The 72,089-nt window shown below is 37.1% G+C and overlaps 1 protein-coding gene across 1 annotated transcript; it reads right to left on the bottom strand.

Moving 5' to 3' along the window:
- Positions 1-34,193: 34,193 nt before the first annotated feature.
- On the bottom strand, positions 34,194-63,641 carry LOC124162639. The gene is made up of 5 exons (XM_046539230.1): positions 63,476-63,641; positions 46,593-46,816; positions 44,845-45,148; positions 39,137-39,298; positions 34,194-34,545 (listed from the first exon to the last, which is right to left on the bottom strand). The coding sequence occupies exons 1-5, from the start codon at positions 63,585-63,587 to the stop codon at positions 34,265-34,267; spliced, it is 1,083 nt and encodes a 360-aa protein (XP_046395186.1). The 5' UTR covers positions 63,588-63,641; the 3' UTR covers positions 34,194-34,264.
- Between the last annotated feature and the right edge of the window lie 8,448 nt (positions 63,642-72,089).

The following is a 72,089-nucleotide window of genomic DNA, read 5'->3' as shown; positions in this document are numbered from 1 at the left end:
GAATTAGAAAAGATGGTGTGAATGTAGGGCATTTTTAGCTATACCATCTTTCATGTACATACAATAAGTGGTCATATTTCTTGCTTTAAATATTGGAATGTACTAATGAATTTCTTAGCATTTGTAATACTTTTCTATGGAAAGTATATGAATGTGAATTAGGAATTCAACTGATGTTTATGATTTGCTTATACTCTTCCATTATGCGATACAACCTATTTTTAGAGAAATTACTCCAAATATTACCATTGTTTTTTCTGCTGATTTTGGACCATGTCTGGGTCGATTCTCATTCAGCATTCCAAAATTGGAAACATTGGTTTTATCATGGCCATAGCCCTCAACATGTAAGCAACTTGTTGGACAAATTAACTACCCCAGCAGCAGAAAGGTTGTCTCAACGTTGTAGCAACGTTACAATGAGGAAACATACAAGTTGTCACAACGTTTCTTAAAATTGTCACAACGTTGCACAACATTGTTTCAACGTTGTCTCAACGTTGAAGTTCCCAGGAAACAACGTTGTGACAACGGTAAGACAATATTGTCAGAACGTTGTGACAACGGTAAGACAATATTGTCAGAACGTTGTGACAACGGTAAGACAATATTGTCAGAACGTTGTGACAACGGTAAGACAATATTGTCAGAACGTTGTGACAACGGTAAGACAATATTGTCAGAACGTTGTGACAACGTTGAGACAATGTTGTCACAACGTTGTTTCCTGGGAACTTCAACGTTGAGACAACGTTGAAACAACGTTGTGCAACGTTGTGACAATTTTAAGAAACGTTGTGACAACTTGTATGTTTCCTCATTGTAACGTTGCTACAACGTTGAGACAACCTTCTCTGCTGCTGGGGTTGTTGTCTAGCGCTAAAATTATGGATTGAGTTAGATATTCATTTAAGCCACTAGAGAGTCCCTATATACTAAAACATTGTTCAGAGGGAAAAAATGCATTTTTTTAGTTTAAATGTTGCCTAACAAACATCACTACCTGGGTATAATATTATACCCTACCACAAAAATCCTATTTTGTTCCTCGGGTATTTAGCATTCCTAACACAGAGGTGCATTCACTAATGAATTAGGAATTCCTAATTATAATACAAAAATACAATTAACTCAGTAAAATATTCACCTGATCCTCCCAACTTTAGTGGTTTATTACTAGAAACAAAAAATTCTTCATAAATGGAGAAAATAACTCATATTACACAAAAAGAAAATATTTAAATTCCTATGCTGGCACAGTGACACCTCGTTACCCGGGGAAAAATATTGTAAACTTGTTCCAAAAGTCACTTTTTTGTTACTTGACTGTTAAATATTGTTAACGGGAAGATAAGAGATTATGATGCACATAAATATATATGTTCATTCTTTTAATAAAAAGTACAAAAAATTGAAATATCCATTTTGCAGATAGCTACATTTTAGAGGCGAGGAATTTGCGAGTAAGGGTAACTTTGTGGTAAATGGAATATAAAAACCGGGCGTAGATGTACAGTTTAAAGAGCAGTCACTAATTTCATGCAATTATAGGAAACTTATTTTTTGAACTGGATACTTTTCTGGATGCTTTTCTATTACAAATTTCCTAGTTATTGCATCCGCTTTTATAAAAAAAAATATTTTTAATAAAATACTATACCCAGTTGCCAAACATACAAAAATACACAGCAATGGTCAATGGGAGGAAATGTGTACAAATCTCTTCCACTTGTGGTACAAAATATTCATCTGTATTCACAAATTATTTTGAATTAATATTGTCTTAGCCACGTATGTTTACACGTTATATAGCATGGAATACCAGTATTGTTGACCAGTGACGATGATGAATGGGAATACCTAAGCTTTGTGAAATTTGATTTCATGCTAAAAATGATGATGATGTCATAACTTAGAAATGAATATTAGAACGAAAATATGTTTATCACCGTCAGATGAAATTCATTGTGCATGTTGCATTGTGCCTTAATTGTGGCCTGAATGAATTGATAATGAATTCATGCCCACGTTACAATTGTCGATAGAGCAGAAGGGAATGGTTATATGAATTTATATAATGTGCCCCTATGATCAAGATCTTTTAATGTTTCTATTTCTTGTAGCTCGTGTTCTCAACACTCCCCTTTCCATTTCTCATTTGAAATGAGTTCAGCATATCATCAGCAGTAAATCATTGAGAGTAAAAACTTTACCTCTAGTATGGAGTTACGCATTCTCCCTAATATTTGAAATTTTTAAGTTAAAAGAATTCAAGAAGTCAAATTTAAAATTTGAGTTATCCATTGTCCTTGTCACTGCATTCCCATTTACTTCAAGTGCTTTCCTTGTAAGTTTCTATTAATAGCTGATCCAAGGTTTTCAGATTTTACTTGCAGCTTGACTTTGTCCATTTCTCTCAATATTTACATCGTAGGCAAAGGTCAAGTTTGGATATCCAAGAACTCCCGTCGAGATTTAAGTGCGAAGGATTAATAAAAACGTGACACAGTTAAGGAGGAACCTGCGCTTCGAAATACTGCTTTCATTAGTTAGATAAACTCGATTACAACGAGTTAAAATTGATCAATTAGTCATTCATAAAAATTAAAAGTAATGCTAAATCAATCAAAATAGCTGTACAATGCATGAATTTTACTTAAAATGGAATAATCTAGTGATATGAAGAATGGCTGTTATATTGACTCTTAGGTATCGGAAGAATTTAAGCACTTTCTCTGGAAATACAGTAAAGCTTTATAACCACATCATTTGTGATGAATAAAATGAACTTAACTAATGAGACCTTTTGCTCTGTTAATTTCAACCTAATTTGGAAAAATGGTTTATTTATAATTGCTGACCACCAACTTGACAACGCTGCCAACATATCGTAGTTTCACAGCGGTTGAGCACCTTTGTTTGTTTACGTTACCTCGTAGAGTTACGTTGCATTGTGACAATATTACTCGTTTTATTATCCCTTTTACTTAGCCTTAAGTTATTAAATATACCTTTGGGCTGAAGTGATGGCGTCATTATGCCGATTTAAAGGCAAATTTGTGTCTGAAGGTAAAGGTAAGAGCTTGGATTATTTGAGGAAACGAAATGTGGCCGAAAGTGAATCCATCAATTCCATCGAAGCGATTTCAACGAGTGCATCTGTTGAAGGATACCGAATCGTTTACGTGCATTTTTAATTTCTTAAGAAATTTTTGCAATATTTCCCAACATAAAGTGTCCATCATTATTTAAATAATCAATGTTTATGTCTTGATTTATGAAGATTAAAGTCCCTGTCGAATGACTGACACAAAGCTCTTTAATGTTTATTTCTTTGTAGATTTTCCATTCAATATCCTCATCCATACTATTAATAAGGAGTTGATTAGTGAAAATTAGAAACTAATGTGTCAGTTATAACCCAAATGTAATTCGAATCATTAGTATCAGGATTATGAATATTATACTCATAATATATATATTATATGCATAATATATATATTATACGCATAATCATTAATTAAATAATACTTGTTCCTAGTGCCGAAGTTTCAGTAAATTTGGAAGGCTGGCATTGCAACTTCTACGGACTCACTTATGTCAGCTGCCATCGATTGTTCAGGAATGCATCCTAATTTTTATCCTCCTGCAATGACTTCATGAATAGGTAAATGTATTTACTGTTGTTTTTGCAAATTATGCTAATTGGACCTTTGGAAAACGTATCAAAGTAAATTGTTTGGTCAGTGAAAAAGGAAGTACTCTTGTCTATTTTATTTTATACTTTCGAAGAATTACATGGGTGAATATTCGATTAATTAGTACGTTCGCGAAGTTGTATTTCCAAATACTACATAGTCGGTACCCAACAACAATATGCTTGTCTCGTGGTACATTAATTTACCTGTACACCTTATTCTAGACATTTAATATCAATTAAACTGATGATTAAATACATAATGCGCTAGATTTTCTACTTTACGCTTAGAACTTCTATTTAAATAAGTATATTCTACAAGTTGAAAACGATGCATATTTTTCGAAATAAACGTAAAAAAATTTGAAGTAGTATTCAGAAGAACAGATAAACTATCGCAAGTCTCATTATATTCTATCATTTTCGCTTTTGAAGCGATACGCCGACAATTTCAAGGGATGTATCGAATTCCGGTCATGATTATTCGCATGTTTAATAAAATGTAGTCGCATATAGGAATTACTTTAACAACCATCACTGATAAATTTCATACTTCGATGTATAGCACGTTTCGAGATGAACTGAATATTCGTTTAATGAATACGTATAAAAATGACTCCGAAAAATCCAATTCACTGGAATTATGGATCGGTCGACAGGTGCAATATCGCTCTTCATATTTAACCTCCGTATATTTGCAACGTTGCCACTACCTCCGCCGCATAATGGCTGCTCGCTCTGCAGAAAACCGGAAGTATGTTCTTTAAACTTAAATACTGGCGCTAACATATCGGTAACCCCTTCTAAAAAAATAGATATATTAAGCATCGATGTCTATTCTACGCTGTGCTAATTTTTCAACGATATATTTCGGGCCAAATTTGAGATAAAAAATGTTTTACAAGGGAAGGTCATCATTCTCCCATAAAGACAATGTATTTCAAGGTGGAAATCCGTCATTTTCAAATCCATAAATTTTTCTTAAATGGCCGGTGACATAGTAATATTTTTTCACTATTCGATAGAAAAAGTAATGAGCAACAACATATGTCAAAATAAGGGGATGTTTTCGGGCATGTTTGAAATGATGGTTCCTCCTTAAGGGAAAATACGTTTTAGGGCCCCCGCGCACTGGCAACTTTTACAAAGCAACTATTTAGTTGCTTTGTGGATGTTCAAATGAAACACACGAAATTGACTGTGGCCCCGCGCACGGGCAACTTTTTAGTTGCCGCAACTGCCGTGTGTTCCATAGGGACTTCCTCAAAGCAACTAAATAGTTGCTTTGTAAAAGTTGCCAGTGCGCGGGGGCCCTTATTTGAGTAATTAATTTACATGGATTGATTTCAATTTTATTTTTGTTGAACAATTGTTGCGTTCCACCATTTCTTCAGCGCATTCCATGCCGAGCCCAGGAGGCTGCGCTGTTGGCTCGTAATCCTGTTTAATGTGGGGATTCCCCTTCCGGTCCCCTTCGGTTCCGGTCAGGCCTATACCATGCACCCCGATGTCAGAGTAGGGCCATGACCCTCTCCTGATCCCTTTCTTGCTGATGGAGGTACCACTCCTCCCTCCGAGATTTCGCTGGACGCATCCAACGAAATCTCATCATCTCCCTCCATCACTGCCTCAGGCAGGACCACCTCCTCCGTCTCCTCCTCCTCTCGTTGGCAGCATCAAAGAACACGGCCCATATTCACTCTTAGCAATGGCTTAACGAAAACAAGTCCACAACTAAGCAGCTACTGAGGCCTAATGAGGAACCCGAGCAATAGTCTCCATGGAAGTGCCATTGCTGGTGAGCTCCAGTTTGTAGAGCATGGAATCCATGGTAGCAAATGTATAGTGCTTGAAATCGATCGACTGTTGCATCTGACGTGGACAATGGAAGTCCCATTGTTGCTGAGTGCCAGAACCTTGGAAATCTCATTCTTAGTAACGAATGAAGGGTAGGTACTTCGATTGCTGCTCCAAACATCCTTAAGTTTTAGGGATTAGGAAAGTCACAAGATAAAAACGTTTGTAAAGAGATGTGACTAGAAAGTGTAAATAATTCTAAAAATAAGAAGCTTAATTTTCAATTGAAGTTCCACGGTTTTGTTGATATTTTTACATATGAGACCACCATGAAAAGTCATGAGTTGGTTCAACTTAATTTTGAATTAAGTGGTTTCATATCATTTAAATATATCAGATTGTAGTTAATCTTAAAAAACGTTCTTTTCACATATTTGTAAAAAATAACTTGCATTGTAGGCATAAATGCTAATTTTCTTTTAATATCGCAAATAACTTTGCAACATAAATGAAGGCGGCATTGTAAAAATTAAATTTATAGAAAGTTCACCAAATATAATAATTCATTTAACAAAGATAAAAAGAAATTTCGTAAGGCCATGAAAAAATAAATAATTAAATGGATAAATAAACTTTCACAAGGCCAAAACAGAGAAAGATTTTTTCGATCATTTCATTTCTCTGAACGCTAAATACACAAAAAAACATTTTTTAAATCCCGAAAAATTAATCCCTAACACTAATTTTTTTACATTGAAACGTAAAAAACTCGAGTCGAAACTCGAAAAAACGATTTTGGAAATGCTTTTCTAGAATGAACTTTTAGTCAAAATTTCTTGAAAAAGAAACTTATTTTGTGCATGTGATCAAAATGATTATATTTCAGAGATTAAAATGTAATTTAAAAATCCGATATTCCGATAAATATTATTCCGAAAAATATTCCGATAAATATTTTTAAACTGCGACTTTGAATTGATTTTCGTAATGTAAGTCAGCGAAATGTGTAAGAGTAACTTTTTAACTAATAAAATTCCTTGAAAATTGTTTTTACCAAAGACAAAACTATAAATTCATAAAACTGCTATTTCAAAAACTATATTCCGAACAGTATCTTTTTTTATCCGAATTTTTTTTTTAATGTCGACTTTGCATTGATTTTATTAGTGTGTCAAAGGAAACGCATTTGTAGACGCAAATTTTTAAGTTATAAATTTCCTTGAAATCGAAATAGACTTCGAAATTTAGATTTTGGGATTTCGTTCTGATCTATAAAATTTTAATTGATCAGAACGGAATCCCAAAATCTAAATTTCGTACACCATTTTTTTTATGAAGAAGGATTTGGTGCTTTCCCGGCGAATGCTGTTGATGAAATCTTCACGGGAAATCAGCCGGGTAATGATGGTCATTACTGCCAACGTTTCGATGGCCTTCTCTGCCATCGTCTTCATTCGCCCTGAAGACGATGGCAGCGTCTTCATTCACCCTGAAGACGATGGCAGAGAAGGCCATCGAAACGTTGGCAGTAATGACCATCATTACCCGGCTGATTTCCCGTGAAGATTTCATCAACACCATTTTAAATGTTACAAATTTGCGATTCTGCATTTAATTTTTATTTTCTCTTGCAAAAGAAACATTTTAAGTTTATAAATTCGTGAAAACGAAATTTTTACATTAAACTGAGGTTAATAATCATAAGAAATAACATTTCGTAATATCAAAACGTATTTACAACAACAAAATCCAAACAATATATATTTCTCAACTTTAATTTAACTTAAATGGCCAGTAAGAGCTGTATCCGGTGGTTTGAGAATATAATAAAAATAACAATTAAAATAATAAAATTCCATTTCTTATTGATCATCTCGGTACTGAAAAATGACAAGGCCTTTGCTAAAGAAATATTTTCTGCTATAAAATTAGAAAATACGAAATGTTTACCTTAGCAGTAGGGGCTTTCTCTAACTCGTTAACGTTTTGTTGTTAACGGGTTGTTAACGAAAGTCCTCTCTTGCAACGACACCCTCCGAAAGTGTGTTTCTGTATCTCACCTTAACGACAGCTCGTCGTTGCAAAACAAGACCACGGTTCGTCGATAGCAAACAATACACCGTCGGCGCCTGCGAGTGAGGCTAGAATTTTCAACCAATCACATGCCTAGATTTATTCGTTCGGTAGCATTAAGAAGCAGTGCCTAACTACGGTAACCACGGTAACTAATAAACGATAAATAGTCACCATAAATAAACAAGAATCTGCTAAAGAACGCACCGGTCGATTTGGAAAAGAATAATAAATGATGGAGAAAACTGATGAGTATCATTTTAGTAGTGGATTCATTTACTGTTTTTATAATGTGTCGTAATATATTTCCATGAAGAAAAAAATAAAATAAGGGGGAAACTAGTGTAAATAAGCGTGTATATTCAAGGATTCAACAGTCGTCTATAGAAGAATATCGGCTACTTTTGGTGCACTATGTATCGTAATCTTGAAGAGGACTTTCTCTGCTACTTACTCGTTCACCTACGCCTATAATAATTTCACTCTCGTGATTATAGTAGTAACAAAATTATTTTTATTAGTATTGTAACAATGTAAATTTCGGAGTGCATCTTCAGCCACGGCTTGTTTACATCGTTTGCCTTATTTCCGCTTTAAGTCCACAACTTTCACAGCGGTAGTTATTCAATCAGAAAAACTTATTGACGCTTTCATCATATTTTGAGATGCTTTAAATCAATTCTTTGATAACAAATACCGAGATTACGCGGATGTCATGGAAGGAATCATCGTGAGTGTTGTGATTGTGAGCTCGTGTCACATACTTAACGCTTTTTAGTGTCAATTTCTTGAGTAAAGATTACGGAAGTGTTAATGTTGTTGGTGTTGTTATTACTTATAATTATATTCTACGCAAAGCAAATATAAGCACAATAAAGTAAACATAGAAAAAAATGTGCATTTAAGGAAGTAATATGAATATTTTCATAGTCGCCCACCATGTTGAGGCATCGAATCACTGATTAAATTCACACAAAAGCAAAGCGTAGCAAATGTTTATCGTTGGTAGCCACAATAAGGCATAGGAAATCACTGCAATCAGCAGCTGAAAATGATACTAAAATAAGTGTATGCATGTACCCATCAAAACACAGGCATATTTTTCGTTGGGACTTAGTTTAACAGCATTGCAAAAGTTAAAAGTGACGACTAATGAGTTCTGAGTAAATGAGGGAAACCGTAATTATTTTAGTGAACGGTGGCTTTAGCCAGCCAAAAAAAGGCGTCAAAAAACCCGTCAGTGTTACGGCCACATCGGGGGTTATTCAAAAGGTTGTTTTGAATTAAAAATTCGGCGAAAATTAGGATTCTGAACATTCCTAAGTCGTCTTCTCTGCACTAGATGCTTAATTACATTTGCTCTCTCCTCAAGATGTGATTAGATCCCTACCTAAAAAGTTAAGACCGATCAATCGAGCCTAAATAAACTATCGACTGAAAATAATCGGAGCACTATAATTGGAATGTGTAAATGTTATTTTCACAAGGTAAATAACTTTCTTAAATCTACTTCAAACAACATGTTTACTCCCCAGCAAAAACTAATGTCTCTGTTGCCACTTTTTATAATCATTGATTGCTGCAAAACGTTTTAATGCTTTCCATCTCCTTTGCAAAAGTGTATCTATAATTTTTCAAGTAAAAATACCTTTATCCCTTTGTGGTAGCAGAATCATAACTTTACCACGCACTGAGCAACCGATACCTAAAAACATTATAGCGGGCGTCGATAAGCTTAAGACGGGCTCCCAAGTCCCCCGATAAGCTATCGGCATTTTTCGTTAGTGCTATCGAGAAAATATCGTTAAGCGAGCGTAGAGAAAACCAATTGTCGTTAGTGAATATTTTCGATAAGCTAACGACGTAGCAACGTCGATAAGACTTGCTATCAAGTTAGAGAAAGCCCCTACAGAAGCTTGTATGAAAGCATAAGATATCTAAGTTTATGAAAGTTTCGAAACTTAAGTTTGAAATGTTTTTTTTTTCATTTTCTCGAAACTGTAGTTCAAAACTCAATTTTGAAACTAAAGTTCGAAACTAAAGTTCGAAACTTAAGTTCGAAACTTAAGTTCGAAACTTAAGTTCGAAACTTTAGTTCGAAACTTTAGTTCGAAACTTTAGTTCGAAACTTTAGTTCGAAACTTTAGTTCGAAACTTTAGTTCGAAACTTAAGTTCGAAACTTAAATTCGAACTAAAGTTCGAGACTTTAGTTCGAAACTTTAGTTCGGAACTTAAGTTCGAAACTTAAATTCGAAACTTAAGTTCGAGACTTTAGTTCGAAACTTTAGTTCGAAACTTAAGTTCGAGACTTTAGTTCGAAACTTTAGTTCGAAACTTTAGTTTGCAACTTTAGTTCGAAACTTTGGTTCGATACTTTAGTTCGAAACTTAAATTCGACACTTTATTTCGAAACAAAAGTTCGAGACTTAAGTTCGAAACTTAAGTTCGAAACTTAAATTCGAAACTCAAGTTCGACACTTTATTTCGAAACAAAAGTTCGAGGCTTAAGTTCGAAACTAAAGTTCGAAACTAAAGTTCGAAACTAAAGTTCGAAACTTAAGTTCGAAACTAAAGTTCGAAACTTAAGTTCGAAACTTTAGATCGAAACTTTAGTTCGAAACTTTAGTTCGAAACTTTAGTTCGAAACTTAAGTTCGAAACTAGTTCGAAACTAAAGTTCGAAACTTTAGTTCGAAACTTAAGTTCGAAACTAAAGTTCGAAACTTAAGTTCGAAATTTAAGTTCGAAACTTTAGTTCGCAACCTTTAGTTCGAAACTTTAGTTCGAAACTTAAATTTGAAACTTTAGTTCGAGGCTTAAGTTCGAGACTTTAGTTCGAATCTTTAGTTCGAAACTTTAGTTCGAAACTTTAGTTCGTAACTCTTGTTGTAAACTCTTGTTCGAAACTTTAGTTTGAAACTTAAATACTTTACTTAGTTTTCGAAGTTATAGTTAAGAACTTCAGTTTCGAACTAATATTTCGAATTTTTGTTTAGAAGTTAACTTTCTCAACTAACTAGTTTCGAACTTTTTCGGGAAAAATTCTTATGCTATAATAATCCGTCAAAAATTATTAAAATCAGTACAACCGCTTTTGATTTATAAATGATTTTACTAAACCCGTCACTGATTATCAGTTGGTGAGAAGTTACATATCATATCCCACACTTTTTTCACTGCGGGCCATTGACAGTACCCGCATTCCTGCATTAAGCGCTAGTCATTTTTCATTACACTGTGTTCATGTTAATGAGCGGCTGTGCTACATTTTTGAATGCATCTATAGGAGAGGAAATGAATTGCCGATTAAAAATTATGGGGTGCCATCCAAAAAAGACATGCCGCTGTTCATGTCATTGTAAATAACAAAGCTACCAGATTTTTGTCCTCATGACGGCCAATGAACATTTGCTTAACGAATTTTTTGTATTGGTACCTCGACAAAAGGCTATTTTCGGTGGTCAAAATAAATGAAACATCCCGTATTAAGAAGTTTAAGTTTTTGAAAACAAAAAATATAAAATTTCTTTTTCTGTTTTGTTTAAAGTTAGAGAAAACAAGTTTTTATTCTTTAAAATGCAATGCAAAAGCCTTTTTATGTGACAGAAAAATTGAAAAAATATGTATTTCGCATTGATTTTCTTGATTTGAGCAAATGAAAATTAGATTTGTGTAAGGTAAGTTACAAAATTACCAAAGAAATGTTTTACGGTACACGATAATAAATTCCTTTAGGTGAAAAATGTTTTATCCACTTCCAAATTCTGAAAACATTTTTTACTTAAAAATTTTATAAGATTTTGATTTTGCTCCTTGAAAAAAACGTATGAAAATATAATTTTGGAAGGAACAAAAATGTTCAGCAGCATAATTATTTGAGAAACATTTTTTGACATGGACGATAAAAATTATAAAATTTTAGTGATGCATACACAATTGCTTAAATTTTAATTAGAACATCATTTAAGCTACGAATTAGCTCAAATTATCCGTTTACATCAATTTTGGGGCAGGCCTTGTTAATTAAGCTAAAGATTACATGATTTTTGCGAAAAATTTCTTATTTGTGATAACATGAAATGAAAATATCAATCACCAAAACGGAATAACGAAAGTGCAATTGAGAAATAATAAAAATTGTGATTTTCCATCGATTTAATTGTAAGAGTTACAAAAAACTTCCTGGCAGGACATTTATTTCGTTATGATTTATTTCAAAACGAAGTATTACCCTACGAAAGAGGCTTTATCTCGACTACTATTTTCTAACACAAAAGATTTATAAAATTCCGATTTTTCATTGATGTTCTATTTTTTTGCAATAAAATATAACGGGCACGATATTCTTTACAAATACATTTTTTTAAACAAGGATTTTGCAATGATTTTCTTGATTTGAGTCAACAAAAGTATTTTTGTGTAAGGATGTTTTATGATACTTAATTCAAAAAAGAGTTTGTACGCTAGACGAAAATCAAGAGCGATGGGTTAAAACATTTTTCCAACATCTAAATTACGAAAACATTTTTTTGCGTGATAAGAAAAATTACATGATTAATGATTTCGATTTAGCTCCGATGGTCTTTTTTAAATGTATGGAAACGTAATAGTTAGACGGAACAATGAAATTAAGAAGGAATTTACTAACAAGAAGAATTCAAGAGAATTTATGCAAAAACTCCTTGCTTTAAATAAAATCTTTCTTTTGCATAAATTAAAGCATGTTCATAAAGAGATTGAGATTCATTGATTGAGACGCAATTGTTAAAATTAAAATGATAACACCATTTTTGCTACGAAATAGTTCAAATCATCAGTTTTTTCATTATTTTTTAAAATATGAGTGAACGAAAATGCTTTTCTGCTTAAGATGTTCTTTAATAATAAATTTTAGGAATTCTTTATTAATTCTAAATTTAAGGAATTCTTTAATAATAAATTTTTTAAGGAACAACGATTTTGCTATTGTATGAAATGTAATATAATGAAAATTTACGCAAATACAAGAGACAATATTTTTAACGAGAAATAGTTAAAATTAAGATTAGTGTGATTGAACGTAAATATTACCGTAGAAGAAACTTTTCAAGTGATAAAATTCAACGAAATCCAAATTTTTGCTTTAGGAAGACATATCTTATTATAAATATACAACTCTATTAAAACGTAATTGGGTACAATAATGTCGGAATGGCTTCTTGACGTAGAAAAGTTGAAAAGTTATACTTTGCATTTATATATTTCATGATTTTTAACGACAACACTTTTGCATTGGGACATCACTGGTAAACACATTTCTTGAAAACATTTCTTGGAAACGACATTTCTAGAAAACGACTGATAGAAAACTAAATATTTCCCTCAGACTTTGATATATGTTAAAATGTGACTATAGTTGATACAATTTCGTAGTTCAAAAGGACTATTAAAGATATGTTATGACTACCATTTTTTTAACATTGAATACTAAAAAATGATATTAGTGTGAATAACCGGAAGCTTTGCTGCTTGCTTTACAAGAAGAAAATTTAAAGTACTAAATTTGCTCGAAAAAAAAGTACTAACTTTGCACGAAAATGAAATAAGTACTAACTTTGCACAAAAATAAAATTTTTACTCGAGGGAGATAACAGATCATAAAAATAAAATTCCTTTTATAAAACGGAATACGATGTAGATAATGAAACAGCAAATGACATAAAAAAGTAAAAAAATTGTACCTCGCGTTTATATTCTGCGTGTAAGTGAACGACAAGTGTTCTAAAGTAGAGACATTTTTGGTAAGAATATCCCTTAAAAACGAATTTTTACCTTAGTGTACGAACTTTTTCCTTCGGCCAAGACTGACGTGTCGGTATACGAGGGAAATTTTCATGCTTGAAAACGAAATTCTGACAAAATTGCAATTTCAATTTTTTTCTAGAAATGTTTAAAAACACGAATTTAATATGATTTTTTTGATTAAAGTCAAAGTAAAAGAGAAAAATTGTGTGGGTAATTTCAGTTGTGAGATTTCGAAACAAAATTTTTCGTTAGATAATTTAATTTCGAAGGATCATATGTGATATAAAAGAATAAACTATTCATCATGAGGAAATTATTTTTTTTAGTTTTGAAAATGGTAAAAAATGCTTCTATAAACCATTTTTAAATGTTAATCAACAAAGGATCGTCTCTAGAAGCTACTTAATCAGTAAAAACTACGTAAATGTTTGCAAAAAACTCAAACAATTGCTTTTAATGATCATAAGAGATAAAATATCAATCAGTAAAACGGATTCACCAAAAAATGCATGCCCCATGCCAAAAGTGAAAGATATTGATTTGGCAATGATTTATTGGTGTGAGACACGAAAAAGCTTCTTGATGAGACATTTCTTTAGTTTTGCACTACCTGAAAACGAATATTTTACCCTAAAAGAGAGGCAGACGCGTGAAATTAAAAAGGATAAATTCATGGATCAAAAGGAAATTTATAAAAATGCCAACACTATTCTTTAAAAACCTAACATTAGTTCTTCATGTCATCATAAAAATTACTAAAAAAGTTTTTGTTTGAGGATTTTTGGTTATAAATGTTTTTAGAAAGTTGTTTAAAATAAAAATTTAAATTCTTATTTTAAAATGCTTTACAAAAAACGCATTTGCTGGAAGAAAGTTTGAAATAAAGTTCGAAACTACAGTTAGTTTAAAACTTTACAAAAAACACATTTGCTGGAAGAAAGTTTGAAATAAAGTTCGAAACTACATTTAGTTTAAAACAAGTTCAAAACCGAAATTCGAAACATTGGTTTGAAACTTCAGTTCGAAACTGAAGTTCAAAACGTAGCAAAATTCGAAACTTTATTTCGAAACTTAAGTTCGAAACTTTGGTTCAAAACTTAAGTTCGAAACTTAAGTTTGAAACTCAAGTTCGAAACAAAAGTTTGAAACTAAATTTCAAAATTTAAGTTCGAAAATTTAGTTCAAAACTTAAGTTCTAAACTTTAGTTCAAAATTAAGGTTTGAAACTTAAGTTCGAAACTAATGTTCCAAACTTTAGCTCGAAACTAAAGTTTGAAAAGGGAGTTAGATACTTTACTCAGTTTTCGAAGTTACAGTTTAGAACTTCAGTTTCGAAATTATATTTCGAAATTTAGTTTCGAGCTTTAGTTTCAAACTAATATTATGAATTTTTGTTTCGAAGTAAAGTTTCAAACTACCTTAAGTTTCGAACCTTTTTGAAAAAATTCTTATTCTATAATAATTACTTAACATTATTAAAATCAGTACAACAGCCTTTAATTTATAAATGATTTTACGAAACCCTTCACTGATTATCAGGTGGTACAAAGTTTGCCTCGGTCAACTATAAATATCATATTCCTCACTATTTTTTCACATTAACATTACCCGCGTACCAGCACTTAGCGCTAGTCATTTTTTCATAACACTGTGTTTATGTTAACGGTCCACTGTGTTACATTTTTGAATAAATCTATAGGATAGGAAATGAATTTCCGATTGAAAATTATAGGGTGCTATTTAAAAAAGACATACCGCTGTTCATAACAAAGTTACAAGGAAAAGTGTAAATAACAAAGCTACAAGGAAGGCAATCATGTTGACTTATGTCATCCTGACAGCTAATGAACATTTGCTTCACCAATGTTTTGTATTTGCACCTGGACAAAAAGTTATTTTGGGTGGTCTAGATAAATGAAACAGCCTGTATTAAGAAATTTAAGTTTTTGAAAACTGAAATATATAAAATTTCGTTTTCTGTTTTGGTTTATCTATTTTTAAAGTTAAAGAAAACAAGTTTTTATGCTTTAAAATGTAACACAAAAGCCTTTTTTGTGACAAAAAATTGAAAAAACATGTATTTCGCGATGATTTTCTTGATTTGAGTGAATGAAAATGAGATTTGTGTAAGGTAAGTTACAAAATTACCAAAGAAATGTTTTATGGTACACGATAATAAAGACCTCTAGGGTCTTTATTATCGTGTACCATATTAAAATTATGTTTTATCAACATCCACGTTCTGTACACATTTTTTGCTTAATAAATTTTATAAGATTTTGATTTTGCTCTGATTTCCTTAAAAAATGTATGAAAACATAATTTTAGAAGGGACAAAAATGTTGAGAAGTATAATTCTTTGAAAAAGTAATTTATGAAATGGGGGGAAAAAATATACATTTTTAGTGGTGCATAAGCAATTGCTTAAATTGTAACAGAACATCATTTAAGCTACGAAAAAGCTCAAATTATCCGTTTTTACATCAATTTTTTGGGCATGACTTGTTAATTTAGCTAAAGATTATACGATTTGAAATTGAAAATTATTATTACAATTATATGGACAAAACAACTTTGCAAGATGTATATGGTGTGTCCACCACATTATTTACATGAAATCGAAAAAAGGAGATTAATCTGATGGAACGGAATTGCTATCTTAGAAGAAATTTTTAAATAATAATGATATATAAAATCAAAATTTTTGCCTTAGGTAGATTAATATAATATTAGGCAGATAAATATAATATTCCATTTAAAGACCTAAATGGGTACAAAAATATCTTGAAAACTATTTTACATAAAAATGTTAACAATTATAATGTGCATTTATATTCTGAAAATAATAATTGAACGACAGCGCTTATTCATTTTTGGTAAACATATTTATTTTAAACAATATTTTTTCCTTAGAAAACAAAATGTTTCCCTCAGCCGACACTGATGTTTCAGGATAAGAAGGTTATTATAAGGTCAAAACGGAATTCAGATAAAAGCGAACGCCATTTTTACATTAAATATTTAAAAAAAACACGAATTTTGCAACAATTTTCTTAATGTGAGTCAAATTGAAAGCGTTAAATTGCGTTGATTCGTCTAGTTATAAAAAATCGAAACAAAATTTTTACTTTAGAAAAATAAGTTCTGTAGAAGGTTATGAAGGAAAATAAAATTCATTCACCAAAACGTATTAGGAAGAAATTCAATATTTTTAAGTGTTGATATTGAATTTAAAAAAATTTATATTTTCTTACTGTGAGTCAACAAATAATTATTATTTAGAAGTAACTTTTATGGACGGACAATATGATAATAAAAAATGGATTCCACATGTATCAGGTGATAAAGTGAATTTTAGTTGTGATTTTTCATTTATTGAGTGTGGGCCACGGAAATGCTTCATGGTAAGGCATTTAGTTTTGAATCCCTGGAAACAAAATTTTATCATTAAAAGAAATAAGAATGTAAAAATGCAAAAAAATGCTGGACAAAAACGAAATTTCCTTAAAAATGCCAACCCATATGTTTTGACACCGAAGTTTAGATCTTTACAAGATAAGAAAAAGTTCCAAAAAACGTTTTATGCCTGGATTTCGCGAAATAAAATTCTTTAAAATGACTTACGTTAGAAACTTCAATTTCATCCATTCCAATTTCATTCCAACATTGCAATAAATTTTTGGCATCAAAAACTTCAAAATATCGAATTCACCTTTTGAGTTATAGAAAAAAAGTTTGTATTAAATAAAATATTATGCAAAAGCCATTTTTGAGACGGGTAAATTAAAAAAAACATATATTTAGCAAGGATGTCCTTGATATTGGTCAGCGAATTTGGGATTTTGTAAGGATGTTTTTAAGATACAAAATTTTAAAAAAATTGCGCTGCAGGAAAATGTAAGCATTAGAGTAAAAAGTTTTATCAAATCAAAATTTCGAAAACAATTTTTACGTAAGAAAATTATAACATTTCGATTTTGCCATGATTTTATTTTTTAGAATGAGTGAAAACCTAATTATAGGAGGAATAAATAAATTTGGAAGTTAGGGTTTTTAAATTCAAACATTTTATTAAATTTCTTTTTTTTTGAGATTTATTATTCTTAACGATTATATTATTAAAGATTTTATTTATTTTCATTTTTCCCCCCTATTTTCAATTAAAGAACATCAGTTTACTACTGTTGCCTAATAAGTTAAAGAAGACAGGTTTACATGCAATAAAATATAATGCGAAAACAGTTTTGTGACAGGAAAAAAAGGGGTTTCAATGATTTTATTGATTTGATTCAGCGGAAAATCATTTTTGTATTAGAATATCTTAAGATATTAAATTCTTAAACAAATTATTTACTCTATACGAAAAAAAGGTCATGTATCACTAGTTTGCATGCAATGGTCATAAATTCAAACGCTGTTTTGTGACAGGAAAATTTTAGAAAAACGTGGGTTTCGTAACGATTTTCTTGATTTGAGTCAATGAAAAAGCGGTTTTGTGTGACATTATTTTAAGACACTTAATGCCCAAACAAATTTTTACGCTAAACGAAAAAAAGAGCTTTAAGGAGAAATGTTTCAATAACATCCATATTTGCCTTAGTTTTTTGGATATGAACATAAAAAAGGCTGTAATAGAAGTAATATTTTAGGCCAATAAATCTTTAAAAATGAATTTTTCAAGTCAACTAAAGTTTTTGATTTGCTTTGAAATTAAAGGAAATATCCTATGGATCTCTTATGAATCAAAACAACATTTAATAGATATATCTAACCACCACATTTTTGACATGAAAAATAAAAATTGAGATTAATGGGAATGAACTGATATGTTATCGTATAAGATAATTTTTAAATTATAAAATGTAATAAAATCAAAATATTTGCCTAAGGCACATAAACGTGATCATAATTATAAAATTTCATTAAAAGAAAGAATTTGAGTAAAGTAATATCCGAATATTTTACATAAATTACACACTGCATTTATTTTTTGCATGTAAGTGGACGACTAAGCTTTTGCATGATAGACATATTCCTTGAAAAATAAATTTTTAACTTAGAAAACGAAATTTTTCCCTCGGCCGATAATGACTTGTCCGAATATTGAAGGAAATTTACATGTATTCGTAAAATCGATAAAAAATTCGATCGGAATTTTTTTACAAGTAATAGGTACATAAAACAAGAATATGCGGTGAATTTTTTGTTGTGAATCCAAGTGAAAGCGTTTTAGAGAGCAAAATGTTTTAGTTTAGATATTTCGTAACAGAACGTATAAGATAGAAAATTGAATTTCCAATGATCATATGTAGTGAAGGGTAATAAAATTCATAATATGCATCGAATCAATTTTGAATTACTTGAAATCGAATTTTACCCTTAGGTTGAAGATGTCGTGTGAACATAAAAAGGGCAAATGAATAATTCAAAAATAAATTAAATATAAATACTATCACTATTTTTATTAAACAAATCTATAGTTTTTTAAAATGGTTATTAAACACTCCATTTTAAGAACGTTTTTAGGTGAGGATATTTGGTTATTTTTTAGAATTAGTTTACTTTAACAAAATCAAAATATACATTTTAACGCGTTACCAAAACACATTTGCGAATACTTCATTTCTTCCTCAAAATATACATAGAATTTCGTTTTAGCATTTAATTTTTTATATTGAGTTAAAGAAGAGATATTTCCATATGGTAAAATATGCAGGAAACGCCGGTTTTGTTTCAGGAAATTTAAAAATTATGGATTTGACAATGTTTTTATTGATTTAAGATAACGGGGAAGCGTTTTTGTTATAATTTTTAAAATACTAAATTCTCAACAAGATTTTTACACTGACAAAATTTTTTAGAAAAAATGTTTCAAAACTTTCCAGATTCCGAAAACATTTTTTAAGAAATAAAATAGGTAAGATTTCGATTTTTTTCCAATAGCCTCATCTTAATTTAAGAATTTCTTTTACTTCTCCAACCCAAAGTAGGTCATTGGCCCCTCCATATCCAAAAAGGTCACTTACCGCTTTACCTCCAAGAAGGCCATTGGCTTCTCCACCTCCATGAAGGTCAATGACCTCACTAACTCCAAGAAGGTTATTGACCTCTCCAACCCAATGTAGGTCATTGAACTCTTTCCCCAAAATAGGTTATTGACCCCTCCAAATCAAAGTAGGTCATTGACCTCTCTAACTGCAAGAATGACATTCACCTTTCCAACTCCATGAAGGTCAATGACCTCTCCTAATTCATGAAGGTCAATGACCTCTCCAACCCAATGTAGCTCATTGACCTCGCGACAAAAACTCGGTCATTGACCTCTCTAACTGTAAGGAGGCCATTTGCCTCTCAAACTGCAAGAAGGGCATTGACCTCTCCAATTTCATGATGGTCGTTGACCTCTCGAAACCAAAATAGGTCATTGACCTCTCAAAATCCTAAAAACTCATTGACCTCCCCAACACAAAGTATCGTTGACCTCTCCAAATCAAAGAAAGTCATTTATCTCTAAAACTCCATAATGGCATTCAATTCTAATACCCCAAGAAGACCATAGACCTCTCAAAAACGAAAGAAGGTCCATCTCAAATAAGGTCATTGACCTCCTAAACCCAAAGGTGGTCATTAGCCTTACTAACCTAAGGATAGACATGTCCATATTCAAAAAGGACATTTACCTTTTTACCTCTAAGAAAGTCCTGTCCTACTGCAAGAAGGGCATTGACTTATACAACTGCATGAAGGTCAACGACCTCTGTAACTCCCAGAAGGCCATCAACCTTTCTGACTCCAAGAAAGACATCGATCTCTCCAACGAAAAGTAGGCCATTGGCCTATCCAAATCCGGAAAGGTCATTCCTCTCCAAATCCAAGATGATCGTTTACATATCAAATTCCAATAAAGATCATTCATCTCTACTACTACAAGAAGGTCATTGACCATTCCAACTCCTTGAAGTTCTTTGATGTCATGAAAATTGATGCGAATGCTGTTTTGTGACAGGAACGTTTAAAAAAACATGGGTTTCGCAATAATTTTCTTGATTTGAGTCAATGAAAAAGCGTTTCTATGTTGGAATATTTTAAGATACTTAATTCCCAAATAAATTTTTAAGCTAAACCAAAAAAATGGCTTTGAGGAAAAACGATTCAATAACAAGTATATTTGTCTTAGTTTTTTTGGGTATAAGCATACCAAAAGACTGTAATAGAAGTAATACATTGGGCCTATAAGTCTGTAAAATTAATTTTTCAATTCAGGTAAAGTTTTTGATGTGATTTGAAATTGAAGAAAATATCTTATGGATCTCTCATGGATCAAAACAACATTTAATTAATATGCCTGACCACCACATTTTGATTCACATTGAGATTAATGTGAATGAACTGATATGTTATCATAAAAGATAATTTTTAAATAATAAAATGTAATTGAAATCAAAATTTTTTCCTAAGGTCCAAAAATGTGATCCGTATTATAAATTTCCATTAAAGGAACGCACATGAGTTAAGTAATATCCGAACATTTTACCTAAAATAATTAAAAATTAAAAACTGCATTTATTTTCTGAACGTAAATGGACGGCTATGCATTTGCATGATAGACACTTAAGGAGAACACATTCCTTGAAAACGAAATTTTTCCCTCGGGCGATGCTAACGTGTCAGGATATGAAGGAAATTTTCATGGGTCAAATCCAAATTCCGATAAAATTGCGATCGACATTTTTATACAAAAATTACATAAAACAAAAAGTTGCTATAACTTTTTTGTTGAGAATTCAAGTTTTAGATCGTGAAGTTTTTTAGTTTATATATTTCGTAACAAAATATTTGAGATAGAAAATTAAATTTCGTATGATCATATGTGATGAAGGGTAATAAAATTTATTCACCAAAAGGGAATAGAAAGATATTCAAATTTTTTAAACGTTGAAACTGAAAAAATTATTTATCTTGATTTTTTAATATGAGTCAATGGAAATGCTCCTCTAGAGGCGACTTTCTAGGTGAACAGTTATTTGAAAATTCTTTCCTTCACCTTGTAAGGGTGTCACTCGCCGTCTCGTGCCGGCTCGGCTCCACTCTCGGTGTAATGGAAGAATCGCAGAGTCGCGTTCGAGTGATGGGTCCAGTATCTGAAACTCTCTGAAACGTGGCAACCTCTCGCGTGGGATCCATCCTCGTGCATGACTCTGACACCCTACTCCGATTAACAACTTGCTCTCGCGTGGGAATTGGTCTCCGCGTATTCCTCCAACACTTTATGCCGTAACACGTTGCAGTATCTTGGCGTGGGAAGGCGTATGATGTGCATGATCATGCGGCCTCTTTCCGGCCAATAGGAGGACGCTGAGAGGGTCACGAGACGGACGCGACACGGGAGGAAGCCTCTTGGAGGGAATAGACTGGGGAGTCTTACGCTGTAGCTCGGAGGGGGAGCTTGTACCTGTGCTAGTAACAATTAAACGTGTGGAACCAGACTTGTCATCTCATTCTGCCTTCTACGAACCTGGCCCTTCCTATCAGCTTAGTGCTTACATTTGGTGTTGAGAAGTGGGATATCACGAAGGGCAGTGATACCCGTCGTGAAAAGGTGATTGACAATGTCGAGTCGTGTTAGTTTATCGGGTCGTGAAATGGAGCTCCAACAGGCCATGGATGAGCTTTGTGCGCAGTTACGGGCCCTCAAAGAAGAAAACGCGAATTATAGAGCCCGTACAACTGATGTGACCGGGACAGGAGAAAATTCGAGGAAGTCCTACTTGATGCTATCGGCAATAGACAGTTTTTCGGGAGCCACGGGTGAAAACATTGAAGCGTTTCTCTCGCAAGTAGAACAGATGGGAAGGCTGGGTGGGTGGGATGATGAAGACAGGCTAAGCGCGGTCACACTTCACGCGCGCGGAGGGGCCGCGGATCTCCTGAGGGCGAAGGCAAGGGCGGGGGATGCCTTGACCTACCCCGAAGCAAAGAAGGTGCTGTTGGAGAGGTACCAGGGGGTGAAGAATAGGAGATTCTACAGAGAGATGTTGGCGAACATACAAATGGGCCCAGCGGAGCAGATAGAGGAGTTCGCGGATCGTATCCGCGAAATAAATAGTCATACATGGAAGGAAGAGGAAGATTCCGCCGCAGCGGCAGCTCGTCGTGCGGAGGCTGATGAGAGAGACTTAGACGCCTTCCTAAATGGCCTTCCTGGTAGGGTGGGGGAGCACACGCGCCTCTCTATGCCAGAGACTTTCGACGCTGCTATATCCGCAGCCGTGCGCGTGCGGGAAGCTTAGAGGAGGATCCGACGGGTGAAGGAGGGGCGAGAGGAGAGGAGCGTTTTCGCGGTCCGTGATGGAGCTTGTCACGCGTGTGGCCGCCTTGGGCATTTTGCAAGGGACTGTAAACAGCGGGGCAGAATGTAGTGTTTTAATTGCGGGAAGGAAGGACACTGGGCCAAAAACTGTTGGGCACGAGGGCGAAGTAGTTATAGCCAGCGTTCTGAGATGCCGTTAAACGGTTCCGGGGCCGATTAAGTCGCCCGCAACGGCCCCAATTAAGGATCGTACTCTCATGTGTGCACCGCGAGGGGAATGTAAAGGATTTGGCGGTGACTGTGACGTGTGGGGGCATGCGGCGACGAATGTTGGTTGATACAGGGGCACAAGTGAGCCTTTTAACTAAAAGGTGCTGTGGGGGCCGAACACCGAGGAGGTCTCAGTTCAGGATAAAAGGACTGAATGGAGGGCTTATTTGGAACTTCGGAGAAGTGGTAGTACCGCTAATTGTCGGTAATAGAGTGTATAATCTAAGGGCTCAGGTTGTAGACAATTTGGGGGGCCATGAGGGAATTTTAGGAATAGACTTCCTCCGCGAAATTGGAGCGATAATTGACGTGAGCAGAGGTGAACTGACAATTGACGGACGCGTAATTTGTCCAACCGAAAGTGGAAGTAAAGATCACGCGGAGATCCCACCGCGGCCGAGGGAGGTTGGCGAAGCGGCCACTTCCGCTATGACGGACGGCGAACCGCAGGGGGTCTGCCCGGCCGTTATGGAGATAAGGATGGAGGGCGTGGCTGAACGAGCGTGGACAAGCGGAGCCGCGGACATCACGGAGGAGAGGCCGAGAGACGGAACGACGAGGTACACGGCGAAGGAGCTGGGAGACGCGGGGAGGAAATGGCGCCGCCCACGGGTGAATATTCCGGTACGCCTTGTGTCGGCAGAGATGATCCCAGCCCGGAGCGTTCGTCTCGTCACTCTTCCCCTTGGTAGCGGCTGGGGAGAGGGCCACGAGTGCATGGTGGAGTCAGCGCTGGAATTGGACGACTGCTGGGTGGCCAAATGTGTTTGTAAGGTGGATGAGGAAGGGGGTGCTAAGATCCAAGTAAGTAACTTTGGAATGATAGATGTAACTTTGAGTAAGGGTACAGTGATCGCAATAGTGAGTGATTTGGAGGATGACGTGAATAATGGGCGGGACAAAAGTGGAGTGCGAGGGACCGGGATTGACAGGGACGCGCATATTTCCGTGTGCAAGGCGGTTGAGGATGATTTTAAGGACGAGATCGCAAGAAAGTTGTCTCATCTAGACGCGGAGGAACAATCGGTATTGCAGCCTTTAATCGGAAGGTATAGTCAATTGTTCTCGCCATCGGGCACACCCCCAGCCACACATTTGGTAGAACACCACATTCCCACTGGTGATGCTCGGCCCATTTACAGAAGACCCTACCGAACCCCTCATCATTTGAAGCCACTGATAGACAATTTTGTGAAGGAACAATTGGAGGGGGGAATAATAGTGCCGAGTCATAGCCCCTGGGCCTCGCCCGTTGTGATCGTTCCGAAAAAATCTGAGGACGGAGAGCCGAAGTACCGGTTTTGCATAGATTTTCGCGCGTTAAATGCAATAACAAAACCCGACGTATACTCTTTACCTAACATTACTGAAACACTAGACTATTTGTGGGGATGCAGATATTTCACTACACTTGATTTAACTGCGGGTTACCACCAAATCCCGATGGCTTCCGTCTCACGTGAGAAAACCGCCTTCATCGTGCATAATGGGCTCTATGAATACCTCCGAATGCCCTTCGGTCTTAGAAACGCCCCTAGCGTTTTCCAACGGTTTATGGACGGAGTTTTTAGGGGGATGGCTCCTACGGAATGCCTGGTGTATCTCGATGATGTCATCGTCTTTAGCGGCTCCATAAAGGAACACGCTTTGTGCTTAGGGAGAGTGTTCGAAAGGCTAGAAACGGCAGGATTGTCCCTAAAACTATCTAAATGTCACTTTGCCTCATCACAAGTAAACTATTTGGGACACATTATCAGTGCAGAAGGTATTTTTCCGGACCCTAGCAAGATTTCAGCGGTAAAGGAATTCCCTACTCCAAAAAATGTGAAGGAGATACAATCCTTTTTGGGCCTCACGAATTATTAACGTCGGTTCATCGAAAACTATGCAGTTATAGCCCGACCCCTTACGTCGCTATTGAAAAAGGGTAGCGCATTCGTTTGGACTCCCGAGTGCGATCAAGCAATGGAAGATTTAAAAACAGCTCTTACGAGCAGTCCCGTATTGGTATACCCAGATTTTTCTTTGCCATTTACTATATCAACAGACGCTAGTAATTTTGCAGTAGGTGCCGTCCTGTCCCAAGTGATCAACGGCGAGGAACACCCGGTAGCATTTGCCTCACGGCAGCTTAAGAAACCGGAGCTGAATTATACCACAACAGAGAAGGAATTGGTCGGAATAACTTGGGCTGTCAATCAGTTTAGACATTATGTGCTGGGACGAAAATTTACTATTGTGACGGACCACGCAGCACTAACGTGGCTATTCAATTTAAAGGACCCTAATAGTCGATTAATGAGGTGGACCTTAAAACTGGGTGAATATGATTACCAGGTGGTGCACAGATCGGGTAAAACCCATGCAAATGCTGACGCGTTGAGTAGAAAGGTTGGCCTCGTATCGGCCGAGGAAATAATTAATTTTGGAGAAGAACAGAAACGAGACCCAGAATGCATAAAGTGGGCTAATGAAAATGACTTCGTTGTCATTGACGGCATTATTTGTAAAAGACACGAAGGGGGAAATAAAGTAGTGGTGCCACGAAACTGCAGGGAGAGAGTGTTACGTCAGTGTCATGATCACATTCTTTCGGGCCATCCTGGAGTACACGCAACCGCGAGTAGAGTCAGAAGGGACTATTGGTGGCCCACGATTCTGGGGGATATCAAGGAGAATATGAAGCGTTGTATAGCTTGTAGTCAGCGAAGCCCCTACGGCAAGTGCAAACCCCCTCTGCAGCCGCTACCCGCGGCGAATAAGCCCTTTGAGTTTATTGCCATTGACATTGTGGGCCCCCTTCCAAGGACAAATGATGGGCATCGTTATATTTTGTCTATCCTAGACCATTTTACGAGATACTTGGTAATGGTGCCGTTGCCCGACCAATCGGCTGACACCGTGTCCGTTGCACTGGTAAAATAATGGATTTTAAAATTTGGGGTGCCGGAATTATTGCTTACGGATCAGGGGACTAACTTTATGTCTGATCTGTTCCGACAGATTTGTAGGCTATTGAATGTAAAACAGCTAAGGACATCCCCGTTCCACCCAGAGTGCAATGGCCGACTTGAGAGAGTGCATCGGACAATCGCAAAGATCCTTAGCCATTACGTGAACGTACGAAATGACGACTGCGCGAAGCATCTCGAGTTTGCCGTTTGCTCGTATAACACCTCAAACCACAGGAGCACGGGGTTCACCCCGCATGAGTTGGTGTTTGGACAACAGATGGCATCACCTTTCAATTGTTTCGGGGCAAGTAGCCCAGGGAAGGAACACCCTAGTGTGACAGGCCTACGAGAGAGGTTGAAGGGAATGTGGAAACAATGCGCCCGAAATGATCGCTTAGCGGTAAAGAGAAGGAGGGAAACTGTGAAGGGAAGGGTTAAGGTGAGGGAGTATAAGGAAGGCGACTACGTGTTCTTAAGTGACCCTTGTTTAAAAGTGGGGCAAGTAAAAAAGTTTCATAGACCGTGGAAGGGCCCGTATCGCGTGTTGAAAGTACCTTCGAAGTGCAATATACTGTTGGAACTTCCATTTCGAACCCTTATTGTGCACACAAGTCGTGTTAAGCCTTATCATGGCCCTATTCCCCCTCCTAATACAGGGAATATTGCTGATAGACCCCGTGGACGGCCACGAAAATTTCTTCCAGGTGACATTTCTTCGCGAGAACCGACATCAGCTGTAAACAACCCCCTTCACTGGGAGGACGAGTGGGTGGAGAACCGAGGGGATCAGCTGGTGACGCAAGGCGCAGGAGGAGGAGGAGGCGGCGCTGAGAGAGGGGAAGTCGTGGTCATAGAGGGAGAAGAGGTGCCCGCCCCCCCCTGTGGTCCTCATTCCCCTCCGCCCCCTGCCCCTCATCAAGACGACACCGCTCCCCCATTGGAGGCGGAAGGAGTCGTCCCCACTGACCCCCCTCCCCTTCCCCGTCGTTATCTTCACAGATTACGACCCAGAAGAGGACGTCGCGAATCACCGCCCTACGTGATCCCCCCACCCGCACCCTCTCACTGCTATTATCTACGTCCGCGGGAGGCGCTGACAAGATGGGAGGAGGAAGAAGAGGATATGGTGGACCCCTAAAATATTTGGTTTGGCTGATGTCTGTTGTGTTGTGGTTTGGACTCTACTAGGGGCCAAGAGTTGATGCCGTTAAGTAGTGGTTTATTGTTTGAAAGACAGCGGGGTGTAGTATTTACTGAACATTCATGGATGGTAGTTATAAATTTTGGTCTGGGTTCCATGAAAGAGGAATATAAAAGGATTAGAATCATTTTTCATTAAGTAAGGGGTAGGATGGGGGGAAAGTTAGGCAGAGCTATGGTCGGGGATGTATTTTAGGGTTAAAAAGGATGAATAGGGAATACCAACATGTCAAGGAGGAGATGGAGACATTGGTGGACTTGGTCGAGAAGCGAAGAAACAAGCGGGGTTGGATAAATTTTGGGGGCTGAATTTTGTGGGTGAAATACTGTCTCATTTTTATTCTATCTATTTCTATCATATATGGGCTCTGCAGGAAGAGTAATTATTACCAAAGTGTTTAATGCAAAAATTAATTCTAAGTGTTTTTTTTGTTGGAATTTTCAATCGAACATGAACTTTTTAATTCTCATATGATTAGTAGTCGATTTTAGATGGTGTTTGTTGCAGAAAACTTTATAATTTGTGAAACTATGTATTTTATGGACAGTACATTGTGTGGGTAGTATTGTAATAGTTAATAGGGTAATATCTAAATTTTTTGGGCTGAATTCATTTGGATGAATCGCTGAATATAAACAATAATTATTTATTATTCAGCGATTCACTTTTGGGGGGAAGTGATGTAAGGGTGTCACTCGCCGTCTCGTGCCGGCTCGGCTCCACTCTCGGTGTAATGGAAGAATCGCAGAGTCGCGTTCGAGTGATGGGTCCAGTATCTGAAACTCTCTGAAACGTGGCAACCTCTTGCGTGGGATCCATCCTCGTGCATGACTCTGACACCCTACTCCGATTAACAACTTGCTCTCGCGTGGGAATTGGTCTCCGCGTATTCCTCCAACACTTTATGCCGTAACACGTTGCAGTATCTTGGCGTGGGAAGGCGTATGATGTGCATGATCATGCGGCCTTTTTCCGGCCAATAGGAGGACGCTGAGAGGGTCACGAGACGGACGCGACACGGGAGGAAGCCTCTTGGAGGGAATAGACTGGGGAGTCTTACGCTGTAGCTCGGAGGGGGAGCTTGTACCTGTGCTAGTAACAATTAAACGTGTGGAACCAGACTTGTCATCTCATTCTGCCTTCTACGAACCTGGCCCTTCCTATAAGCTTAGTGCTTACAACCTGAACAATTCTTTATTTTGAGATCATAAGAAATGAAATTCTCAATCATCAATAGAAAATAACAAAAAATGCATGCCGTATTTTTCACATGAAAAAGAGAAATATTATGATTTCGCATCGATTTATTAATGTGAATCACGAAAAAGCTTCATAACATACACAGATTTAGTTTTGAAATACTTGAAACCAAAATTTTTCCCTTCGGTTGACGCTGAGGTGTGAAAAAAAGGAAAAAAAGCAGGAATCAAAAATAAATTTCTAATTAAAATCTTTCGCTTTTTTGACACAAATCAATAGTTTTTTGAGTGGTTATAAAACAAACTCCATTTTAAAAGCGTTTTCAGGTGAGGATATTTCGTAATAAATATCTTTTTAGATTTTTTTTTGCATCATAAAAAATCATCAGATATTGCTATGTTTTACCAAAACATGTTTGCGATTATTTTGTCTGAAAAAAATTCAGAATTTCGTTTTTGCATTGAATTTTCTAAATTGAGTTAAATAAGGGAAGTTTGTTTACAATGAAATATGATGTTAACGCTGTTTTTGTGACAGGAAAATTCAATGATTTTCTTCATTTGATTGAAAGGAAAAGTGTTTTTGTGTATCAATTTTTTAAGATACCACATTCATTCTCAAACATGTTTTACGCTTAACGAAAAAAAAGAGCTGTAAGGAAAAATGTTTCGACAACATCCAAATTAAGAAAGCATTTTTTAAGTAATAAAATTTATAAGATTTCAATTTTGTTCCAATTGTCTTTTATAAATGCTTGAAAATGTTATTGCACATGGAACAAATAAGTTTTAAAACTTAATTATTTGATAAAGCTATTATTGACATAAATTAAAGTATAATTAAAAATACAAAATTTCATTGATATAAGTGCTAAGCTGAAAAAATAATTTGAACATCATATTTGCTAGGAAATAATTCAAATGATCTTGTTTTGCATTAATTTTTTGGCATGGGTCTACGAAATTTATAAACTGGTATATATTAAAATGCTATGAAAAAATTTTTAAAATGCGATCAGTATTTTATGACAAGGAAAATATTTATCAAAGATGATTTTACATTGATTTTTCTATATTGAATGAAAAAAACAATTAGCATACAATTTAATGTAATGCAAAAGCTCTTTTTTTGACTGGAAAATTAAAAAACTGATTTCGCAATGATTTTCTTGACTTGAGTCAACAAAAATATTTTTGAGTGGAAATGTTTTCAAGGTACTAAATTCCCACAAGCAATATTTTTACGGTAGACGATAATCAAAAGCGATAGGTAAAAATGATTTTTTTCCAATGTCCAAATTCCGAAAACATTTTTTACGTTATAAAATTTAAAGGATTTTGATTTTGCTCTAATTTTCCTTACTTTAATGCATGAAAACATAAAAGGGTGGTTTCCTATTATTTTTTTATTGCCTATATCGAAAGATTATTACTCCTGGACTACGTATTTCACGCTTTTACATTTTTAAACGTCGATATCTATTTTTCGCGATAAAATGAAAAGTGAAAAATTTCAAGCGCGCGAAAACGCGACGCGTAAGTATGAATGCCGGGAAATCTCTCCGTGTGACGTATTTCTCGTTCCCGCTGCCACCCTGTGAGGTGACCTTGAGGCGAGTTGAGCGCTGATACGACGCAGGCTGCTAGCGGGTAGCTGAGTACCCTGCTGGCTGGTAGCGCTTGGCTTAAATAAGGATACCTTATCAAATGAAGAAAACTTTCCGACCTTAGCCAGTTTTAATAAGTTATTATTAAGACATGTTTCCCTGAGCTCTGCGCCTCATGCATGCATTGGTAATCTCAGACGATGTATAACTCCTATCTTCTCGTATAGAAACTAGGTCCCTGTGACGTCACGTGGAGTGGCATCGCATGGGCGCCAATCTGGCCCTTTTCAAATGAGGATAAAAATGGACCATTGCCATTCGTCTAAACCGGTATTTCTAAAACGAAATAATTTGTATATTATGAATACAGTAATGGTGGGCAACGAATCGCGATCAATGCCTTTCGTTTTCTTTGATGAAGGAAACTACCCTATTGTAGAAGGCTCAATTAAGTCTAGAAGTTCAATTTTTTAACAAAATACATTTTTGGCATTGATGAAAGTATGACGAAAAAGAAAAAAATTCAATGATTTAAACAATTTATAAAAATAAATTTAGGACACCATTTTTGCTTTGAAGTAGTTCAAATGATCTGTTTTTTGCATACATATTCAAGGTAAGAGTAAATGCCTTTCTAGAAGGAATTCAACATTGATTATATCGAAGTTGAAATTGAAGATAAATTCTGAATCTGGATATTGGCATTGTATCATATTACATCAATGTTCATTGATCTGCATGATATATCTCATATATATAATATATCTCTTTCATTAAACATAAATTTGAAAGACCTACATGCAATTTTTTTAGAATCGAAGCAGGAGAGGTATATGGTAGAGGAGTTGACATATTGACATGAAATATTGAGATGACAGTTTTTCAGAAAAAAAATGTTCTTCATTTTTTTAACTTTTTCAGTATTGGTCACTAAAAATTCAAAATGTAGAGAGTCCACTTGTCTACAAATATTAACTTTTCCATACTCACACTAAACAATTGCTGCTGTAAAATTATAGGCTTCCAAACATCTAACTTTCATTTCTTGGTAGATTTCAATTGCTAACAGAGAAATTTCCCATCAATATTCACAATGTTTTCTTTTATAGAAAAAGATGAATCTTAATTCTCAGATAAAATGTCTATGTCGTTTAAAAATGAGTTTTTTATGCCTGCCAGAGTAAAAATTTGTTATAAATCTACTCTTCTCAAGAAATTTCATCATTTTTATGAATGAATGCTGAAACACTTATAAATAGATCCAGGATAAAAATACCATCTGCTCAACAAAAATGATGTTTTCAATAAAATATTTTATGATGATGACATTTGTTTATTTTTTAGGTATTTGTCTGTTGAATGGAGGATTTATTGCTTTCTTTTACTTATAATTTATAACTTATTATTTTTAGTGTATAATGAAAACAAAATTTGTGCAATGGAGAGGTGATTATATCACAGAACAATCAATTGTTTTTGGCCAGAGAAAAAATATTAATTTTTGATGTAGAGAATGTGCATTTCTTCATTAGTAACTAATAATAGCCAAGGAATAAAAACGTAATGTTTTGATAGACAGATGAATATATTCCTTTGGCTTCAATTATTTTCTGTGTGCAAATATGATAATTTTAAATTTGAGGAGATTCTCTAATTTATTAATAATTCTATAATTCATTTATTCTAATATATTTTAGTGTGCTCATACATCACACTGAATTTTTGAAGACTAGGTGAATAGCTCTAAGAGTTAGCATTTTTTGATGTGGGGAAGAATAAATGCTAATTTGTTTTTCATTTTTCATACATATTTCTCAGTTAGCATTTGACAGCAGGGGAATAAAAACCTGACTCTTTGATGAGGGGGTTTTCTAACCAACGCATATTAACATAAAAATATCGATTACTTAAGAAGAGAAGCTTTTTTACACTCATAGTATTTTATAAGTGTGTGTGTGTGTGTGTGTATAAAACGCTGAATGGTGAAAGACCAGATGGACAAATCTGAGAAATTACATTTCTTAGCTGTGCGGATTGAAAACTGCGAATATTTGAAGAGTTCTTTGCTACAAAACATCTGAGAAATAGAAACATAATTTAATATGGAATAAACATAAAATAAACACAAGGTTTTTAGTGTGTGAGCATAAATTCTCCTATAGGGGGAGGTTATTTCACTCTGGTACCATTTCTTGATAGTTTGCAGAAATAAAAGCATAAACCAATTTAATATGTAATTTTTTTAGTGCGTTCGTGTAAAAAATCAATTGTTAAACAAGAGATGGGCCTTAATTATCATAAAGGACCTAAGAACTTTTAAAGAGAACAGTGAAAAAGCTAATTTGTGGAACATGATGTAATCATTTCTTAGAATTAGAATTTCTAATGAGTTGGAGAGGAAATGCTGATTTAGGTTTTTAGCAATTTCCCACTGCCAAAAATTAAAAACCTTATTATATTAGAAGGATAATTTTTTCCCATTTAGCTGAGAATTTCAATTTGATGAGCATAAAAGGAAGTATTTTATTAGAAATATTAGTTTTTTGTCATCAATTTGTTTTGGGTGCAGGTGGATTTTTTTAATTTCAGAGGTCTAATTCTAAGCAATATTTCTCAGAATTTGAATTATCTGGTTATGGGGGAGAAGAACTATTCATTTTTGACCCAAGGGTATTCATTCATATAGCTTTGTTAGAAGATTTAAAATTCGAGGAATATAAACTTTATGGTGAGCAGATGGATACTCTTCATACACATTAATTTATAGCGTATTGCGGTGAGCATATGAGGTGTTTTTTTAACTCTATTAGTATTTTTTTCAGTAAGTGGATAATGAGAAGGTAACACACAATTCCAAAAGATTTGGTAAAATTGCTCAGAAATAGCATTTTGTACGGGATATGATCTGTTAATTTTTGATGAAGTGGTTTTTATGGTGTTTATTTTTCTCAATTTGCAATTTTCAACACTGATAATTGAAATGAAGACATGTCCATGAAAAGATAGACATTTTTCTCATAGAATGATTTTTTAAAAATTTGACCATCAAACAGGTTAATTTTGAAGATGCAATGATTGGCACTTTTTTAGTGTACAACGCTGAAATACTGAATTAAAGGGATGAGGAGATTACTACTCAGTATGTATTAGCATTTTTGTGATACGGGATGGTATGAATAACTTTTTATATGTTTCCATAAAAAAATTTAAACAGCAAGGAATAAAAAAGTTTACAATATAATGAGAAAGTGGATTTTTGTGAAAGATCAATTTTATAGTCTGAAAGCCTAATAACGTTAACTGTTAAATAAGGCTCCTTGCTCACACACCGATTTTGGACGGCCAGCCAGGGAAAAAGGTTATTTTTAATCGGTGTACTCGCACACACGCCAGATTTTAACCGGTAAATCACTTGCTAGTTGCCGTGTTAAACTGTCTTTTCACTGGTGCTGGTGCGTGGTTGGTCATTTTGCAAACTCCTATGCCCTCCAATTGTTCACTATTAGAATATGGATGGACGATATTTTACAGACTGTCCAAAATCGGCATGTGCATGAGAAGCGTAAGGGATGACTTATTGGCCTGTTTGTTTTTTTGAGAGCAGGTGACCCTGTAAGAGATTATGCGATAAATTCTCAGGATTACCATTACTTTGTTGATCAAGAGATGAAATTTGGATTTTCAACGCAGAAATTTATGCATACAATTTACGCTAATAATTTTAAAGAGCCGAGCAATAAAGATATTTTATTTTCCGGGTAATTAAGTTGATGATGATTGTTATATTTCTTTGTTTTTTCGGGCCAGATGGCCTTTGGCCTTATTTCATATATTTACTGCTGCATCAGTATGAGTTTGATTCTCTGTATAACGTCGTCGTATTCCGTCAACAGAGCTACATTACCAGCATTACAGAAAATGTTCAAGTCTTGTATTTCTCTGCTATAATCTCTCTCAGTTTTTAACAAAAGTGTTCTATCGATTCAGATAGGTTTCCATGGAGAATTTAATAAGCATTCGGGCAGCCTCCCTTCGTTCCAAGGATCTTCCCGCTAAGTACTCGCTCCATCCATACCTTCTGTCTCCTCTGCATCTCATCTAGAGATGGCCTCTCCTCACCCACCATGTCCAGAACTTTGTCGTTCCTCCTCCTCTCCTTCCTAAGCTCTTTCCTGTTCGTGAACACCACCTGTGCTCAGGCATTTTTTTTAATTTTAATTACCTCATTATATAACCTGAGGAAAACTGAAAGAGAGTTAAAGGTGAAAGGATAAAGGAATTGAGACCGATTAACGGACTAATATTTTTTACAAGCCTTTTATTTTTTATGGCAGAAAAAAAGGTATCAAAATCACAATTGGTTGCTGCGATGCTATTTCGTTGCGGGCTGTTTCCCCGCCTCCCCTCCCTTTCCTCCCTCTGCTCGTCCCTCGAGAAGCGTCGCTATGCGACCCAGGATCACGTTGTGCTTCTTGAGCTCCTCGCCGATGTCTCGGAGACCACCACTATCGCCCCCTCCAGCCCCCACCGCACTGCTCTGGTACATTCGGCGCAGGGCTTGGCCGGCGGAAATCATCGGGTACGGCTGGGGATGGGCAGCCGCTCCTCCAGCGCCACCCGTGGAAGTCAATGCGTCGGTGGAGTTCACTTCGCCTGCGATACAGGGTTATCATGTCGATGGCTAAGTTCTAACAACACGTACCGCAAATTCAGCCCGTTTGAGAGAGGTATCTTAACACTAGAATGCCCGGATTGGTCGATTCGACCCAAAAGAGAATATTTGTGTTGATTATTTTGAATGGAAGAGAAATTTTTAGACTCATATTTCATGACTTCCAATTGTTTAGTTTGATTAACCACTGTGCAAATGTTAGGCCTGATATTATTATTATTATTTTTTACATTTTTTGCCATGCCCTGATGGGTCAGTTTGACCCAGTCTATCAAATACATTTGAAGCCTTTCTACTTTCCCATTGCATTCAAGTTAACGGTGTGATTTATACTGATTTATTGTCACAATGCTATTGTAACTTTTTTGAACGTGATGCCATTGGAAATCATTGCACCTCCCAAACCCATCAGATGGAAAGTAATAGGTATTCACATGTTTTTGGAAGCTAGTTTCCCATAACACCATAGAAATTGTAGAATAACTACAATTTTAAAATTTTATCCTAATTACCTTTTTTTTCTACTGCCCTCCAAAATGCTTTAAAAACAATATTAATAAATAAACTGGGAAGGAATTAAGTATTTTTCGTAAAAAATGCAAACATTGTCATATTGGGTCAGAATGAGCCACTCAGGCATAATTGGGTGTAAGGATTGGTCGGGCTTGCTAGTGTTAAATAAAGTGTAACAACATTTCCCAGACGGCACAGGAATTTTACGTATCTGAATACGAGGGTGGACCATCAAGATACAGGAAATCGCGCTTAAGAAGTTGCTAAAAAGTATTGTTTCTTTATTTCCTTTAATGACGAAAAAATATACAAGAGGACTGGCAAATTCATATGCATCGATAAAATTGTATCTCATCGATAAAACTGTATTCGGTTTGGGACTATTTTCTTTCGCGGGTGATGCCATTACTCCTAGGAAGAAGGCCCGATCAAAGCCTGCACAAGCTTAGGAGATCGCGATGTTTACGAGACGTCTAAACACATTGCAGGGATTTTTGTGGTTAAGTTGGTGAATAATAGAGTGTCTGGTAATGGTGAAGTTTCCCTTATTTTTTAATTTTATTCACTGGGCTTCAGAAACGTGTTTGTGAGGTATTTCTTTGTTAAAAATGCCTTTCGTGCATGACAGTTTCTCTAGGTGGCTGTGGTATTGTCGTGGTGTAAGGGAAACTCCGGGACATGGTTCAAGTTTTAGCTTTCCAAAAGATCGTGAGTTGAAGAAGAAGTGCATTCGGGTGATAAGAAGAAAACATTTCACCCCTACGAAAAACAGGAAGGTATGTTTTGTGTGTGTGTTTTGTTTTACAATGTAACTCTTTCTCGCTGTAATTATATTTGGATGTAATTTTAAGTTAGTGGCTTCGGGATGTTGATGCATCACTTCAAATGGTGATTCAAAATTTTGTAGCAGCAATTCATTTGAAAATTCTTGCATTTTAGTTGTCTTTTTTGTATTAATTCATTCGGTAAACGTGTGGTTAAGGGAGAAAATAGGAATAAGCAGGCAAGTTTATAGAATCGAATATTGTTTCATAGCTTGCCCAATGGTTTGTTATTCGTCGGCTTTCATCATTTCAAATTATCTTATACTATAGTTTAAAATAAAGAAATATACAGGTATACAATTATTTACGAGCCTAGTAATTTGATTTCTCATGCAGAAATACCAAAAATTGGAAATGATGTTGTTGGAATGTATAATAGGTTGGCAATAACCTCAGGGGGATAATTTTGTATAAGTAGGGTTGGTAGCACTATTTTAGTGTGTGTTTTGTTTTACAATGTTTATATGTATATCAGTGCGTGTTTTCTAACAAAGTAAGTACATTAGTGAGTTGTTCTCTATAAGTGTTCCCTACCTTTATACAATAACTGTGCCAATTAACAATAATACGACAGATGTGACCTAGTAAGTTACATGGTATTTTTATTAATTATTAGTTTCAGGTGTGAGGGCTTCACATCACACCTTGTGATATCAGAAAATAATCTGTGGTCTTGGACGAGAAGACGGGGAGAAAATTCTTGTTGAATTGAAGGCGCCCAGATCGGAGGAAGGTGCCATTGCTTCGCTGTAACCTGTCGTCAAGAAGAAAGACGTCGTGGCAGTAGTGACATACAGATCTAAAGTGGATGTGGAATTATTTTGTGCAAATGGGTGCTGTGATAGTGAACGTTCATCGGAGGAGGCATTGAAGATAGTTATTATGTATCGGCCGGTCCTCTTTTAAATGATTTTCATTTCGAAGAGAATAAGAGTAGGTAATTGTTTCGCCAAATTAGATGTGGGTTAGAAGAGAAAATTGGAAATATTATTGTGATTGACTAAAGAAAATAAATAGTATCTGTAATGTATTTCTGTGTTTTTTTCTTTCCTGCCTCGTAAAAGGGCCAAGGGTATATAAGGTATAGGGCCATGGTAGGTAGTTATCGATTGTGCTGCGTTGGATACATTTTTCGATCGTGCCAGTTACGATATATCTAAATTTCGACTTAAACGATTGAGATTAGCCTAAGCGCTGTGTTCCTGCGCGCTTCGTATCCTTTCGAAAGCACTTCGTAGCGGACATTCACATGCTGCGTACGCGCTTCGTCGACAGGCCGTGAACGGAAATTATCCATGACGAAAAGCGACGGAGCGGCCTAGTATCCCCGTAGTCAATGGGTACTACGCACATACGAATTAGATACGGAGGTTTCTGTGCCGTCTGGGTTGAAAAATAAAATACACGCAAAAGAAACAGCTCTTTGTATGCAAACGAATGTTTCTTTTTTGTTTTTACATGAACTTTTTGGTTTTTAATTTCAGTGTTCCAATAAAAAATATTAATCGTTATTTTTCTGTTCTGAAAAGTTGCTATATTTGAGATACGTGTAGTTAGAACTTAGTTATCGATAACCATTATTATTTCTGTGCACTGTGGAGTCACGCTAATCTGAACATAACAATATCTGTGGCGAAAATGTTTGCACTCTATAACAACAGAAGACATTTTTATTAGGAATTGAGGACTGCCTATGTGCCAGGAGCGTCTTCAGCGTGTAAGTGTGGATGCGTCGAAGAAGAAGGTCTTTAAAATGAGCGCACTCTCGTCCAGTTACATACGCGATCCTATCAACTACGTGACAATGAAGATTCATCCTTTCTTATCAAACAGTTTTTACTATCATTTAATCCGAACAATTAAGCAATCCGAACTTGTCTTTTTCCAAATTATTTCTTTTTAGCGGAACTAATGTATATTTAACTTAATACTAACTCTAATAAATGTACTCAGTTAGTAACGTCAAAATGGGAAGAAAAGGGGAAAAATCAATTCTCTAGCACTAGAAATGCGAGATTTTTTTTGGCATCGTTTAGAGCGGCAATAGTCATTTTGACTAAAATTATTTCATCACTTCTCTAAAAGTTGGTAACATCGATTTGTTTAACGCCGACGAGGCGCCAAAGAAGGGACAAGTCGACTCACTACGCATCGTTTTTTAGCGTCTACCATCTTCTGATTTATATTATGAAAGATAAACGACCTCCTAGCAGCATGCGCTGGATGAATTTTGCTGTGTTAGAGGCGTGGGAGGGGGAGAAGCGAGCGTGGAGGGGAAGGGATCGGCCTGCGGCTCTGGTATCCGCGACGCTGCGTGGGCGTTGGAATATTTTCTTCGCGGACGCGGACTCAAATTAGGCATTTTGTGGCTAAACGGTGGCAGATACGTCAAAATGCACGAAATTTTTGCCCCAATAGGTCAGTAACTTGGCAAAATCTATAGAGAATGACCATAAAATATTATATTTTTCGAATTTTTACCCTCCCCCCCTAAATTGCATTTGAGCGAGGGTCAGGGGTTCACGTACAGGTCTCAAATTTTTCAGGCCTTATTTTTGATCGGTCCCACAACTTTTTTTCATTGGGCCAGATGGATTTGATAAAAATCGATTTTTGCGATCCGCCCTACTGTACATACCCCCCCGCATACTTCGTCCCGCCAGAACACCTTCAAGCGATCGCATAGACCGAAAATGTCCCCGGCGCGATGCCAGGGGATCGCACACTTGTAGAGCGGTGAATTCGAAAAGGAGATAGCTGTAGCGTTCGGAGCTTCGTGTTTCTAGCATATGCAGGCAGGATTTTTATCCTTCTCGTTGCAGAAGAATAGTTTTCTTTTATAATCCATTCATCTTTGGGTGTGCACTTGCTAACATGCGTATACGCACGCGCCGCCACTGAATGTAAGTATGTAATTGCAAATAAAATTGTAATGAAGTCAACTTTTACCGGAGGAATACCGTGGAGACCATAAATTAATCGAATAATAAACAGATATTACACAAATATTTTATTCAACAGCTCACAACACATGTTTCGATAATCCTCATCTGGTACTATTTACATTTATCATTCAAAATAGGCAAGTGCATGTCATCACCGTCATGACGTGACGTATTCATCACCTGGCGATGATTGTAAAGCAATTGAAACACGTGCTGTGAACAGTTGACTAATATTAATGGTCAGTGGGATATCTTTGTTTGCCGTTGTTGAGTGGCTGAGAGAGACTCACCCGTTATCAGTGGCGAGGTTTTGATTGCGTTTTCGCATCCCCCCTCGTCCCTGCAGTCTCCGAATGGACAGTTCACCACTCCGTCGTTGACGTATATATTCAATATGCAGACGCCGTAGCCGCAGTTGAACATTGGCTGCGTTATGTTCGTGTCCTCGCAATCTGTTAAAAGAAAAAAAGTCCCGTAAATACAGCTGAAAATCATGAAATGACTTCAAAATTTTGAATCAATTTGAAACAACTACGAGAAAACTTTCCACATCACTTCCTGGGTTTATCTTAGCACTATGAAATGGAAGAGGTATTGTAATCACCGCTCAGTAATGAAAATAAAATAAAATTACTTCTGTGGAACCAGGTTGGTGAGGTGGCGAAAGTGGCATATGAGGGTTTGTGATTAACACTAGGAGGACGGGATTTCCGCGCTACCTAAGACGGCATCATTTGACCCTTAAAATTTATTTTGGAATAAAACGCCTCATTTTCATCCAATATTCAGTTTAATCGTATTAATTGTTGAATCAGTTCATTAAAAACATTTAACATTATTAAATATTATTTCTACTGTCAAAAGTTAATGACAATTATTTTAAAAAATCATGAACTATTCCATATCTAGTAGTCGATTGCAAATCTAATCGTGAAAATACATGCACTCAATACAAAATTTGTGTTTTATATCCAAACAATAGACACACTAGGTTGTAAAATATGCATGTAATTTTTAAAAAATTATTGCTTTGTTGTAAATCTCAGTCAGTATTTTTTCTGCGCTGTTTCCACAAAAAATTTTTTTGCACCGAATGCGTACATTGGACGATTTATTCAACTACATCTAAATTTACATACTACCCCGCAAGCCACCTAAAAGGCGTGCGGCAGGGGGTGTTAGGACACAAGCCATTTGCGCATGAAAAGGAGTTTGGAAAATGGAAAGGAAATTGGTGCAATTCGGTGATATTTGGCACCTTTTTCTATTTAGTGCTCGTGGAGATATGGCTGATGGATTTGGAGACGTGCAAATAAATTGATACATGCTATCCATAATATATACTCAAGCTTTGTTTTAATTATGAAATAGGATGGTCTCTGGTATTCTTTTATTCGTTTCGAAAATAGAGTCGTCTGAGATCATATTGCTTAGTAGAAATACATTATTGTTCTATTTTGCCTGATTCTACGCAAGAGTATGGCCTAAGGAATTTTTGAACACTCGCGTTGAATGGATTACATGGCTATTTTAGAAGTCATAGATATTCGTGTGTCACGTCTGTTTTTTCAGATCGTCCCTGTAAGATAAGTTTTCTATTTTTTTCTAATTTTCTACTAGCTGGATGGATGGAAAATGATTGTTACAAGTTACATTTATTCCTGAACTCTTGTATGATACGGTCAATTTAGTAACCATATATTTCCCCAACGCTTGATTTCATGGCCAATCTTCATCTTTGCCACAATATGGACATTCATTTAGGCTGTATTTTCATTTCACATCTGTCAAAACCAGTTGCTCGATTCCAAATTTGTCTGGTTTATTTGTAAACCTGATGAGGCGATGATGAAAAATAATGTCTCTAAGAGCTCTGAATCTTGGCCGATAGGAAAAAGTCATGGGGTATGTGATGATTTTCTGGTGTGTAATACAATAATCACTTAACAATAAAAGAAATACAAAATTAAAATATCATAATTGCATGAATTTCACGCAAATCAAGCATTGAGAACGTATTATTTCCCTTTGCTACCTATAAAATATTGAAAGATTGAGCACAACGAGTCACTATGCCTAGATTTTGGAATACAGGTAGGAGCCCTTGGGACGAAATTGGCATTGAACCGGGTACTTAGTGGTTCAAAATGAAGCAAATTATCTACCATACTAGTCTCTTGCTGATTATATGCTATACATAGCACAAAATTGCCCACTGGCAAAAAAAGTAGAAAATTGTGCGAAAAATATTTGTGGGTCAAATGACCCCAAGCCGTCCTTCTAGGTATAACATGTCATAAACAATGAAAACAAAACATTATGGTTGAATTTTCACTAATTTATCAAAATATTGCCCAAAATGAATGCAGTGATAAAGTTTCAAAATTTAAAAAAATATTTTAATTAGAGAAAAATAAATTTGAATAGGGTTGTTCACCATATTTTTTTTATTTAAGAAATCGAAAGATCGTGCTTCAGAAGGAGCAATGACAATAATATTATGCTATTTTCTTCATTGTACATGTTTAGAGAAGGCTTTAAACAGTGACAAATTTTACGTTACGCCAAAAAGCCCTACTTCCATCTTGAATTGGTGTGTGACGTCACAAGCCTGTAGATGCCCTACTGCAGTGTTTGAAGTGGCTCAGCAGGGTTATTCCACTTTTTTTTAAAGATCTCCAGCGTCTGCCGCCAGATCAGTGTTTAAATAAAATCCAAATTTATCCTTTAATAAGAGTAATAATAAGCAAAATTACCCTTACTTGTACATATTTATTGCTCATCATATCACAAATAGCACTACAACGCACACATTTCACGAGCTGTCTTTTTGATACGTATAATCAGTATATTCCAAATCAACTGATTCAATAAAAAGCTTGGCTCACAATAAATATAAAACACTATTATGTAACGCTAATAAAACATGACAATCGGTTTTCCAATCACTCTGCACACACAAAAGAATTTGCACTCCTTGAAGTTCGTAAGGATTCTCCACACCTCACTTACCACTCATCACTAACGACTTAGAATCAGTTTACGTTATTTTACATTGACATTACGAAGACAATGAAATGAATAGGCTGAAACAAATTATTAAACTAGCTAAACCAGTTATTGTAACATCAAAAAACTTCGAATTTCACTTTCACTATTACCGTAACCAAAATATGACCAAAACAAACAACAGCGCAACGAAATTCGTGAAATGTAAACACTGACGAATGCTCCAAATGATTTGGCAATAGGTAATAAAATCAAACAGAACTTAGAGGCGAACAAACGAATGAAAATTAATATACGTTCGATGTATCCTCTAAGTACAACTAGCTCAAATATGAAACATATCCTTCGCAATAGTTAGATACCTTAGATCGAAATGTATAGGGTTGATTGAACCAGCATGGAAGAAATAAATAATTTCGTCGAAGATGTTACATTCACAACTCACTTCACTTGTCGCTTCACTCTTTACTTCATCGTCTATATGCAATCAATTCACTCAGGGGTACATTAAGGGCACAAATTTTGTTCACTTGCACTAGCGGCAAAATGAAAGTTCACTGCACGTAGGTAGTTTCCTTGCAAATGCAGCTATACAAAACTTTCAATTCCTGTCAACAATTACACTACATACGTTGCCTGCCTAACTTGAAGAATGGATTTTATGTCGCCTTGATCCATCCGGAAGCTTCATGCACAACATAGGCCATTTCAAAATAAGGAATAACCTTGGCAAATGTCCAGTCGGCATGCAGAGTGCTCAGCTTGGCATCGAGCGATCGAGGGTACAGGCCAGCCGTACAGGCTTGTTTCGTCATCACCTCTATTTCAAGATGGCGGACCGTTTTTGGCGGCGTTTAAAATTGTTCGAATTTTTATTGCTAATAATTCCATCATTACTTTTTCAACGCATCTGTCATTCATTCCAATCAAAATGAAATTACATCAGAAGTGATATACATTCGTTTTTTTAGACCGTTTTGATAGGCTTGAACAACCCTATTGTGAAAATGGGCCAATGACCCCTGCCGTCCCTCTTAGTGTTAAATCCTGGAGGAGAATTTTCAGAGACTGTCCAATCCCAGCTTGAGTGCTTTGTGGAGGACAATGCAACACGAACGCATCCGTCAAATGGTGCATCCGTCCGTCAAATGGTGCATGAAGCTGTGCCTATATTCACAAGAAGTCTTATTCCGACGCAGGGTTTCTCTCCACTGTTCCCTCCTAACCCGTACCCTCACGGGGCAAATGACCTCGCCTGTCGGTCGCCATACATCCCATACTAGGTGACATATATATTTCCTTGGCTTTCGGTAACACAATTGCTATCATGAAAAAAATATATGTATGTACAAATAAATTCAGAGTTAAGGAAAGAAAGGGATAGGAACATATAATGGAAAAGGACGAGGACAACGGTGCTGTGGTGGATGGAAAAATCCAGAAATCAGAGGGTAAAAATGCGGCCTGACTGGGACTCGAACTCAGAACCTCCTGAATGCTGGCCAGGTGCTCTATCAATTATGCTACCAGGACGCTTTGATCCTGGATTTCAGCGGGGGCTTATGCACACAAAACTACCTTTTCTTTGGCCCCCAAGAGTAACCAATAGATGGCACTGGGGCAGCTCACCACTCACCAACAGAAGAAATGGACGAGGACACAAGGATGAAAGGAAAGATACACACTCACACGATAGCAGGAGAGAGACATGATCAGGACAAGGACAGGAACAGGAGTGCAAGAAAACATTATGCATAAGGGATACAACTTGAACTAAAGCTCTCTCTCAAGTCAATATAGCAATTAAAAGTGCACTCTCCTTGCGGCCCATTGACCCACTGCGCTCATTTTTGAACACTGATTGTAACTGGGAGCTCAATGTAAGTCAAGAAGAGACGGAATAGAACCGCCCCTGCATGTGGGCCCCCCTCTAAGGAAATGATCGCACCAAAGTAACGCAACGAGGAGGGGACGAGAGCACACCAATTCCACCAACATCTTCACCATTCTTCACGTCATTAATTCTTTACCCGGACCCTTTAAAATCACTACATTCATTTGAGAGAGGCCCCATTTCTCCAGGCCCTCAAGTACAACATGGGGGGTAAGTAATGCTGTGCGAGAGTCTCGTCGGTCGATTTCTCGGCATTGTCGGGACGAGAGTCTCGCCTGGGTCGAGAGTCGAGAAGTCTCGCCCCTTCGAGATTTCTCGACACCGGTCGAGACTCCCGGGCAAGGCGAGAATTTCCAAAGAGACATTTCCGTTTATTTACAAACCATTATCAGGGCTTAATATGAAATTGAGCATATAATTTTGATGCATAGGCATCTTAAAGGGTTACTGCAATGTTTATTATTATAGTAATATAATAAAAAAGAAACATTCACTTGTAAATTAACAAAAAAGAAGAGATCATAGTCTAATTCTATAGAATTTTATATATCTTTTTGCAATGTTTATTTATGGTAACTAAGGTTCATGGTTACCTATCAATTTTGGTTAATTAAATAATAGAAAAATATGCTTAAGTTGTAACTGTTGATCTTATATTACAGTTATTTTTAGTTTTAGAAAATAATATGTGTCTTAGGTGTCTTAAAATAATCTTTTTGTTAAATAATTTCCAATGTCTAAAATGGAAATACTTTTATTTTTTTCGAGGAGCCGGGAGTCTCGACGGGTATCAAGAAATATCGAAAGGGCGAGACTTCTCGACTCTCGATCCAGGCGAGACTCTCGCCTCGCCGAGTGTTTCGTCCCGACAATGCCGAGAAATGAAATTCTCGTCTCGACCGTCGAGACTCTCGGGTGGTCGAGAGTCTCACACAGTCCTAGAGGTAAGGCATTCATTTTGAATCGACGGCTTGTTTCAAATGATTTCTCATCACCTCTCACTTTTGGCATAATTTTTGAACATTTTGTATAGCACCTCTCTTCTGGCACTCCTTGTAGCACAGTGCTTGCACGACCAGTGGGACAAAATCTTACTTTGGAATCCTGTGTATGCAATGGCGAACTGCAAATCCTCCTCATATTCCAGGGAAGGTTGACTGTGTATGTGGATATCAGTCGTGAACACGTAATCAGGCGAAGCCCAGGACCCAAAGGACAGGAACCTTTTCCTGGAGTCAATGCTGGTTGAACCTTGATTTTCCATGTAGATACTAGGGTTTCTTGTGAAAAGTCCGGAGAAGGCGGATATGAACTCGGATGGCGGTGGTAGCCTTCCGCTCTTGGACCGCTTCAAGCCGAAAGAAATGTCCCCACACCTCTGCCTTGGATCCACGCTGAACTGTCCCGCGGCAGGCACATGAAAGGAAATGAGATCAAGGCAAAAAGTCAATCATTTACTCACTTCGTGAATCAACCCGAAGGCCCATTTTGCATAGGTTAGGATAGAGCTCACCCCTGAAAAAGCCGCAGACGAATGAATTTCGCACATTCAGGGTAGGGAGGCCATTGCCACGTCGATTTTCAAAGATTCTTTTGTTTGGTGGCGTCCGAAGACCCGGGATCCCTGGATCAACAGCTAGGCGCTCTAGCCACTACGCTACCACGGTGCAAGGCTAAGGTTGCATTGGTTAACATAAAATGAAATTGGGTGGAGCTGCTAAGTGGCTGAAATCAAATTAGAATGTGTGTGTATATATATGACATTCAAGTGTAGGTTCGAAGCTTTTCGGGGTGTTGATCAGATGATCTCTGCATTCTCTTCGGGGTTTCACCACGTCCGTTGTTGTGTTTCCGTGACAACAGTGTCGCTGACATTGCAGTCAGCGTCTTCAGGTCGAAGGTGAGGAAACTCAGAAAAATTTCCGTCTTATATAGGCGGCGGCGGCCTCTTCATTCCGCTGCTGCTCTCTCATTGGTCGGTGGTCTCATTGTTGGTCTCTCATAGTTACACGGCCGGTCGCGCGGCGTAATTTACAAGCCATGGGTGTCGGGTTCCTCTTGCTGATCTAAAAAAAATTGCTACAATACTTTGTGCTTTAAAACCTCACGCTGCAGACAGTCAACATGACATTGTAATAATACACAAGGCCATTCAAGAAAAGCGAAGCACGAGGTACACGGTTAGTCGCGCGACGTACTTTGTATGCCACACGTGTCGATTCCTCTTGTCGATCTAAAAATAAACTAGCTACAATACTTTGAGCTTCGAAAACTCGCAATATAGGCAGTAAAAGTACATTGTAAGAATACATGGGGCCATTCTAGACCTGAAAGAACGTACAATGTTGAAATCCTTTTTTACTTTATATGCCAGCGTGCTCGCTTGAGCGAGTTTAATAAGCTATGACAACACATTCCATCCAGAGCTCTTTTTTAGTGACGCAATTCTCGTTCCTAACTTTTGCTATCACGATATTGACAGTGTTTTCAGGTTTTACCTGGAGGAAGTCTAACATATTGATTAAATAAAAGTTGCTATAAGGTATAAACAAAATATTTTTAATAACACAATTAGTTTAATTATATATTTCAGTTTCATTTAATATCAGTTTCATATTCTTTTGTATTCATCCCAAAACGTTTCATTAATATACCCTATTTGGTGGAGAAACGAGTACTCATTTATTTACTCCTTGTCCGTGGCTTACCCTCACCCTCCTTATCTGTTTCTCACCATATCCCATCCTCCCCTCGACACGAAGTAAGCGCAAATTGCACAGTATAAGGAAAATTGCAAAAATAAATATCGCCCGACAAAGGCTTAGAGAGAGCGATAAACTTACGGTCATGAAATCCTTACAAGCCTCGGACTTTGCCCGGAACTTTAAGTTCTGGATAACCGCTATGATTCCTGTATTGCTTGTTTTGGATTGCACATAGGTTTTACAGTCGAAATTGGTATTTCCAGGCCAGGAAGCGAGGAAATCTTTTGAGTAGCGGTGCAGAACGCTGCGATCCAGGAAAACGTCGAGTCTCCTAACACAGCTGGGTTTCTCTTGGAAATCGTCTGAAATGGAAATGAGCACATTTAGCGAGTATTTTAAGAAAAATGTACAGTGGGTTTGGCAGGAAACAATTCTCCATTTTGACCTTGGTTTCGAAGACTGAAGTTATCGAGTGATAGGGGATCAAAAACTTACCTTTTAAGCATTTTATCATCGCCATGAGTACAGGAAAAAAGAGGAGAAAGTCGACGCAAAATAATACAAAACTTTTATTGGTAGAATAAAATATAATTTGCATTTATCCTTCGCCTGATTGTTTGCATACTGGTAACATATTTCAAGGTCGCTGGAAAAAGTCTTGAAAAATATTTTTTTTTGGAAACAATTTTCTTCCAAAAATTATATTAGTGAAGCTATTAAAAATTATTATTAGAAAATTGAGGAAATATCAGGATTATGCAACGTCACCATCATAACGTGCAAAAATAAAGTACATATATAGGGAAGATTTATTCAAGGAAAGTCAAATAAATGTCTAGTAAAAATGGCCCACCAAGCCTATTTATAATATATTGCTCCGAAGATATGGATTGCCCAAATTTATACCCATGCATAGAATTAAACATCACAGAGAATAATGTATTGCTTTTAAAGAAGTTATTTCTGTACGTATCTGTATAAATAGCATAGCAGCATAAAAACACAATACCGATACCATACACATTTTATCACTATCATTATTGAATTATAATTGCACTATTAAAATGTTGGTAAGAGTTTAAAAAACACAATTAATCCATACTAGAGGTGAATATGCCTTAAAAACTACTTGAATCCACCATCCAGCCCACCATCAATCAGAATTTTTCCAGATATTTTGATGTGCTAGATGATGGTAATAAATATTATCAACTCTTTACCGGTAGTAAACGGCCAATTCCTTCAAGAATAAAGCATCCCCATACGTAGCGCAAGAGTGGGAAATGATGATACTCTAGCCTACTCAAGAAATTACCTTCTCATCTTATACATATCCTTAACAGCGAGAAAACCAAGTGAGTTATAGCTAGCAGACAAATTCCAGTAAATAATGAATAAAAAAGCGACAATACCTGTAATATTTATATGAACTGATGCAATATTGGTGTCCAGGATACAAGGCCTGACTTTATGCGAACCAAAAATTAACGCCTCAGATGGATGGTCCAAAGGGTAAAAGTTATTTTTAAGTTGCCAATTATGGTCAACACAGTACAGAATTGATTGGAGTGAGCAGAGTCATCACTGGTCAACTAAGAAAAGTAAATAGGTCGATTTGACGAAGTTGTGAATCCAAATATGATAATATTGACACATAAACATATTTTTTTCTCTTTCAAATATTTCTTTTGCTAGCTCCGTATAATTTATTCAAGGTCAACCTTTCCAATGCTTGCCATCCACTTGTCCCTTAAGGGCCCAGCCCAGCCTTAAGGGCCTTAACCTTAATTAATGAGTGTCTTCATCAGGCCATCACGTCTCAAGATATAGCCGATTAGACTGTGTTGTCACCTACAATGGCAGGAGGGGATTCAGGTTTAGATTTATTTTCCATACAGATCTACACAAGGCTTTTCTTTTCCTCTACTCCTCTTAATAATCTGCTCATTTTTCCGTTGCTGCCGTTGTCCATGCCTCAAATCCGTAGGGAGGCATACAATACATAACTGTTAGTTCTGATTATTTTTTTCCTTGAATCTATACGCTTAAATTTCCCGCTGTAAGTAGGTCTTTCTTTTGGTGGAATTCCCTCCACGCCACGGATATTCTACTAATAATTTCTTTCTTGCTTGCCCCATCTAGTTGCTCTGCTTCTCAAGGAACAGATTTCATTCACCTCTAAATGTTTTTATTTCCCTATTTTATGTAGGTCTTGACTACTTCTTCTCTTCTGCTTCATACTAACATCACATTTTAATATTTCACAAGACTGACGCATACATCGTTGCTCAGACAGGGGTCCTTTTATGACTGTGTAAGTTTTATGATTTTTTTTCAGTGCACCAGTTCCTCTACATTTCACTATTTAAGTATACTCTGTCAACAAGTTGAATCGTCGCAAATGTCTCCACAATTGGGAAAGGTGGTGCCTGCCACTGTTAGGCTAAACGCCCCCTAGCGTAAGTATTATGGGAAAATGTTATATTATTTTTAGGGATGGTCGGATCGGATACTTCGGATCCAAATATCTGCGGATATTGCCCTTCATCGGATACTTCGGATCCAAATTCGCTGAAGACTTTGGATCAAGATCCGAAATTTTAAATTTATGCCTCAGTGAATGCAGCGTCCCATACGAGGGAGGGGAAAGAGTTTCAATTCTACCTTCGCATGCATCGTTGCACTGTGTTGCTTGGCATACTCATGAACCATTTTGTTTAAAAGCTCTCGTAGGAGTTATGCAACAGAATTTCAGCCGCGAAATTTTTTTACGGCAAAAGACGACTGGCATATGGTGTGATTCTTACTAAGATATTGAGCAACTATCTGGAGAATCTCAACTCCGTAGGATAACAACCTCGTCAAAAGTGACTACGTCGCAAAAAAACACCCTCGGCCATCCATTACACCATGCCTCTGATATTTTTTCCCTTTTCGAGACCGCACAGTCCATAATCATTATCTTATAAGGAAAATATCAAGTTAGAAGAGAACATGTTCTGCAATAGAGGCGTGTTTCATCCGTACCCCATCTCACCAACTGACTTTTTTCATCTTGCCTGCTTCAATTCTCTGTTTCTGGAGAACTAACGCTAGGTGAGTCACTTACTGGACCAGAATATGTCTCGATAGTTTTCGGCAATAGAGTGTTTGTATGGGTGAGGAATAAGCATGAAACCCTTTCCATTTATTGCATACATGTTTGAAGTTCACATATGTTTAATGAAAATTCCATGTGTTTTGTTATTAATTTATTATTTAAGTTTTAATAAACTTTGTTTTAGCATCGAAATTCTGGAGGGTAAAACGGCCTGTAATTGGCTATTCGTTACGTGACGTCATCTCCCATAGTACAGCTGCAAGCGGACGGGAGCATTTCTATTTCACGTATTTTACGTGATATTTCTTCATTTTTCTGCAAGTAAATTTGCAAAATGGAACCTGGTTTCGTTAAGGCTTGTTCAAATAACCTCCCAGACGTAGACCCCTTCGTGATCGGTGTATACCTAGGGCCTATCTTCGTTTTTGTAAGGTCTGTAACTTCGTTTTCTCCCGAGTTGGGAGAAAGTAGACTCGTGAAGCGTTTCATCGAACACTTAGTCTATAACTCGATCGCATATAGACGATGAAGTAAAGAGTGAAGTGAGTTGTGAATGTAACATCTTCGAGGAAATTATTTCTTCCATGCTGGTTCAACCAACCGTATACATTTCGATCAAAGGTATCTGACTATTGCGAAGGGGATATGTTTCATATTTGAACTAGCTGTGCTTTAGGGATACATCGAGCGCGTATTAATTTTCATTCGTTTGTTCGCTTCTAAGTTCTGTTTGACTTTATTACGTATTGAACCTATTGCCAATTCATTGTGAACTTTCGCCAATGTTTACATTTCACGCATTTCGTTGCGCTGTTGTTCGTTTTTGTTTTGGTCTTATTTTCGTTATGGTAGGAGTGATAGTGAAATTCGAAGTTTTTTGATGTTACAATAACTGGTTTAGCAATTTGTTTTAGCCTATTCATTTAATTGTCTTCGCAATGTTAACGCGAAATAACGTAAACTGATTCTAAGTCGTTAGTGATGTGTGGGAAGTGACATGTGAAGAATCCTTACGAATTTCAAGGAGTGCAAATTCTTATAGTGTGGAGTGCAGAGTGATTGGAAAACCGATAATTATTATTTATTAGTGTTACATAATAGTGTTTTATATTTATTGTAAGCCAAGTTCTTCATTGAAACAGTTGATTCGGGATATACTGATTATAAGTATCAAAAAGACAGCTCGTGAAATGTGTGCGTGGAAGTGCTATTTGTGATATGATGAGCAATAAATATGTACAAGTAAGGGTAATTTTGCATTGTTTTTTATACATTAACACCACTAGTAAACTATTTTTCCCTATGTTTCCGCACTTTTATGCTGTCAATATTTGAAAATTTAAATGTAGCGAGGCAGGTTGTTGTGTTTCTTCAACTATAACATTTTAGGAGTTGCAAACATATGTCACTAATTGCTCGCATGTAGCTATTTGCAATGCATCAAATTTGTACCATTCATACATTTACCGTAACGTTATTTTCTTTACGATTCTTTACTGCATTGTAAAATTTTTAAAGTTTCCTTTTCCTCTCCAACATTGTATATATCTGCTTTTCGAGTATAAATGCTTACAATACTGACGTTGCTAATAATGTTTTTCCATAGTCATCAAGCATACATAATGAAAGTAAGCATCCGAAGTGAAAAAATATGTAATGTATATCATCAATGAATACACGGCCGTTTGTATACAAGAATAACTGCATCTCAAACATACGTATGCTTCAGTATTACGCATTAGTCTCTCCTTTCTGAATGGAATAATATACTCTTTTGTGTGTAATAATGGCATCGAATTAAGATCCCTCCGGGCTGCCAATAACCATTTCCGTCGTAGTTCAGGCTTATCGGGAACATCTACAAAAATCTTGTTCGGTGTAGAAACACGGGTGCTCCCACATATCGGAACAAAACAATATTCATTCCGGAATTTTGTCCTACAAGCCATTAATCTATCTTCGCTCATGGCTACGAACCTAAAGAATTATTGTACGAAATATACCACTAATTTATAGTAGGACATATGGTTTATTCCGTCAGATTCACCTCAGTGTTCGTAAACAACAATATCCATCAATCGCAGGTGATCGGAGGAACTGCAGTCAGTTGAGTATGGGGATTGACGTCACAAGCCGTCTGACATGGCGGCGGAGTGTTTTAAGCGCAACATTGATTTTGGAATGTTTATTTGTTAATAACAAATTAACCCATGGTCGTACGACTGTAGGAATTGGAATTTTGCTTAATTAAACCAAACTGATATTTTTAATAGGCCTCACCAAAAATGTGCAAATACTCTATTGGATGATGTGCGCGAGATTCAAGAAAGAAGGAGACCAAACGCGTCGCATTTTTGGCATATTTAATTTTTTTTTATGCTCAAATCAATTGTAACAAAGTTTTCTTTGTTACAACGAGGCCATGCAAATATTCAACATTGTTCAAGCAACACAATTTTCAAAGAAACAGGCGTGACAGGCGTGGCATCAGCACCGTCAAACAAGAAGATCCGGCCCGGAAACGACAACTGTACAGATCGCATAGGTCGCCCGGCTTCGCTTTGAAGGCAACGACGTCACAAAATAGCAAGATCTAACATGTTCGTCCTTGACTCCCTCATTCATTGTGACGTTGCGTGAAAGACGAAGGCACGAAGGGATTGCTCTCCTTCCCCTCCACCTCCCCCTGCTTCCCACCCCTTCCTCTCGCTGAGCGGTCGTCTCGTTCTGTTCCCGCAACTCGTCGCACGTGACGCTAATGTTTTTCTAAACATTTCTTAATTGTGTTGCAAGATTGCGCAGTTGAAATTTAATTGAATGATTTACCGATAAACAGGGATGCCTGCTAACAAAAAATACTTGGGGGTGGCGGGGATCCTGGAAACCAGGGATCTTGCCCCGTGAATTTTTATAAGTAGTGAGTTTTAAGTTTTTTAAGCATTTTAGAAGAGTCATAGGATCAATATTAGAACCCTGATTACTCGAATCTCGGTATCTGGACAATCCGGGGAAAATCGACAAGCATCACTCATTTTTTCCTCACACCCATAACGAATTTCTGATGGAGCTCGGGCCCCCTCAGGCCCCATGGAGTCGGCGCCACTGTCGATAAAAATGTCTTTCATTGTGTAGAAACATTTTTATTGACATGAAGTGGCATTGACATCATGTGCGCGGACTGTGACGTGAAACTATCGCGAGTGTAACGGCAATGAAATAGTTGGTCTTTCGGGCGAAAGATGGCATACAGATGCCCGGAGGGACATGAGTGACTGAGTGGTACCCCAGAAGGGGATGGACCGCGTTTAAGGCGCTCGGGCAGGGGGTTGTATTGTTGGGGGTGCCTCGGAAGGGGAAGGGAGAAGAGACAATAGTGTATGAAAGAACTGGAAGTGACGACGTGACGGCACAAGCAACAGTCACAACAGAGCGACGGTCGGTGTAAGGTGCCTACCAGGGGCGGCTCATAGATCTTTTATCTATATGAAAGATCTATGGGGCTGCTCCAGCCAGGGGGCGCGGGGGGCGCACCCCCCCCCCCCCCTGGGCGGTGACTGACGGAATTATTTTTCTGCTTGCAATCTCCTCTTACCCATACCAGGAAATACGAGAATGAAATAAACGCTCGTAACCCATTGTGCTACAAAGTATTATCCCACGTTATTTTCTACTGCTTGCGCTGTTTATCTTTTGATAACTAGTATCTACATATACAAATGCTTTACAATAAACTATACAACCACTTGTGTAACTCACTCAGGTATACAAATTCTAGGCCACTTCCAGTTCAGCTGGAGTCTTGAAATTTGGCACACTGGTAGCTCATATCGTGTAACCTACGGGAAAAGTCGGAAAACCACTTTTTTAATTTTAAACCCTCCAAAACGGAAAACATCTTGCGTCGCTGGGCTTTTTGCACGGCGCAATATTTACGTATTTCATCCATAAAACTATTCAATTTCAACCGCTTTAATTTTTTCTTAATTATGATGTAGAAAAAGTGTACTATCTTATGATTTCAATAGTTTTACATAGAAGTATCCGATTAATGATTATTTCCGCCATTTTAACGATCTTCCGAATGTTGAATTCAACATCCATTGTTTGCGTGTACTGGCTGAATAAATCAGTACCTAATAACAAGTAATAAATAATAAGAACGAGGACGCCCAAGTTCCATCAGATTCTTACTTTTCCTCAATCTGATTTTCTTGTATTCCTCATTCGATCGAGGTATTTTGATGCAGTGAGCGAAAAACTTCCATTACTTGTTGTAATTCATCCCGCACGAAAACTTTTATTTTCGTTTAAGAGAAGAAGCATTGAAAAAATATGATTGTGAAATTTTTACTAGTAGTTAATAAGATATTCTTCCATAGGGCAATAGAAATTCATTTGATGGTTCCATAAGTATACCGAAGTATGACGTTGGCCTTTACATCAAAATCATGGAAAAACTAGACGATTTTACCAGATATAACCTATTGAATAATCCATAGACTCATTTTCATTTCCACCTGGATACAATTTTCCGGTTTCCATGCATGCAAAACGACATGGAGAACAAGAGCCTAGTGAACTCAGATCTGTCCAAGTTAGTCATTTCACAAACTATCCTTGGTTAGTCTTCTCTGAAGAAAAGCAGGGTCTATTTTTCAAGTTCTGTGCGATCTTTTGCTATTCTAAGTTGAGTGGAGGACAAAAAACCGTACCCTTAAAAAAATTAGTCCCCGAGCCATTACAAAAATATGCTAAACTTTCTGGAAAAGATGGAGATTTGGAAAAACATCTTGCAAACAAATATCACCGGATGCGGAAATAGATGGCAATGCATTTTTGAAGGCTTACAAAAATCCAGGACACAGAATAATTAATCTAATAAGCGAAGAGAGGAAGAAACAGATCATGAGTAATCGTGCTCGGCTAGTCCCAATAATTTAAACAATAATGTTCCATGGAAGGCAGAATATTCCGCTGAGAGGTCACCGTGATGATGCGAGTTTGCTCGAAGATTCTGAAGATCTTCTTCACAACGATGGATATTTCAGAGCTTCATTAAGATTTAGGATTGACAGCGGAGATATGTTTTAGAAATAATCACCTAATAATGTGCAAGGGGAACGCGACCTATATTGGCAAAAATACTGCCAATGATTGCTTGTTATTACGGGCAAGAAATTTTGAGAGTTGTTCAAGAACGTGTTCATGCAGCCAGATATTTCTCTGTCATTTTTCATGAAACAACAGATATGTCGCACACATCTCAGTTGTCTGTTTGTTTACGATATGTGTACGATGGACAAATACATGACGATTTCGTAGGTTTTCTGGATTTCCACTACCATAATTATTCTGGGGTTGAAGAAGAACCAAAGACTACCGGCAAAATTTTAGGACAATCTGTTTTATTTCTACTTAAACAGATGAATTTAGATACAAAATATTGCATAGGTGTTGGTTTTGATGGTTGTTCTGTTAATATATCAGAGTGTAGAGGCGCGGTGTCCGAAATACAGACTGAAGCGACTTACAGTCTCTAATGTAGTTGCAAGAGCCATGCTCTCAATTTAGCCATATCAAGGAGCTCTAAAGTTCAGAGTGTGAGGAATGCTTTTGGCGTAATTAATGAAGTCGTCTCCTTTCTTAAAGCATCAAGTAAACGTAATAAAACCATTGTTGATATCTTAGGTCATTAAATGACAGGTAACTGTGAGACTAGATGGGTAGAAAGTCATAAAGCTATTGTAACTTTTAGAGACGACTTACCTGATATTGCCAAAGCTCTCGAAAAAGTGTCAAAGTGGGATGATTATAAAACGGCAACTAAAGGAAAATGTTTAATGTTATCAATTTGTAACTGTGAATTCATTTTAACTATATATAGTCTGAGTGATGCTTTGAGTGCAACTTATATTTTAAGCAGATATTTGCAAAATGAGACTATAGATGTTTTTCAAGCTAAAAAAGTTGACCAAACTTTACAAGTACTAAAGGATAAGCGGATGAACTCATAAAATTTTCTCTGGAATTTTTGCAAAGGGTAAGAAAACTATGGAGGAAATGGACATTCCAATCCTCATTCCACGTGCAGTCAATTGACAAAAGAATCGAGCAAATTACCCGGCTACCAATGATGAAGATGATATAATCGCGTATTGCGAAAAAAACATCTATATTCCCATCTTAGATTACGTAAATACGGATATCAAGGGCAGATTTGCTGGAGAGTCAATAGAGTTCTTCAAGTTGAATACACTAATCCCAGCTATTTTCATGGAAATAAAATATTAGGACTCGCTAGAAAGCATGCTTGAAAAAATATGTGGTAAATATGCACCGTTATTGAAAAAAATAAAAGTACAATGTTAACGGAATTAGATAATGAGATAAACTTTTTGAAAAAAGTCCGGAATTTAATGACATGAAATCAATAAAAACTGCCATGGAACTTAACATGAAATGTGATGAAAATGTTTATCCTCTGTAGAAAATTTTGTATAAAATGTTGGTGACCCTACCCATTTCTGCTGCTATGGCTGAACGGAGCTTTTCAGATTTGAGAAGACTGAAAAATTGGCTCAGAACAAGGATGAATGAAGATCGATTGACTGGGTTGGCGTTGTTATATATTCACAGAAACATAAATATTAATACTGACAATGTAATCAATCGGTTTGCTAGTCAAAAGACTAGAAGATGTGAATTCTTATTATGATGCATAAAATTTTATCGGCATTTTATTTCTAAAATATTTAATGGTCATTTTACTTCTAAATTTTAATGTAAGTTCATGTTAAAAAACCATGTTACTCTATGGTTCCCGTAGAAATCTAGCTTTCTTATTCTTTAAGTATAGCTTGCTATATACATCAGAAAATTTGTGTGTGCACATCTAAATAGCATTCCTTTGATTGTATTCACCCAGAAGAAACTTGAATAATTACTTCGTTTTATAGCAGACAATTGAAAATGCGTTAGGATCCGAAAATATCCGAAGATCCGGCTCCGAAAATCAAGGATCCGATCCGCCCATCCCTACTGTCTGTAAAAAAAAGCAAGATACTCGAGTTTGAGGAGCTCTAGCGTCTAAATGAAGCAATCGATTTCAATGCAATAAAAAGCATCTGAAAGAGAATTTAGTTCTACGTTATATCATGTACTTTAAAAATTCTTCGGCTCAATAGTATTTCCTGTACTTAATTTTTTCTCAAAAAAGTACCCGTTTTTTGCCCGTAAAATCAAGGTGCCCAACTTTGAGCGCTTGGCATTCCCGTAGTTTTTGTTCCTCAAACTTGCAATTTTGATATAAAGAAGCCACATCTATTACTAGCCGTTTGCCGAAAACAAATTGTTTATACCACAAAAATTAACGGAGTTGTTGTAAACAACGCAAACCTCTGCTAACTTCGAAACCAGTGAGTCAATTGAAAATTGATTGGTACTGTTGTCTTCCGTAGAATGTTAGTAATGCAAGCACATATGAAATGTATATTAAATATCAATAAGAACGTCAATATCACTTATTATTTATCTAGATGTTTCTATGCGCGTACCGGCAGCTCCGTCGTGGGAGGGGGAGGCGAAAAGAGGTGCGTGGTTGCCACCGACTCAGCAGAGGGCGCGCTTCCTATAAATGACCGACTCGCACAATGAAAGTATCGTTGTTGCACCCTTCAGGTAAACTTAAGGTCAGGTTGGGCATCAAAATGCTTTTCTTTGACGTAAATTCTAAGCCATAATAGCGTAAATTTTATCGGATGGTAAAAACTTTTTGTAACTAAATCCCATGTCTAACAGAATGGATCTTAACTTTGGGAGAGAGAAACGTGGGCAATCGGGAACATTCTCTAGCAGGTGATCCATCATTCTGCCTAACGTAGGAAACATATTCCTCATATAGAAACCGTGCACTGTCCTCCTTATTACTCCAATCGTGAAGTCGTCGATGAAGATCTTCGGCCTTCCCAAAAGACGAACCCTCTTCTGTGCCGTAGGAAGGCCACCACTTGTGTTCTCCTTTTCACAATCCTTCTGTTTAGCCGCGACTCTTTTCACAGATATCAAGCTGATGCCAAGACAATCAGACACAGTTTGATACACAGGATATCTTTTGTCCATACTTTTTTCTGCTTCGCGGCGAAAAAAGCAAATTGCACTCAATACCATTTGGACTTCCGTCTCCGAAAAACCCGTTCTTGGACGATTGATTCACCGAGGGAATCTGCACTAACAATAGTCGAATCATCCCTAAAGGTAAACGTTTTAAAGCAACCAGCGAAAGATTCATTAACTGCTAGGGTACTGTGAGTCACGATGCGCTCTGTGGCAACTGCGCACGACTTCGAGAGACTTTCTCTTTTCTGTTGCTTTGTTTAGCCCATCCCCGTCAGGCAGGGAGAAGGCGACAACAAGAGATAAAAACAAAAATAAATATAAAAAGATATTGAATATACTGCTGACATTTAACGTGTATGATCTACGTATATACATAACTAACATTCTACGGAAGACAACAGTACCAATCAATTTTCAATTGACTCACTGGTTTCGAAGTTAGCAGAGGTTTGCGTTGTTTACAACAACTCCGTTAATTTTTGTGGTATAAACAATTTGTTTTCGGCAAACGGCTAATAATAGATGTGGCTTCTTTATATCAAAATTTCAAGTTTGAGGAACAAAAACTACGGGAATGCCAAGCGCTCAAAGTTGGGCACCTTGATTTTACGGGCAAGAAACGGGTACTTTTTTGAGAAAAAATTAAGTACAGGAAATACTATTGAGCCGAAGAATTTTTAAAGTACATGATATAACGTAGAACTAAATTCTCTTTCAGATGCTTTTTATTGCATTGAAATCGATTGCTTCATTTAGACGCTAGAGCTCCTCAAACTCGAGTATCTTGCTTTTTTTTACAGACAGTAATTATTTTTAAGGTTTATCTCCTACTTGCAGGCCACCCGGCGTTGCTCGGGAAGGATAGTAACATAGAGTAAGTATATATATGTACTTACTCTATGATAGTACACAGAGAAGTGGGGAATTCGAAAATTGGAATTCATGGTCACATCGCAGGATTTTTACATTTTCTCTGTGATCGTATCTCGGCGAGTGTCTACGCGGAAGGACTTCTCATAACGAAGAAGTTGTATGACGTGACGTAAAAAACTTTAATGAGAAAAAAATTCATAGGACGCGATAGACGCAATCAAAAGTAGCGCTACGGGGCTTAGTACCATGAAATGCACCTAAGTACTAACTATGGTTGCAATCCGTTAGCAATATATGACATATAACGAGCATATAAACGGACATAGAGGACAGAAAAATTGACATCCTCTTTTATATGTATTGATATGAATATTTTCAGGCATTCAACAAGAGTTGAGAACTTTTCCAGAGCCTGAAAAAACCAAAATACAAATATTTGAAGCGCGAAAATTGAGGAAACGTTGGAATTAAAGTGACTGTCATTCATGGAGTCATTAGAAACATTTATAGCTGACGAATGTCCATTTGTTCAATTTCAATTGATGTGGCAAACAACGGTGGGCTGCAAGGACCATAATTCGTAGTTATTATGAGGAAATTTAGAGGACTCTGTGCGAGTAGAATATGCTCGACGAGCATTTGCTTGATATCGCCCAGAGGGAGACACTTGACCCCTTAAGGTTAAAGATACGAGTGATTTATTTTACGTTCACACTATCATATGCTCCAGAAATATGTATTAAAATTAAGGAGGAGAAAGTAAAAAAACGTATTCTGATACGAAAAAAGTTTAATTCCGTCGCGAGTACAGAGCCAACTCATGGCCCAACAAAGCGGCATGCTGTCCCAATAAAGCGGAGACAGGATATGCTTGCATCGGATGCTGTTCTCTAAGATCTGCCTCAATTGAGCGGCTGCCCCAACTAACCGGTGGACCCATTAGCCGGAATCTACTGTACATCATATTTACTGAATTCATCACTTTGAAGTCCCCGCCTGTATTAAATAATAAAAGTATTTAATTTGTATATTTCTCGTTTTCAGAGAGCTCACAATATTTGGGATCGAGGCGTAATGAGAATATGCCCGGAGAAAGGATATCCAAATGTCAATTTAATTTGGATCGACCAAATATATCTCCGAAACGGATAAAACCGACTGTATTGGGGAATCATCAGCATCAAATCATCACCACTCTAAGCGCAGTACTCGACGGACCCTCTCCTCCCCAATGATGATTGCCAAAGGCATTGAAAAGCCGCTCTCCAAAATAACATTTCCTTTCCAGCTTCCATTGCCACTTGGACTTTCTATCTTCGGGGGATTTTCCTATACCCAATTAGTGGCTTGAATTAATAATTCGGAGGTGTATCATGGTAATGTGAAAGCTACAGATCGTAATTTCCACACGTTCATACAAAACTCAACAACCGACCATGGTTTCAACCCATTATGTCAATTGCAGGGTAATACAACGAGCACTCTCTCAGTATTTATTTATACCTAGAGCCAAGCTAGGGGGTGGGGGCGTATGGAATTGGCGTGAGGGGAGTGGGAGGAGAAACAGTTTGGGTGAACAAATGAATGAAGAAATGAAGCGGAGCTTGAATAAAGGTCAAGGTTTTGTCGTCATGGGGATGCTTAACTTAAATAAAGGTGAGTCAGTACAAAATAAAACATCATTACTAAATCCATCCATCAAGGATCTAGTGGTTCTAGAATTAGAGGCCGATTTTGTTTTAATCGTGGATAAAAGATATGCTGAGGAGGTATTTAGCCTTAAAGAGGATGAAAAGAAATGACCCATGGTAATACTTCCTCCGAGAAGAGGCTCTACGTTCATAGTGTAGGTGATGGCAGATGTGATCATCTTTGTGAAGGTCAAGGGCAAATCTGGCGCAGGAATTTAAGAGCCGCTGAAGTTTAAAATGCAATGGTAATGGGATGTACTACAGGCCACTACCGCAGGGGAAAACGAGCGTTGAAATGAGTATTTTACGAGTATTAAGAGGTTAAGAAGTGATCTGTGCGTACGGGTAAAAGCGAAAATTGACGACCACATTTCACAAGGTGATGACGTCATTTTCATGACCGCAACTTTTTACATTCAACCACAACTTCAAGTTAAGGCTCACTTACTCGAGTAGGGAGAATCTTCGATTGAGAGAGGGATTTGCTCAGCTTCTGAGTTTTGTTACTGCTCATTTGAAAGCCTCTTTTAGACGCTATTCTAATCCAATAAATATATAATATACAATAATAAATAATCTATTCGTCGACATACCGGTGGCATCAATCTTATTTCCGTTGCTGGACGCACTTTACATCGAATCGAGTTTTTGAGAAAATAAAGTCCCCTCCGACCAACCACGTCTCGCTTCGCATTCCACTTATATCATTCCTCAAGATACGATTAGCTTTGTCTTTGCTCGAGCTGAATTACAAAGTTTTTGAAACCACGTGTATTCTTTGAAAAATTCATGAAAATCGTTAGGAATCGTATTTTTTTCGACCGTTTCCTCCGTCAATTTCTCCAACTTGAATAAATGGAGAAGCATTCATCTAATAAATAGCTAACAATTATGCTTAAAATTTCTTCCTCCATCAATTTCCAGCGTTATTTTGAGAAGACAAATAATAGCCCACTCCTGGACGGTTTAACAGCAACACTCAGGGTCACGCTGACTGAAAAAGCTTCCATCGGCACTACACCACGGATATTTTTATCACATTATATATGTATGAAAATATCAAGAACAATTTGTGCCATTTCTAAGAATTGGGAGGAGAAAAGCAACTGACTATAAGCGAGGTCCTTGAAGGCCAAGGTTAAGCTTACACCAAGGTTAAGCTAAGAGATGACTGGCCCGAAATGAGTTTGCTTACAGTGTCAACAGCTTATCTGTGAAGTTTTTACGCTCGCCGCAAAGGAGAAATGGATCGAAAAACGGAAAAAGCGGGTCTCATGATAATTCAACATCATTTCAAAGTCAGCAAAATAATTAAAACGGTGCTCAAGTTCACTACGAATGTGACATCAACATTTGAAATCAACGCTTCCGAGTCAACCTTTGCATGACTTTCTCTTTACGAGGCACAGTGGTCGACAAGGTCGTATAGTCCGAATAAAACCTCCTGAGACAGCATTTTTTTGAAAGCAAATATTCAATTATGCAGGGGTTACGGCACCTGCAAAATTGAATATTGCTGCTTCGATTAAGCCCTCAAAGGGCGTCCTTTTTTGCAAATTTGTCGCCCAGTTATCGAAAAATGTTTGCAGGACGCCGAATTTATTGGTGAAGAAAACTTCAATTTTAGCGAGAGGAGAGCGAATTTAGGTTTCTTGACACGGAAATTGTTGAAAAACTCCCGAGATGCATGTGTGTTTGAAATGTCCCCTCGGATAGATCATCCCTTATCAAATGCACTTATCTCGCACATTGACAGTACACAAGATGACACCATCTACAAGTTCAGCTGCTAATCTCAACAATACTTGCCGTTATCACACGGCTAACAGCTTTGCTTTCATCCCCACCCGGTCGAATGCCCAAATGCTGCACCGTTTTTGCCAGCGCGCTACGGTTGGGGTAATGGGTGGTGGCCGCGGAGATCTTTGAAGGTTGAAGTTTGGCTCTTGGGCTATCGTTTGCAATTAAGCGATGCACGTGATCTCGCAATATATATTAATGCGACGCTGTTATGATGGCTTAGATCGTCACGAAACGACGGTTGAGTCTTTCATACACGAAAAAACAAACACATAGACTTCACATACATAGGGTGGTAGTATGCTAATGAGGACTCGTGATGAGAAATTTAAGATAAATATTCACATTCGTAATTAAATATCCAAGGAAGAACAATTCATGGAAAGACTTGGTATTTTTGTCAACCTTTGAAGGTACGACTAAAGCACTAGTGGACGATTAACGGAGTAGCGAATCGAAAGTCCGGCATATTGCTGTTTCCTCTTTCGAACCGCAGTGATTGCAATAAATTTAATTAGAAAATTCCGAGTATTTTTTTAACTCTCTGGAATTTTCCACCGCGAAGCGGCGGTCAACCTTGAACAGATAAGGCTGGCACATTCAATGCGGGTCTGATTTTCACGGAAGTCGTCAGAATCGGCCGATAAAATAAGAAATAAAAATAGAGAAGAGGTTTTAGCGCCATAACTTCCGTTCAAATACTGCTATTTACGAACGTCGCACACGGGTCGAAAGATGAAAGATTGCTGATGAAGGCCATGAACACGATCGGAAGACTCGAAAGTGGATATTAGTCACGTACGGAGGCGTAGAAAGGCCGAACGCCAGAGCACGTCAATGGTTTCATTCATCAAAGAAAACGAAAGGCATTGATTGCGATTCCTTACCCACCATTAGTGTATACATAATATACAAATTATTTGGTTTTAGAAATCCCAGTTTAGACGAATGGCAATGGTCAATTTTAACCTCATTTGAAAAAGGCCAGATTTGCGCCCATGCGATGCCACTCCACGTGACGTCACAGGGAAATAGTAGTTTCTATACGAGTAGATAGAAGTTTTACATCGTCTGAGATTACCAATGCATGCACGAGGCACAGAGCTCAGGGAAACATGTCTTAATAACCACCAATTAAAACTGCCTATGGTCGGAAAGTTTCCTTCTTTTGATAAGGTATTTATAATCCTTATTTTCGCTTCGGACTTAGCCATCGCGTTTTCGCGCCCTTGAAAATGTTCACTTTTAATTTTATCGCGAAAAACAGATATGGTCATTTAAAAATCTAAAAGCGTGAAATGCGTACTCCAGGAGTAATAATCTTTCAATTTAGACGGTAAAAAATAATAGGAAACCACCCTATTGACGTGCTCCGTATCTCGGCTTAGACTGGACCACGTCCGTGCTGAATGTGCTAGAGTCAAGTGAAAGTATGGACTCACAGTGTTTTGGCACGATGGCGCTGTATTCGGCCGTGGTCGCGGCGATTATAGTTGCGAATAGCAAAGGCACCAGCATCCCTCCCTGGAAGGCTCTCTGGCTTTGGGTCTGCATTTCGAAGGCCGTCTCCCTGTGCAATGCCCTTCTCGCGACTCCAACACGACTTCTGCCCTTGGGGATGAAGAAGTGCGGGGGTGGGGGGTGGGTACGTCTAGCGCGCATGCGCACCACTCTATTTGCTTTTCGAATATTTCGGTCAATTGCTTCCATCTTCGCTTGCATGTTTCGCAGCCACAGTGGTAGTATGATGCAGTGATTCACGGGTTCTACACCAGATGAGTTACTTAAAGTGTCGAAGGTGTCGAAGCTTAAAATTTTTGCTAAATAACTGGAATCAATGGCGTAACTATGGGAGAGGATGAGGGGGATAGATTCCCCCCCCCCAAAGCCTCAGAGAAATAATAAAAATAATTTATACTATTGTCTAGTTTTGACGTATAATTAGTGAATTTACTCAAAGTGAAATTTTAAGTGCCAAAATGATGTAAAATTATTCCCAAGATTTACTGAATACATTCATGCTGTTCCATCATAGCTCATAGAATATAATCTTAAAAGTAAGGCGGTCAACGGTACTTCAGCCAACTAACCTGTGTTCTACCAATCCCCTCCAGCGTCCGATTAAAACCAGTGGACAGCCTATATTCGCGACACATACCTTGAGGATGGATAACAAGTCGCTACACGAAACAACTGCAGCATTAAATTCAGTCACGAGGTGTAGAACCCGGGAAGATTTAATCACTGCCATTCATGAAATTTCATTGCACATTGTGGTTCTATATATTAGGAATTTATAATTTCCAAGATTTTATCCAAATTTAAAAATAATGAAATACAAAATAAAATATTTGTTTATAAAATAAACATATCGCGAACTAAAAGTGATACCATACATTTCCTATGAGCCTGAGAGAGTCTCTTCAATTGGTATATACCGAAAAACTGTGTGCGCATGTGAACAATACTCAATTTATACTTAACGTCATAAAATAATAAAAGTACTTAATTCAGTGAACTGCAATTAATTACATTTTCATTGGCGTTACGTATGAAAAACTGTTGTAGTGTAGTGTAAGTAAAACGTTTTTCGTTGTACATGAAGCAATTTATTGAGAGACTCTATCAAGCTCATAGAAAATTAATTTTATTATATAAGTACGCGATAAAAACGTTGCTTGTTAAAAAAATTGTTTATTATTATGTAAAAATTGAAATTTTAAAAACACCTACCTGAATCTTATGTTCTGCTCACAGAACTCAAGTGACGATAAAGCTCTCTGAGGTGGATGCTTATTTATCAGCGCACGAAGAATGGATTGTCAGACACGAGTGATTTCGCGCTCATGTCCAGAGTAGCCTCTGCCGAATTTCCAAGCCCCTGTCATTATCACTGACACAAGGAGCAGGGATTTTCCTAACACTCTTTACTCGCCAAGTTGATCTGGAAGGAAGCTCAAGTTTGGGACTTTGCAGCATTTTCGGGGGCTCACGACCACTGTGTCAACGATGATGAATCAATGGATCGCTTACGTGACAATGTTGTGAAATGTGATGAAAATTATTAGATGTAGCGTTGCATGGAAGACGATGGCAACAGAGAAATGAGGATTCGAGTGAGAAGGATGTTGAAGATCAAATGGATTTATCCTGAGAGAAATATCAAAGATGCGTGAGCGAGAAAACTTTTGAAGATGTCGATAAAAAGTGAATTTGGCTCCTTCACATCATGAGAAAAGACAGTCCGATAAAAATTATTGTTGAAGGACAAGTAGATGAGAAGAATGGTAGAGTTGGGACACGGCTGAAATAAATAGAACAAATGAAGAAAGAAATAAAGCATTATTATGCGAGAGTGAAATGACAATTTGATGGGAGATTTGAATGCAGGTCTGCGTCAACACAGAAAATTAACAAAATTCAAAGGGGGAGGGTAATATTTTTATAGTTAGTATTTAATGACTTTTTTTAAACTATCCACAACACGCGATAGCTACGCTGGAGTACCTCGGACATTCGCTTATTTGACTTTATCACAGGACTTCTCAACTCTCCCACTCTTCTATGGAATCGGTCATTACTTACTCAGTCCACATATTGGATTCTCCTCATTCTTCTGTACCAACTCACTTTGAAATATTCAACCTAAGAATTCTCCGCTTCTGTCTTTGACCATACCTCACTTGCATAATGCTCAAAATGTAAGTCCTCATGAAAATCTTCCTAAAATTTATGCTTATATTTTCATGTGTAAGAGAAAACTTCAGAGAGTTAATGCATTCACCAATATCATACGAAAAGGTATGAATTTTGAAATATTTACTGGACAGCCCAAAGTACTTAAAAGAAACAGCCATGGAAAAATCAGGATATATTCCTTTTGTCACCCATAGGTGTACTAGGAAATGATTCGTTCGAGAAACAATTTTTTGGGTAGCTTTCACCCCATTTAGTTTAAATTTTTGAGTAGGATAAGAATGGCATTGAATTGATTGCGGATTCAGTTTCTTTCTAAATTTCTTTATTTTTAGCTCTTTCGAATGATTTCCTCCGCGTCCGGTCGAGGCCTTCGTCATCTTAACAGCTGTCTCAAGTGGTTGGCCTCCATTACCTCAGTAAATATAACAATGAGTGGACCTCAAAACAACCTGCTTATCCTCAGAATCGGCAATGACCGTCATCAATGCCCACAATAACCACGACACCAACGAATTAAAACGTGTGCGCCGAGAATGCAAAAGCGAAGCAATTTAAGACTCAATTTAATAAATCTTTGAGAGAACGAAAATGATGCCAGTTTTCTGAGGGATTCGTGTGCTAAAAATGACCGGGGAATTATCCACAATTTATATAAGTACAAAGTAAAAGTGTGATGATTATAATAATCATAATGGCTAATTAAGAGCTGAAAATCAATGCGAATAAAAGTAAGATATTAGCTTAAAGTATAAAAAAAGATTCCTAGCCCCGCGTTACACTACGAAACAAAAGATATAAGGAGTGGGATTATTGCGTAAAACAATTTTTGGGGTTATTTTCTCACCATTAAATTTTATCATTTTACTCCTTTACATTTCGGATTAGGTGCGAATTTCCGGTCGAGCGGGAACCAGTTCTCATGCAGCGTGAAATTGGACATCAATTGATTAACACGCCTTAAAAATGGAGGACAAGTAGTCTTCCGAAACGTCGGCCAACACGAATGAGTTAACCTGGTTGAGAACCCGGGAAGAATTCATCAATATTATTCACAGCGAAAAATTAAAATCGCTTACTGTTCTCCGTTGTTTTTAGCCCAACAATTTTAAAATTTTGACTCATACAAAGTGAAACACGCTATACCGAGCAGACTTTTTTCTTTCGCTTTTTGAATGTACAGTCACTGTCAAAAGTTTTAGAACAAAGTTTAAGGCGCCTATTCTGCTTCTCGAGGAATTGTAGTTTTCCTTAGTTATTCACCGAAAATATTTCGTTTGCACATGAAGATACATTCACTCAGAGAGAGAAGTTACTTGCAAATTGATCATTCTGTTTCGATTTATTTTCGATTTGATGATAATTTCGTGTGCATTTACTGCGTACTTGCTCCTGTTTTCACCGCTGGTTTATGTTTAACGTGTTATAAAACTACCAATGCAAGCAGTTGCGCTGGTAATCCTGCGGCTTAGATAGTAATGATTGTTAGATTGAGTCCTCGACGCGTAACACTTTGCTCATAATTTTTTTTTTCGTGCCGTTCAGGCGTTTTGTATTTCTTTATAGCTTTCAGATCATTTGAAATTCACTGCAGGAGCATCATATACTTGTTTGACGAAAGTGAGTTCTATAAAAGTTAGGAAACTGGCAGGGCAAGATGAATAATTTATATGAATAGCTAGCAGGTTTTGAATGTTAGAGATTTGCAAAAGAGGGTAGCCGTAACTCGGCGATGAAGGGCGCATAAAACCCAGCGTAGGAGTTAAAGTAATTTTTTAAGAGTTGATTAGTAATACGTACCAGTAACATAAAACTGCTTGCAGTGGTAGTTTTATAATACGTAAAATATAAACCAACAGTGAAAAATGAGACAAGCACACAGTAAATGCACTCGAAATAATCATTAAATCCAACGTAAATCGTAATAGAATGATCAATTTGCAAGTAACATATCCTTTTGAGTGAATATATATAATCTCGCGCAAACGAATTAGTTTCGGTGAATAGCCAATGAAAACAAAAAAGTAAGGGAATCTAAAATTCCTCGTGAAGCAGAAGTGGCGCCGCAAACTCTGACCTAAAACTTTTGAAAGTGACTGTACTCTACAGTCCCGCGGAAAAATGGGGTTCCTTTCCAGTGGTTTCCCATTCTTTGGTCAGTGAGGGAAATTCAAATAAGGCTATCAATTTCCTTTCTCAGTCGTCAAAAACGCGTCCAATCACACGACATCATGTGCGCACCCCTGAATTTTCCTTGGCATCTCTCGACGAAACGACAAATATATTATATGGGCAACAGCAAGCTTTCCCTTGAGGTAAACGAGACAGTAAACGAGCAGGTTTGAATGCAGTTGATTTAAAAGATGTTTTAGCTTCGTTAAAGGTACTGACGAGCCCATTGCCGGAACGCGTTTTTCTTTGAATTGAGAAGCATATCCTCCTATCTTGATTTGAGATGCCGTTGTCACCAGGCGAGAGGGGAAAAGCAGTGTCCTTTATCAAGGCACGCTTAGCAACAGCGGAGATATCGCGAAGGATGAAATATCGTGTATTATACTAGGTGAAACGCTACAGGGAGGGTGACGACTCGTCACTGACGAGGCGTTAAAAATATGCAGATGAGGAAGGAGAGCTAGTTGTAAAACTGGAGATGTTGAAGCTGATAAACATCGAAAAACGGCTAATATTTCAAATTTAATTATAGTATGTTTTTCGTCATTGATTTTTTGATCACATTTATTAAGATTTTCTTTGACCCTGAAAAAATGTCAAAATGAATTTTGTCAAAAATTAGTATGCCTTATATTATGTTAATTTTACAAAATTGGCTTTCAGAACAATTTTTAAGAAACTGATGTATCAAATTGCAGAAAATAAAAGTTTATTTGGTTTTGTCTACTGGCTAGGAATAATTAAGATGCTTAAGTTTTTTCCATTTGTTGAATTTACCTCGGAAAACTGTGTGTCATTATTTAAATTTGTAGCAGGCATGTGCATTAAGCTAATATTTTCAGTCGCAATTGACGTACTAAAACCTTTTACAGTGATAATTATTTATTTATTTAGAGTAATTCCGGATCGTTTCTGATGCTCAAAATCGCTCCCCACCATTGCTGCCTTGCCTATTACGTACAGCGAACATTCCTGCCTTGAAATGGCCAGAGACGAAAGAATGAGAAGTGGAGAATTTCAGAGCGAGTGCCAGAATATGAGCGAAGAATGAAAGGGAATAAAGTTTAGAAGGAGACAGCTGAATAGAGGAAGGCACGAGGGTTACACTAACCATTCACTGAAAAAAGATCTGATGCTTGCCCGGCGTGTGTTTGCAGTGAAGGTTGCTCGTCTGCTCCACCGGCTCATCTCCACCATGACTGCCGACGTTTCGAGCTACGAGCCGCACTCCTTCTTTAAGCCTTGATGCCCACCAACCCTCACTATAACCACTCACAGCTAAGGATGTAGAATGCGCCAATTTCTGGTGATCAGTTCGAATTACGAAACAGGCAGGCAAACCGTCACAACCACAGGGGAGAGCTAATACCATCTCATGGAAGGCTGATTTCTGTTGTTACTTCGGCCGTATTTTAATCGGTTTTCAAAAATGTCCGCGGCGCGGTGATGTGTGCGATGCGATCCACTTTTATCCAATATTTTGCACCATAATGTTAGTAATTGCGAGGGATAGCATTGACAAGTAATGGATTTTGGTAGATCACATCATCATGTGCGTAAATTTCGGTTTATACCCCTAATTATACCATGTTTCCCCGTGAAACTCGGATCAATTTGTCCGTCAGCGACGCGAGTGGCGACTTTTGTAAACCCATATAAATGCACGGTGGTTGACGACGGTTTAGAGGCTGACTTTAGCTTCCTATTTAGTAATGTCATTAGTCACAGTATTGGTCCATGAAAAAAGACCGTATTTGAATTTCCCTCGTCTCGCTCCAAGGATTAAAGGAGAGGTACTTTAAGTAAAATTACCTGTTGTGTAGTTGGGAGTAGAATAACGAGGGCCTTCACGGAAGTATAGATGACAAGAGGCTACAAATGACCAAGATAAGGGGTAGTTGGACAAAAGGAATTCGTAGAGGATGAGAAATAACGAAGTTCACATAATGGCTTGTAAGGAAAGAACACTTTTGAAAGAGATATGACACTGGTAATGCTTATTATTAAATCAGCATAAAAGGGTAAATGTTTCACAGAATTCATAGAAATAGATACACTAGTTGCATGGGTTAGGAGGAAGAGAAGATATTTAATACGTTGTAGACGCAGAGGGAGAATATTTTATTATTATTTATGAATATTACATACTCTAGGTATGCAATATAGGTGTAACAGAAGTGGTAGGATAATTCAGCTTTTACCTTAAACTCTGTAAACATTAATCCACTGCTCTAAAAAAATTGAAAAGCCTTGATCTTAACCACCTGTTTACCTTTAACAGGTAGTCGGTCATCTTTCCTCTTCAAATTGCGGACTTCGCTCCGAATATAATGCGATCCTGGCTGTGAAACACGGGAGAAAATAAAATAGTGGCTCATTCATTCCCGTTGATGCTTAATAGTTGCTGGCAGATTAGTCTTGAAAAATTCATTTTTAACACATAACGGTGAAAAATAGGGATGGTCGGATCGGATACTTCGGATCCAAATATCCGCGGATATTGCCCTTCATCGGATACTTCGGATCCAAATCCGCTGAAGACATCGGATCTGGATACGAAATTTTAAATTTATGATTCAGTGAATGCAGGGTCCCATCCGAGGGAGTGGAAAGATTTTCGATTCTACCTCCGCATGCGCCGTTGCACTGCGATGCTTGGCCTACTCATTGGTTTTTTTTAAGTAAGGTAAAATTTTTTTTGACATAAAGGGATATTGACATCATGTGCGTGGACAATGAGGTGAAACTATTGCGAGGAAGTGGAAAATCCACCTCATCCCGACTGAAACATTTGCGGGTGAAACACAAGTCAGTATGCGATGAGAAAGTGATAAAATTCTGGGGAAACTTACTATGTGAGAAATATCAAAAATCAGTCAATGGTTTATCCGAAGATTTAAACCTATTTTCATTTTCAAACGCACGCGTAACAGTTTACATCCTGAGCGTGTAAAGATTTTATCGTTTTAAAAAATAATTTGAAAGCTTATAAAAACGATTTTTAATCAGTAAAAATGTTTAGACGTGTATATAAATCTAAATAGCATTCCTTAGATTGTATTTACCCTGAAGAAACTTGAATAATTACTTCGTTTTATAGCAGACAATTGAAAATGCAATAGGATCCGAAAATATCCGAAGATCCGACTCCGAAAATCAAGGATCCGATCCGGATCCGAAAAAAATCCCGGATCCGTCCATCCCTAGTGAAAAATAAAATTTAACAACAGCCAGCCTAAAAATTTAGGCAAATATTTAATTTTTGACAAAAAAATGTCATTAACTGTCGCAATTTTTCGAAATTCGCCGGTACTTGCTAGTATAAACGAACTCTACACTACAAAGATATGAACAGGAGGAGTTATAGCAGAGGAAATTAATTACCGAATAAAAAATACAGGGTGCCATTTAAAAAAGACATACCGCTGCTCATAACTTTGTAAATAACAAAGCTACAAAGAAGGCAATCATGCTGATTAATGTCCCCCTGACGGCTAATGAACATTTGCTTAACAAATTTTTGAATTTGCATCTGGACAAAAAGTTATTTCGGGTGGTCAAGATAAATGGGACACCCTGTGTAAGCGACAGCGAAGCTTCGCGCTTGATAATACATGTGTTCAGGAAACAGTCACACATTCGCTCACCCACGGATGGCTTTCAACATTCCCGTAGAAAAAATAGCTCACAGAATAGCGTAAACGAAAGGTTAGAAAGGAGACGAGAAAAATATCGAATAGTCATTTCGCCAAACAAAGTTGTCCCCCTCAGCGAACTGATGAAAAGACGAACTGTGCTGTCAAATGCTGTGCTCTCCAATGTCCTTCCCTCCTTCAGACCTCCACGTCCATGCATACCCCGCCCTCACATTTTTTCCGTCGGTTCCCATTCCACCCCTCCCTCCAATCCCTTTATTATTTACGTTTGGTCGGACTCTTCACCTTTGACCTTGGCGCACAGTTACGGAGGCGTGGCCGGACGACTGCGAAATACCACCTCTCTCTCACACTTTTTCATCCGTGAGTCTTCCCACAGCGCGCTTATTTCGCCGTTCAGACCACGATTGTCCCAGCGATCGTCCCAACGATAGTTGGCAGAACTAGTTGTGCGAATGCAAGTCCGGACAATTGTTCACGTAGTTCTGAACGTGGCCACTTTACGATGGTTAGGCGCTGCGAAACCAGAAGT

This window comes from Ischnura elegans, chromosome 7 (genome assembly GCF_921293095.1).
Source record: "Ischnura elegans chromosome 7, ioIscEleg1.1, whole genome shotgun sequence".
NCBI classification, from domain to species: domain Eukaryota; kingdom Metazoa; phylum Arthropoda; class Insecta; order Odonata; family Coenagrionidae; genus Ischnura; species Ischnura elegans.
The sequence above is the reverse complement of the archived record's forward strand: the minus strand, read 5'-3'. Positions and strand labels throughout refer to the sequence as shown.

Coding starts and splice junctions, on each gene's coding strand:
- LOC124162639 (XM_046539230.1), bottom strand. CDS start 63,587: ATGCAGACCCAAAGCCAGAGAGCCTTCCAGGGAGGGATGCTGGTGCCT. Junction 39,299..44,844: donor TGCATACACAGGATTCCAAA/GTAAGATTTTGT, acceptor TTCTTTTAACAG/ATTGCGAGGACACGAACATA. Junction 34,546..39,136: donor AACCTCGCCACTGATAACGG/GTGAGTCTCTCT, acceptor CCTGTATCGCAG/GCGAAGTGAACTCCACCGAC.